At 45.2% G+C, this 72,089-nt stretch overlaps 1 pseudogene; it reads right to left on the reverse strand.

The window, feature by feature from the left end:
* Nucleotides 1–901: 901 nt before the first annotated feature.
* Nucleotides 902–59,486, reverse strand: LOC123152963 (uncharacterized; annotated as a pseudogene).
* Nucleotides 59,487–72,089: the final 12,603 nt, after the last annotated feature.

Below are 72,089 nucleotides of genomic sequence, written 5' to 3' on the forward strand. Positions count from 1 at the left end.
AAAATGGCCGAGACATGAAGATTTATATATTGGAAGCCTATGTTTGGATATCGGAAGTGTTCCGGGTGAAATCAGGATTTTACCGGAGTACCGAGGGGTTACCGGAACCCCCCGGGGGCTTAATGGGCCATAGTGGGCGTTGTGGAGAAGAGGAGAGGCGGCCAGGGCAGGGCCGCATGCCCCTCCCCCCTAGTCCGAATAGGACAAGGAGAGGGGGGCGGTGCCCCCCCTTTCCTTCCTCTCTCCCTCCTCTTTTCCCCTCCACTCCTAGTCCAACAAGGAAAAGGGAGGGAGTCCTACTCCCGGTAGGAGTAGGACTCCTCCTGGCGCGCCTCCTCTAGGCTGGCCACACCTCCCCCGTTGCTCCTTTATATATGGGGCCAGGGGGGCACCCTAGAGACACAACAATTGATCGTTTGATCTTTTAGCCGTGTGCGGTGCCCCCCTCCACCATAATCCACCTCGATAATACTGTAGCGGTGCTTAGGCGAAGCCCTGTGTCGGTAGAACATCATCACCGTCACCACACCGCCGTGCTGACGAAACTCTCCCTCAACACTCATCTGGATCGGAGTTCGAGGGACGTCATCGGGCTGAACATGTGCAAAACTCGGAGGTGCCATGCATTCGGTACTTGATCCATCGGATCGTGAAGACGTACGACTACAGCAACCGCGTTGTGCTAAAGCTTCCACTTTCGGCCTACGAGGGTACGTGGACAACAATCTCCCCTCTCGTTGCTATGCATCACCATGATCTTGCGTGCGCATAGGAATTTTTTTGAAATTACTACGTTCCCCAACAAAATGTTCGGTTCTACTAGTAAAAAGTCCGTACAGCATAGATACTCCATAAGCACAGCAAACAACTAGTCCAAATCATTAAGATGGAGCCTGGCATCTTACAGTACTATGACGAATGGAAGCTCCTTGTTCATGGCATCTTCTTCCTACCCCTCAAACAATGGAAGTGAAATTATGATCTCTTGGAGGCGATGCATAGTTAACATAAAGCGGCTCAAAGGATCTTCGTTGCTCACATTTCCTAAAAATGCACCAGCAATGTCACAATGCAACAGACGGCTAACACACTGCTCGATCAACAGTTCACGCTCGTTGATCAGGGCCATCCTAGGGGGATGTTTAGTGCTCATATCAAGTGGTGGCAATGCCTCCATTGCTGACAAGTTAATCCGGTACTGAAAGCCCCACGTCTCAGCATCATAGTCCTGCAACACCCAAACATCTAAATTGACACAGTCATTGGTGGTGTGATAACCCACAAGTATAGGGGATCACAACATTTTTCGAGGGTAGAGTATTCAACCCAAATTTATTGATTCGACACAAGGGGAGCCAAAGAATATTCTCAAGTATTAGCAGCTGAGTTGTCAATTCAATCACACCTGGAAACTTAGTATCTGCAGCAAAGTGTTTAGTAGCACAGTAATATGATAGTGGTGGTAATGGTAAAAAAAGAGTAGTGCAAGCAATAGTAAATATTTTTGGTATTTTGTAGTGATTGTAATAGTAGCAAAGGGAAACTAAATAAGTGTAAACCAGTATATGGAAAACTCGTAGGCACCGGATCAGTGATGGATAATTATGCCGGATGCGGTTCATCATGTAACAGTCATAACATAGGGTGACACAGAACTAGCTCCAATTAATCAATGTAATGTAGGCATGTATTCCGTATATAGTCATACGTGCTTATGGAAAAGAACTTGCATGACATCTTTTGTCCTACCCTCCCGTGGCAGCGGGGTCCTATCGGAAACTAAGGGATATTAAGGCCTCCTTTTAATAGAGAACCGGAACAAAGCATTAGCGCATAGTGAATACATGAACTCCTCAAACTATGGTCATCACCGATAAGTATCCCGATTATTGTCACTTCGGGGTTGTCGGATCATAACACATAATAGGTGACTATAGACTTGCAAGATAGGATCAAGAACACACATATATTTATGAAAACATAATAGGTTCAGATCTGAAATCATGGCACTCAGGCCCTAGTGACAAGCATTAAACATAGCAAAGTCATAGCAACATCAATCTAAGAACATAGTGGATACTAGGGATCAAACCCTAACAAAACTAACTCGATTACATGATAAATCTCATCCAACCCATCACCGTCCAGCAAGCCTATGATGGAATTACTCGCGCACGGCGGTGAGCATCATGAAATTGGTGATGGAGGATGGTTGATGATGACGACAACGACGAATCCCTCTCTCCGGAGCCCCGAACGGACTCCAGATCAGCACTCCCGAGAGGTTTTAGGGCTTGGCGGCGGCTCCGTATCGTAAAACGTGATGATTTCTTCTCTCATATTTTTTCTCTCCGAAAGCCAATATATAGAGTTGGAGTTGGCGTCGGAGGAGCCTCAGGGGGGCCACGAGGTAGGGGGGCGCGCCCCCCACCCTCGTGGACAGGGTGTGGGCCCCCTGGACTTCATCTTTGGTGAGGATTTTTTATTATTTTTTATAAGACATCCCGTGGAGTTTCAAGTCATTCCGAGAACTTTTGTTTTCTGCACATAAAACAACATCATGGCAATTCTGCTGAAAATAGCGTCAGTCCGGGTTAGTTCCATTCAAATCGTACAAGTTAGAGTCCAAAGCAAGGGAAAAAGTGTTTGGAAAAGTAGATACGACGGAGACGTATCAACTCCCCCAAGCTTAAACCCTTGCTTGTCCTCAAGCAATTCAGTTGACAAACTGAAAGAAAGAAAGAAAAACTTCTACAAACTCTATTTGCTCTTGTTGATGTAAATATGTAAAGCCAACATTCAGGTTTTCAGCAAAGATTATAACTAACCACATTTGCAATAATTCTTGGGTCTCACAACTACTCATATCAATAGAATAATCAACTAGAGAGCCATAATAATAAATCTCGGTTGACAACACTTCCTCAAAACAATCATAATATGATATAACAAGATGGTATCTCGTTACCCGTTTCTGAGACCGCAAAACATAAATGCAGAGCACCTTTAAAGATGAAGGACTGACTAGACATTGTAATTCATGGTAAAAGAGATCCAATCATAGTCATACCCAATATAAATTAACAATGATGAATGCAAATGACAGCTGTGCTCTCCAGCAAATGCTTTTTAATAAGAGGGTGATGACTCAACATAAAAGTAAATGGATAGGCCCTTCGCAGCGGGAAGCAGGGATTTGTAGAGGTGCCAGAGCTCGGTTTTGAAATAGAGATAAATTATATTTTGAGCGGTATACTTTCATTGTCAACATAACAACTAAGAGATGGCGATATGGTCCATGTCACACACATTATAGGCGGTTCCCAAACAGAATGGTAAAGTTTATACTCCCCTCCACCAACAAGCATCAATCCATGGCTTGCTCGAAACAACGAGTGCCTCCAACATACATCAGGTCCCAGGGGGAGTTTTGTTTGCAATTAATTTTCATTTAGTTTGCATAAAGCATGGGATTGGGCATCCCGGTGACCAGCCATTTTCGCGTGAGTGAGGAGCAGAGTCCACTCCTCTTGAGAATAACCCGCCTAACATGGAAGATAAGGGCAGCCTTGGTTGATACATGAGCTATTCGAGCATACAAAACAGAATATTTATTTGAAGGTTTAGAGTTTGGCACATACAAATTTACTTGGAACGGCAGGTAGATACCGCATATAGGAAGGTATGGTGGACTCATCTGGAATAACTTTGGGGTTTAAGGGATTGGATGCACAAGCAGTATCACTACAAAAAAATACACTTCCGTGATGATACGTGTTTGTCATAGTAGGTCCCTTTTTTTGTCATGCATGTACATCCATGACAAATTTATGACAGAATCAAGATAGTCATACCTGTGCTGTCGTAGAAGTGTTCCATGACATTACCAAAATTATCATCACGGAAGTGTCCACTTCCATGATGATAAATCGCGCGTCACAGAAGTGCTTTCGTCAAGGGTGACCGACACGCGGCATCCACCGTAACGGAACGCCGTTAAGCTATCGGGTCGGTTTTTGGATCCGGTAACCCGTTAACAGCCCCGACCAATGGGAAATTTCCACGTGTAAAATTCTTATTGGCCGGATGAAACACGTGTCAGCTCGTCAGTGGGTCAGATAGGCGCCTATGATACGTCAACACGTGGCACGGCCCAACAGAGGCCCATTCCTATGTAAAGGCCGGCCTGTTTGACTTGGTCAAAAGCTGGCGGGCCGGCCATGGAAAGCTGTTAACGGCCTGTTCGAATATAGCCCATTTACAGCCCGCTAACCCAAGGCCCGTTATGCCCTATCTGAATTAGGCCCAGTAGCGTCATCTGGGCCATCCAATATGATTCCAGCCTGTTTTTACTTCTGGCCCATGTATGGCCCATGATGTCTTTCGGCCCATATGAGGCCTTATGTAACTCTTGGCCTACTAACGGCCCATGGTGAAACTGGACCATAATGAACAGTGTATCACTTTACACCCATTAACGGCCCATGGTGAAACTGGCCCGTGATGAACAGTGTATCACTTTATACCCATTAACGGCCCGTTATTCCGTTCGGCCGTTTCCAGCCCATGTTATCTTTCGGACTTCTCAGAGCCCATTTTGAAGGAAATATGCCCTAGAGGCAATAATAAAGTTATTATTTATTTCCTTATATCATGATAAATGTTTATTATTCATGCTGCAATTGTCTTAACCGGAAACATAATACATGTGTGAATACATAGACAAACAGAGTGTCACTAGTATGCCTCTACTTGACTAGCTCGTTAATCAAAGATGGTTATGTTTCCTAACCATGAACAAAGAGTTGTTATTTGATTAACGAGGTCACATCATTAGTTGAATGATCTGATTGACATGACTCATTCCATTAGCTTAGCACCCGATCGTTTAGTATGTTGCTATTGCTTTCTTCATGACTTATACATGTTCCTATGACTATGAGATTATGCAACTCCCGTTTGCCGGAGGAACACTTTGGGTTCTACCAAACGTCACAACGTAACTGGGTGATTATAAAGGAGCATTACAGGTGTCTCCAAAGGTAGATGTTGGGTTGGCGTATTTCGAGATTAGGATTTGTCACTCCGATTGTCGGAGAGGTATCTCTGGGCCCTCTCGGTAATGCACATCACATAAGCCTTGCAAGCATTGCAACTAATGAGTTAGTTGTGAGATGATGTATTACGAAAAGAGTAAAGAGACTTGCCGGCAACGAGATTGAACTAGGTATTGGAATACCGACGATCGAATCTCGGGCAAGTAACATACCGATGACAAAGGGAACAACGTATGTTGTTATGCGGTCTGACCGATAAAGATCTTCGTAGAATATGTAGGAGCCAATATGGGCATCCAGGTCCCGCTATTGGTTATTGACCGGAGACGTGTCTCGGTCATGTCTACATTGTTCTCGAACCCGTAGGGTCCGCACGCTTAAGGTTACGATGACAGTTATATTATGAGTTTATGCATTTTGATGTACGGAAGGTTGTTCGGAGTCCCGGATATGATCACGGACATGACGAGGAGTCTCGAAATGGTCGAGACATAAAGATTGACATATTGGAAGCCTATGTTTGGATATCGGAAGTGTTCCGGGTGAAATCGGGATTTTACCGGAGTACCGGGAGGTTACCGGAACCCCCGGGAACCATATGGGCCTTAGTGGGCTTTAGTGGAAAGGAGAAAGGGGCAGCCCAAGGTGGGCTGCGCGCCTCCCCCTTCTCCTAGTCCTATTAGGACTAGGAGAGGTGGCCGGCCCCCTCTCTCTCCCCCCCCCAAGGAATCCTATTCCAACTAGGATTGGGGGGGGGGATCCTACTCCCGGAGGGAGTAGGACTCTCCTGGCGCGCCCCTTGTGGCCGGCCAGCCTCCCCCCTTTGGTCCTTTATATACTGAGGTAGAGGCACCCTAGAACACACAAGTTGATCCACGTGATCTATTCCTTAGCCGTGTGCGGTGCCCCCAGCCACCATATTCCTCGATAATACTGTAGCGGAGTTTAGGCGAAGCCCTGCTGCTGTAGTGCATCAAGATCGTCACCACGCCGTCGTGCTGACGAAACTCTTCCCCGACACTTTGCTGGATCGGAGTCCGGGGATCGTCATCAAGCTGAACGTGTGCTCGAACTCGGAGGTGCCGTAATTTCGGTGCTTGTTCGGTCGGATCGTGAAGACGTACGACTACTTCCTCTATGTTGTGTCAACGCTTCCGCAGTCGGTCTGCGTGGGTACGTAGACAACACTCTCCCCTCTCGTTGCTATGCATCACATGATCTTGCGTGTGCGTAGGACATTTTTTGAAATTACTACGAAACCCAACAGTGGTATCAGAGCCTAGGTTATTTATGTTGATGTTATATGCACAAGTAGAACACAAGTGAGTTGTGGGCGATATAAGTCATACTTCCTACCAGCATGTTATACTTTGGTTCGGAGGCATTGTTGGATGAGACGACCCAGACCAACATTACGCGTACGCTTACGCGAGACCGGTTCCCCCGACGTGCTTTGCACACAGGTGGCTTGCGGGCGACTGTCTCTCCAACTTTAGTTGAACCAAGTATGGCTACGCCCGGTCCTTGCGAAGGTTAAAATGGAGTCTATTTGACAAACTATCGTTGTGGTTTTGATGGGTAGGTGTGATTGGTTCTTGCTTAAGCCCGTAGCAGCCACGTAAAACTTGCAACAACAAAGTAGAGGACGTCTAACTTGTTTTTGCAGGGCATGTTGTGATGTGATATGGTCAAGACATGATGCTGAATTTTATTGTATGAGATGATCATGTTTTGTAACCGAGTTATCGGCAACTGGCAGGAGCCTTATGGTTGTCGCTTTATTGTATGCAATGAAATCGCGATGTAATGCTTTACTTTATCACTAAGCGGTAGCGATAGTCGTGGAAGCACAAACTTGGCGAGACGACAACGATGCTACGATGGAGATCAAGGTGTCACGCCGGTGACGATGGTGATCACAACGGTGCTTCGGAGATGGAGATCACAAGCACAAGATGATGATGGCCATATCATATCACTTATATTGATTGCATGTGATGTTTATCCTTTTATGCATCTTATCTTGCTTTGATTGACGGTAGCATTATAAGATGATCTCTCACTAAATTATCAAGAAGTGTTCTCCCTGAGTATGCACCGTTGCGAAAGTTCTTCGTGCTGAGACACCACGTGATGATCGGGTGTGATAGGTTCTACGTTCAAATACAACGGGTGCAAAACAGTTGCACACGCGGAATACTCAGGTTATACTTGACGAGCCAAGCATATACAGATATGGCCTCGGAACACGGAGACCGAAAGGTCGAGCGTGAATCATATAGTAGATATGATCAACATAATGATGTTCACCGATGAAACTACTCCATCTCACGTGATGATCGGACATGGTTTAGTTGATTTGGATCACGTGATCACTTAGAGGATTAGAGGGATGTCTATCTAAGTGGGAGTTCTTAAGTAATATGATTAATTGAACTTAAATTTATCATGAACTTAGTACCTGATAGTATCTTGCTTGTTTATGTTGATTGTAGATAGATGGCTCGTGCTGTTGTTCCGTTGAATTTTAATGCGTTCCTTGAGAAAGCAAAGTTGAAAGATGATGGTAGCAATTACACGGACTGGGTCCGTAACTTGAGGATTATCCTCATTGCTGCACAGAAGAATTACGTCCTGGAAGCACCGCTGGGTGCCAGGCCTGCTGCAGGAGCAACGCCGGATGTTATGAACGTCTGGCAGAGCAAAGCTGATGACTACTCGATAGTTCAGTGTGCCATGCTTTACGGCTTAGAATCGGGACTTCAACGACGTTTTGAACGTCATGGAGCATATGAGATGTTCCAGGAGTTGAAGTTAATATTTCAAGCAAATGCCCGGATTGAGAGATATGAAGTCTCCAATAAGTTCTATAGCTGCAAGATGGAGGAGAACAGTTCTGTCAGTGAGCATATACTCAAAATGTCTGGGTATAATAATCACTTGATTCAATTGGGAGTTAATCTTCCAGATGATTGCGTCATTGACAGAATTCTTCAATCACTGCCACCAAGCTACAAGAGCTTCGTGATGAACTATAATATGCAAGGGATGAACAAGACTATTCCCGAGCTCTTCGCGATGCTGAAAGCTGCGGAGGTAGAAATCAAAAAGGAGCATCAAGTGTTGATGGTCAACAAGACCACTAGTTTCAAGAAAAAGGGCAAAGGAAAGAAGAAGGGGAACTTCAAGAAGAACGGCAAGCCAGTTGCTGCTCAAGAGAAGAAACCCAAGTCTGGACCTAAGCCTGAAACTGAGTGCTTCTACTGCAAGCAGACTGGTCACTGGAAGCGGAACTGCCCCAAGTATTTGGCGGATAAGAAGGATGGCAAAGTGAACAAAGGTATATGTGATATACATGTTATTGATGTGTACCTTACTAATGCTCGCAGTAGCACCTGGGTATTTGATACTGGTTCTGTTGCTAATATTTGCAACTCGAAACAGGGGCTACGGATTAAGCGAAGATTGGCTAAGGACGAGGTGACGATGCGCGTGGGAAACGGTTCCAAAGTCGATGTGATCGCGGTCGGCACGCTACCTCTACATCTACCTTCGGGATTAATATTAGACCTAAATAATTGTTATTTGGTGCCAGCGTTGAGCATGAACATTATATCTGGATCTTGTTTAATGCGAGACGGTTATTCATTTAAATCAGAGAATAATGGTTGTTCTATTTATATGAGTAATATCTTTTATGGTCATGCACCCTTGAAGAGTGGTCTATTCTTATTGAATCTCGATAGTAGTAACACACATATTCATAATGTTGAAACCAAAAGATGCAGAGTTGATAATGAGAGTGCAACTTATTTGTGGCACTGCCGTTTAGGTCATATCGGTGTAAAGCGCATGAAGAAACTCCATACTGATGGACTTTTGGAACCACTTGATTATGAATCACTTGGTACTTGCGAACCGTGCCTCATGGGCAAGATGACCAAAACACCGTTCTCCGGTACTATGGAGAGAGCAACAGATTTGTTGGAAATCATACATACAGATGTATGTGGTCCGATGAATATTGAGGCTCGTGGCGGATATCGTTATTTTCTCACCTTCACAGATGATTTAAGCAGATATGGGTATATCTACTTAATGAAACATAAGTCTGAAACATTTGAAAAGTTCAAAGAATTTCAGAGTGAAGTTGAAAATCATCGTAACAAGAAAATAAAGTTTCTACGATCTGATCGTGGAGGAGAATATTTGAGTTACGAGTTTGGTGTACATTTGAAAAATTGTGGAATAGTTTCGCAACTCACGCCACCCGGAACACCTCAGCGTAATGGTGTGTCCGAACGTCGTAATCGTACTTTACTAGATATGGTGCGATCTATGATGTCTCTTACTGATTTACCGCTATCGTTTTGGGGATACGCTCTAGAGACGACCGCATTCACATTAAATAGGGCACCATCAAAATCCGTTGAGACGACGCCTTATGAACTGTGGTTTGGCAAGAAACCAAAGTTGTCGTTTCTAAAAGTTTGGGGCTGCAATGCTTATGTGAAAAAGCTTCAACCTGATAAGCTCGAACCCAAATCGGAGAAATGTGTCTTCATAGGATATCCAAAGGAAACTATTGGATACACCTTCTATCACAGATCCGAAGGAAAGACTTTTGTTGCTAAATTCGGAAACTTTCTAGAGAAGGAGTTTCTCTCGAAAGAAGTGAGTGGGAGGAAAGTAGAACTTGACGAGGTAACTGTACCTGCTCCCTTATTGGAAAGTAGTACATGACAGAAAACTGTTTCTGTAACGCCTACACCAGTTAGTGAGGAAGATAATGATAATGATCATGAAACTTCAGAAGAAGATACTACTGAACCTCGTAGATCAACCAGAATAAGATCCGCAACAGAGTGGTACAGTAATCCTGTTCTGGAAGTCATGATGCTAGATCATGATGAACCTATGAACTACGAAGAAGCAATGGTGAGCCCAGATTCCGCAAAGTGGCTTAAAGCCATGAAATCTGAGATGGGATCCATGTATGAGAACAAAGTATGGACTTTGGTTTACTTGCCTGATGATCAGGAAGCAATTGAGAATAAATGGATCTTCAAGAAGAAGACTGACGCTGATGGTAATGTTACTATCTACAAAGCTCGACTTGTCGCAAAAGGTTTTCGACAAGTTCAAGGGATTGACTACGATGAGACCTTCTCACCCGTAGCGATGCTTAAGTCTGTCCGAATCGTGTTAGCAATTGCCGCATTTTATGATTATGAAATTTGGCAGATGGATGTCAAAACTGCATTCCTGAATGGATTTTTGGAAGAAGAGTTGTATATGATGCAACCAGAAGGTTTTGTCGATCCAAAGGGAGCTAACAAAGTGTGCAAGCTCCAGCGATCCATTTATGGACTGGTGCAAGCCTCTCAGAGTTGTAATAAACGTTTTGATAGTGTGATCAAAGCATTTGGTTTTGTACAGACTTTTGGAGAAGCCTGTATTTACAAGAAAGTGAGTGGGAGCTCTGTAGCATTTCTGATATTATATGTGGATGACATATTATTAATTGGAAATGATATATAATTTCTGGATAGCATAAAAGGATACTTGAATAAAAGTTTTTCAATGAAAGACCTCGGTGAAGCTGCTTACATATTAGGCATTAAGATCTATAGAGATAGATCAAAACGCTTAATTGGACTTTCACAAACAACATACCTTGACAAAATTTTGAAGAAGTTCAAAATGGATCAAGCAAAGAAAGGGTTCTTGCCTGTGTTACAAGGTGTGAGATTGAGTAAGACTCAAAGCCCGACCACTGCAGAAGATAGAGAGAAAATGAAAGATGTTCCCTATGCTTCAGCCATAGGCTCTATCATGTATGCAATGCTGTGTACCAGACCTGATGTGTGCCTTGCTATAAGTTTAGCAGGGAGGTACCAAAGTAATCCAGGAGTGGATCACTGGACAGCGGTCAAGAACATCCTGAAATACCTGAAAAGGACTAAGGATATGTTTCTCGTATATGGAGGTGACAAAGAGCTCATCGTAAAAGGTTACGTTGATGCAAGCTTTGACACTGATCCGGACGATTCTAAATCGCAAACCGGATACGTGTTTACATTAAATGGTGGAGCTGTCAGTTGGTGCAGTTCTAAACAAAGCGTCGTAGCGGGATCTACATGTGAAGCGGAGTACATAGCTGCTTCGGAAGCAGGAAACGAAGGAGTCTGGATGAAGGAGTTCATATCCGATCTAGGTGTCATACCTAGTGCATCGGGTCCAATAAAAATCTTTTGTGACAATACTGGTGCAATTGCCTGGGCAAAGGAATCCAGATTTCACAAAAGGACCAAGCACATCAAGAGACGCTTCAATTCCATCCAGGATCTAGTCCAGGTGGGAGACATAGAGATTTGCAAGATACATACGGATCTGAATGTTGCAGACCCGTTGACTAAGCCTCTTCCACGAGCAAAACATGATCAGCACCAAGACTCCATGGGTGTTAGAATCATCACAGTGTAATCTAGATTATTGACTCTAGTGCAAGTGGGAGACTGAAGGAAATATGCCCTAGAGGCAATAATAAAGTTATTATTTATTTCCTTATATCATGATAAATGTTTATTATTCATGCTGGAATTGTATTAACCGGAAACATAATACATGTGTGAATACATAGACAAACAGAGTGTCACTAGTATGCCTCTACTTGACTAGCTCGTTAATCAAAGATGGTTATGTTTCCTAACCATGAACAAAGAGTTGTTATTTGATTAACGAGGTCACATCATTAGTTGAATGATCTGATTGACATGACCCATTCCATTAGCTTAGCACCCGATCGTTTAGTATGTTGCTATTGCTTTCTTCATGACTTATACATGTTCCTATGACTATGAGATTATGCAACTCCCGTTTGCCGGAGGAACACTTTGGGTGCTACCAAACGTCACAACGTAACTGGGTGATTATAAAGGAGCATTACAGGTGTCTCCAAAGGTAGATGTTGGGTTGGCGTATTTCGAGATTAGGATTTGTCACTCCGATTGTCGGAGAGGTATCTCTGGGCCCTCTCGGTAATGCACATCACATAAGCCTTGCAAGCATTGCAACTAATGAGTTAGTTGCGAGATGATGTATTACGAAACGAGTAAAGAGACTTGCCGGTAACGAGATTGAACTAGGTATTGGAATACCGACGATCGAATCTCGGGCTAGTAACATACCGATGACAAAGGGAACAACGTATGTTGTTATGCGGTCTGACCGATAAAGATCTTCGTAGAATATGTAGGAGCCAATATGGGCATCCAGGTCCCGCTATTGGTTATTGACCGGAGATGTGTCTCGGTCATGTCTACATTGTTCTCGAACCCGTAGGGTCCGCACGCTTAAGGTTACGATGACAGTTATATTATGAGTTTATGCATTTTGATGTACCGAAGGTTGTTCGGAGTCCCTGATATGATCACGAACATGACGAGGAGTCTCGAAATGGTCGAGACATAAAGATTGATATATTGGAAGCCTATGTTTGGATATCGGAAGTGTTCCGGGTGAAATTGGGATTTTACCAGAGTACCGGGAGGTTACCGGAACCCCCCGGGAACCATATGGGCCTTAGTGGGCTTTAGTGGAAAGGAGAAAGGGGCAGCCCAAGGTGGGCTGCGCGCCTCCCCCTTCTCCTAGTCCTATTAGGACTAGGAGAGGTGGCCGGCCCCCTCTCTCTCTTTCCCCCCCGAGGAATCCTATTCCAACTAGGATTGGGGGGAATCCTACTCCCGGAGGGAGTAGGACTCTCCTGGCGCGCTCCTTGTGGCCGGCCAGCCTCCCCCCTTTGGTCCTTTATATACTGAGGTAGAGGCATCCTAGAACACACAAGTTGATCCACGTGATCTATTCCTTAGCCGTGTGCGGTGCCCCGAGCCACCATATTCCTCGATAATACTGTAGCGGAGTTTAGGCGAAGCCCTGCTGCTGTAGTGCATCAAGATCGTCACCACGCCGTCGTGCTGACGAAACTCTTCCCCGACACTTTGCTGGATCGGAGTCCGGGGATAGTCATCGAGCTGAACGTGTGCTCGAACTCGGAGGTGTCATAATTTCGGTGCTTGATCGGTCGGATCGTGAAGACGTACGACTACTTCCTCTATGTTGTGTCAACGCTTCCGCAGTCGGTCTGCGTGGGTACGTAGACAACACTCTCCCCTCTCGTTGCTATGCATCACATGATCTTGCGTGTGCGTAGGAAATTTTTTGAAATTACTACGAAACCCAACACATTTATTCTTGGGCTCATTTCCAGCATTTGTTTACTTACGGCCCGTTGCTGTCATTTTCTGCTTGTGGGCCAAATTCAGCCTGTGGTTACAGTCGGCCTGTTTGTGGTCCGTTAAAACGTTGGGCCATTTTCATAGCGTCATCAAATACGGCCTATTAAGGATGGCCCGTTATGGTCGGCCAATGAACGGACGATTCCAACTCTAGCCCGTTTACAGCCATAATGCGGCCTGTTATTGGCCCATGTTTGGCCATTGATCATACTGCCCGTATAAGGCCCATTGATGATACGACCCGTAGAAGGCCCATTGTTTCTACGGCCCGTAGAAGGCCCATTGTCTCTACAGCCCGTAGAAGGCCCATTGTTTCTACGGCCCGTAGAAGGCCCACTGTTTCTATGGCCCGTAGGAGGCCCAGTGTCACTATAGTAAATATTAGCCCATGGTTATTGTGGCCTAGTTTTAAAAAATATGTTAATGCAGCCACTAGCAAACCGCAGAAAAAGAACTGCAATGACTAGAAGAAAACAAATAAACAAGACAACAAGGAAATAAATAAGCAAGCAACTTACGCTAGGCTATCACGGCTATCACACATATTACATCCACTGGGCATCAAAGTTCGCCACCAGTGCAAATAAACGCGCCGACAAAAGAATATACAAAACTGAGAGCACTTCAGAAGGCACTAGGCCTGGCCAGGTCGGGCCCCCCAAACAGCTGAAGAAGTTGAGTAGACCTCAGTTGTGTCAACGATAGATGCATCAACACTAGATTTAAGGCATGATGGTGCGCACAGCAGTCCTATGACATCTTCATTGCATCTTTGACTTCAAGTCGGAGCTGAGCTGAAGCAAGCCTTTCCGCTTTAAGTTGAGACTGAAGAAGTCGAACTGATTGAGGCAGCGACTGCACAGAGGTTGTCTCACACCTGCTGGTGAGTAGCTTCAACTCACTGTCTTCATCAAGACAGGACCTTGGGGTCATCTCGCTATCCTCAAGATGGTTTGGCTCACTATATTCCCTAAAGTTCTGCCTGGCGAAAGAGATACGAGTCTGAAAGAGAAACAAGGAGACACGTAACAGGTTTCACAATTACATAAGCAAATAAATGGATCTGTTCTGCATAAGGAACATGTTTTCACAACTACAATTTGAAACTGGTAGTTGTTGCAAACATCCAACCAGATGTAAACAGCAAAGCAAACAACCGTGGAGGAAATGATGCCTATCCTAATCTATACTAGAACAAAGTTTGAAGGCTTGAGAAGGATGAACTTACATTACATGTTAACACGGGTCGGACAAAGCCCTTCTCCATGTTGATGGAAGGATAATTCAATAAATTCCCCAAAGAAAATTCTTTATAAGCGTTGCCATTATTCTACATTTTGCAAAGAGTAAATATAGATCAAATAATATTGGAAGAAACAGAGGATAATGAAGCTCAGGTGCAGACTGATGATACATAATCAAATAGCAATTAATTAAGTACAACGTTACAAGGCAAAAGGGAGAGAGGTACTGACAAGAGCAATGCAGAGCCCGTTATTGTTTTGAGATTGTATGATCCTTTGAGCAAGGAGATTCATCTGAAATTAGTTTTCATACAAGAGAGAAGGTAAGGCACAAGCAGAAATTTATGAGTTCAAATTTTGAATTGATATCATAGACAGTACCTGACACTTGGCTCCCAGCAGTTCTAATAGGGGTTTGGCCACTGGAGTAGGGGTAAAGTGTGGTACAGTTGGGCCTGTGTTTTCTGTGGCTGCTAATCTATCTGATTTAACAGGTATCACTACCTTTTCCAAATACCTAGTTTGTACTCCTTGACGACCTGCACTCACCCTCTTCCTTTTGGACACCTATTACGAAAGAACAACATTTGACTGGAAAAACATAGTGTGACGACACATGGAATAGGTACAGAAAATGGATAGGTATGTCATATACTCATATATGATGCTTCAACTAAGCAGATGGTGTAACAAAGTAGAAGTAATGCAAGAGGTCAGAAGCAAAATATGTGCGACCAATACAACTTTGCAAAGTTAGAGCAAGCACCTTGATGGGTGAATAAGATAGGCCATCCTCCACCATGCCAAGTTTGTTAGGCAGTGGATCATTTCACAATATTCCTCTCGCGCGCCCAGTCTCATATTCATTTTGATAATCTTCAATATCTGACATGCATGAAAACATAAAAACAAGTGAGATTTTCTTTGTAATGCAGAAGTGATTCTAATCCAATACTGCCTCCCTGTAAACCCCTTTGTGCTATCTCTGCAATTCTTTTAAAAGATGCCATGCATGCTGTAATTTGTTGTGTGCATTAATATAATGTGGCCTACTACTCAAAATATGAGAGCTCCAGAAGTGATGACAATTTGCAGATGATAGCTTCAACATATAGTAAAGAAGAACAAGTCGACCTGACCTGATAGATTCAAAATATACTAAGGGAGAACAACTCGACCTGACCAGTCGACCATAAGAGAAGAGTATCATCTTAAATAAGAGCAGAAGAGCAAGCAGATTGAAGATATTACAAGTCTTTTAATACAATGTCGGTTGGCCACCCATGATGAACCAGAGCGCACAGAGAAATACTATTCTTTTCGCTCTCTCCATATGTGGCTCACATCCATTTCGAAACTAAAGTAGGAACATTTAGCTAACCAATTAAACATCTCTCAGTTTTACTAATATCAGCAATAATATCAGATATGAATTTGTACAACTAACTTGTTTAGCTCGATGGGTGGAGCAGTGCTATTACGACATGAACCACGTAGGCTGATTGTGGTCATCATAAAATGGGCAAAACATAAGCATGATGAGTACATTGTTGACCATGGCAGTGGGATGGCAGATCTGAAGCTGCAAACCGCGCAAAGGGTAGTTAGCAACCGATGTTTTCTTTGAAATAACAACTAAGATTTGGTATGGACAAGAAAGTATGGTCAACAAGTGACAAAGAAATGCAATTATGTTGTCTCTCTATATGTCGCGACATGCATTTGGAAACTCAAGTGGGACCTTTAGCTAACCAATTAAATGTGTCGGTTAACTAATATCAGTATCATATCACAATCATATTTGAACAACTAAGCTTTCGAATTCTGAGTGTTGTGTTGTTTAGCTTGAAGGGTGGAGTAATGCTAGTACGACAGAAAGCACCTACGCAGATCATAGTAGAGTAGATAAAAGGGGAAAACCCTAAGCATCAAGAGAAAAATCAGGAAAGTGGAACTAGCTGGACCAGTGGGTGGCGCACATGCTTTTTGAAACGAATATAGGAACATTAGGTGACCAATTAAACGTTCTCTGTTTTAGTGATATGAGCATCATATCAGATTCGTATTTCAACACGTAAGCTTTGGGTTGAGGTCATGAGGAGCAGTGCTAGCATGACACGAAGCACCTACGATGATGGTAGTGAATATAAGGGGGGGGGGAAACCATAAGCTTTACGAGTATAGTGCCCGTGCCATGGCGGATCTGAAGGTGCAAACTGGACAAAGCTACTTCGCAACCAATGTTTGCTTTCAACTAGCCACTACGATTTGGTACGGACAAAAAAAGTATAGTAAACAAATTACGATCGATTTTCCAGGTGAGATCAATAACTTAAGCACATATGGAAGAGTACCAGCTCTCTTGCGACGCCGTGTAGGCCTATGCTGATACGTTGAGGGTGCTGCGGGTGCGATGGCTGTCAGCGGCGGGGAAGAAGACTTTAGACGGCAGACGGCCGGGTTGGGGGATATATCCTGTTGCCGTGGATGAGGCGGTCGTAGGAGCGGCAACGGCAAGGTGGATGACGGCGCCGATGAAGCGAGAGGAGGCGATGAAAGGATCCTGATCCAGCGCTGTGGATGAGAGACGTCCTTCTCTTGCAGTGGACGACGGGGTAGGGGTAGCGGCTCCGGCAAGGTGGAGGATGGGGTGGCGGACGGAGGAGGCTGGCCGCAGTGCGGAGGTTGTCGTGCCGCCGCCGGTGTATGAATGGGGAAATGGAGGGGAGGGGGATCTCAAACTTTGGGATGCGCTTCTCTGAAATGGGGGAAAGTTACGAACTTACCCCCCGTTAAAAATTTCGGACATCGCGTTGGTTGGGGATAGGACGGTAATCTAGCATCTCCCAAATATTTGCCGGTAACTATTTAAGGCGAGGAGAGGGTGTTTTGCCACCCACGGTTGGCGCCCACGGTGTATGAACGGGGCTGACAGGTAGGGCGGTTGTGTCATGTCTGATGGAAGTTACACATCTACCCTTATTTAAAATATTAGCCTACATCTATTTTGGACGAGGAGAGTTTGTTTTGCCGCCCACCATGTATGAATGGGGAATGGAGGGAGAAACAGAGTCTTTCATACGAGCTTGAATCAAATGAGTTTTGCCGCCCACGTTTGGTGCCCACCGTGTCTGAATGGGCTCAGAGGCCGTCGTGTCACGTCTGATTGAAGTTACTAGTCTACCCCTATCGACAGCAGTGTAAAGTAATTTCCGTCTCGCAAACACTTGCTTCGGGCAGTCCACAAATTATAGTGGGTGTTTAGCCGCTTCGTTCAAAACTTGGGAGAATTAGCATTCACGTTTGCCCTGGGACCTGTCAAACTAAATTCAAATCCAATTTGTATTCCATTACGAATATCCACAGATAATTATACGTTTTGTTATTTATTTCTTCAAAACCACAACAAAGATTTATTCCACCTTTATATATGATTATGATTTAGAAATGCCGTGATCTTCAAATTTAGTAGGTTGGATACACTCTGAGTCAAACAGTTATTTCATCCAATACAATATGCAAAATAATCTTGGACTTTTTGACCGTGGTCCTGGGCAGAAAATAGGCTGTAATAAATTATTTAAGAATTAGCAAATGGGTTGCAAATTATAAAAAATAACAAATGGGCTTTATGTTGTCTGCCACAGATTTGGAGGCTGACTTGTGGGCCTACTAAGTTCATGCGTACACAAGGTTTCTCAAAAAAGAAGCTTAGTCAACAATTGACTCTACCAGCGTCAGACCGTTAGATGTCAATCTAACGGCAATCGTGCTTCTTCAGTCTCTGATCCTCCTGCCCCAGCCGCCCAAACCAGCGCCATCGGAACCGCCTGCTCCCGCCTCCCGTGGCCGGCAGTGCTGCCGGTAAGGCCTCACGGCCCCATCATACCCGCATCACTGGCCTGTCTATCCCTCTACTCACCCACACCTCCAGTTATTTTCCGGCGATGGCAGCCGAACCAGTCAACCCTCGTACTCTCCATCGCGTGGGAAGCCACTGCCGTGTCTTCCCTGGCTCCGTGTCGTTCCCTTCGTAGGCCTCGCCGTCGTCCACCGCCCTGGTGCTCTCGGCGCGGCGTGGTCAACGATGTCCATCCAACGGCCATAGTGCTTCTTCAACCTCTGGTCTTCTTGCCCCAGCCGCCCAAAGTATCGCCGGTCGTGCTGCATGCTCCTGCCTCCCATGGCCGGCTGTGCTGCCGCGGAGGCCTCACCGTCCCCATACTACTCCCACCGCTGGCTAGGCCATCCCTCCACTCACCCACTCCCCCTGTTATTCTGCAGCGACGGCAGCCTCACACCGCAGCCGAACCAGTGAACCCTTGTAATCCTCTCCGTGTGGGCATCCACTGCCGCGTCTTCCCCGGCTCCGTGTCGTCCCCTTCCTAGGCCTCGCCGTCGTCCACCGCCTTGGTGCTCTCGGCGCGGCGTGGTCAACGTGGTTAACGACATTCCATAGGAAGAGTACTGTACGTGGAGAGGCTGACAGCTGGGTTCACGGCCACAGCCCAGTTTTTTTGTGATTTGCCAAGTAAGTCGCTTTGTCAGGCCTGTTGGGCTGCAAATCTTTCAAAATGAGGAGAGCTTTCATTCGGCTGGCCGAGAAAATGGCCCATCAGTAATGAGAAATGGGCTACTGAAAGCACAAGTGCTCCCTGGGTGGTTTTGGTAATTAATGTCAACATATCTCTTGTTGGACTAACACTTTTACCTAGTATGTTTCAGATAAGTTCAACAATGGAGTGGCATGGACTAGAGGATGTGGAACCCCTTCAAGATGCTAAGGACAAAGAATTGGCTCAAGCTTCAATATCAAGACTCTACATTTTCTATTTTAGTGATCCAAGATCACATTGAGTCTATAGGAAAAGCCAATACTATCAAGAGGGGATGAGGTGTTGCTTAATGGCTTGCTTGCTCAAAGTGCTTAGTGATATGCTCCAAAATCCTCAACTACCTTCCCACATCCACATATGACCTAAACCAAAAGTCAAAATTGGCCCCACTGATTCTTTCTATCCGGCGCCACCGAGTTTCAGATGTCATAACCACTGCCACAAACCCTAGCAAATCGGTTTCATCGATAGGGATCTTGGTCTCACCGAGATGGGATTGTAATCTCTCTGTGTATGTCCATTACCAAAATCGGTCTCACCGGGTTTGAGCAATCGGTAATACCGAGATTACAATGCAAACCCTCTGGTTAGCTTATTACCAAAATCGGTCCCACCGAGTTTGTGTAATCGGTCTCACCGAGTTTGCCTGACCAACTCTCTGGTTAGCTTATTACCAAAATCGGTCCCACCGAGTTTGTGTAATCGGTCATACCAAGATTACGTTATGCCCTAACCCTAACCATATCGGTCCTACCGAGTTGCATCTCAGTCCCACCGAAAATTCTAATGGTCACTAGGTTTGCTCAATCGGTCCGACCGAGTTTAACCATTCGGTCCCACCGAGTTTGACAAATTGTGTGTAACGGTTAGATTTTGTGTGGAGGCTATATATACCCCTCCACCCACTCTTCATTCATGGAGAGAGACATCAGAACATACCTACACTTCCAATACGTATTTTCTGAGAGAGAACTACCTACTCATGTGTTGATGTCACGATATTCCATTCCAACCATATGAATCTTGATCTCTAGCCTTCCCCAAGTTGCTTTCCACTCAAATCTTCTTTCCACCAAATCCAAATCCTGTGAGAGAGAGTTGATTGTTGGGGAGACTATCATTTGAAGCACAAGAGCAAGGAGTTCATCATCAACACACCATTTGTTATTTCTTGGAGAGTGGTGTCTCCTAGATTGGCTAGGTGTCACTTGGGAGCCTCCAACAAGATTGTGGAGTTGAACCAAGGAGTTTGTAAGGGCAAGGAGATCGCCCACTTCATGAAGATCTACCGCTAGTGAGGCAAGTCCTTCGTGGGCGACAGCCATGATGGAATAGACAAGGTTGCTTCTTCGTGGACCATTCGTGGGTGGAGCCCTCTGTGGACTCGCGCAACCGTTAGCCTCCGTGGGTTGAAGTCTCCATCAACGTGGATGTACGATAGCACCACCTATCGGAACCACGACAAAAACATCCGTGTCTCCAATTGCGTTTGAATACTCCAAACCCTTCTCTTTACATTCTTGCAAGTTGCATGCTTTACTTTCCGCTGCTCATATACTCATTGCATGCTTGCTTGATATGTATTGTGTTTGTTAAACTTGTGCTTAAACTCCACTTAAACTTAAGAATATTAAGAACTGCAACTTTTGGCACTTAGTGTCTAATCACCCCCCCCTCTAGACACCTCTTCTCGATCCTTTCAATTGGTATCAGAGCTTTGGTCTTCATTGCCTTGGTTTAAACACCTTTGGAGGAAGATGGATGTGTCTACTTTGGGGAGTCTTAGACATAGAGTGCCTATTCTTGATGAAGAGTATTTTCATGAGTGGAAAAATGAAATGCTTGAGATTTTCAATGAATATCACTTGAACAAGTACATTACTATCCCTTGTGTACCACATATTGATCCCTTGCATCTCACACCCGAAGAAGATCTTGACATGATTCGCAATCTTAGAACCATCAATCTTATCATAAGAGGATTGCCCAAAAATTTGATTGCTAGTTTTCCTACTCTTGATTGTGCCTATACTATATGGAAATTTCTTGAGGAACGATTTCCAGATTATTCCTTGAAAAATTTAGATGAAATTCTCCATAAGTCTATTGCTTTGAGTAAGATGAACTCTAGTGATCCTAGTTTTGGTGATTGTCTATTTGAGCTTACCAATCTCATGTGTGCTAAAGGAAATGTTGGAATCATTAGCGATATCATATCCGAAGCTATTAGAATTCATAAAGGTAACCATTGTGATGATCATCTTATATTTACTAATTGGAAGCACTAATCAACCCTCCACATTAATCCTAGAAAACACAATAAATAGTCCGTTAGATCTGGAAATTATAAATCTTCAGCCATTGGATGAAGTGCCTCAAAGAGTCCTAACAATCTATCCCACCTTCAAGAAAAAAAATCCCTCTACCGATCTCTAAAAAAACTATACAAAAAAATCTCTCAAAATCAAAACGGTTGGCCCTCAACCCGGTCTCCTCCCTCGGGCCTCTTTGGATTGTACCATAATTGTTTTGAGCCGTATAGTTAAAATCAAGACTGGACCTGGAAAAAAAAGGACTCTGCACCCCGAAAAAATAGAGTCTACGATCCCTATTCTGTTATCCCTCACGCATAGCTCGCCTCGCTGCTACCCTCCCAACCCACGATCCCTAGCAAACTGGTGGCAGCGAGTTCGATCGGCGGCAAATGGCGCCTCCTCGATCCTCCTCTGATTTGGCGCCTCCCGGATCCTCTTCTAATTTCTTCCTGCTATATCGTTGGCTTCTCCCACATGTGTTGAATTTCATCAGAGAAGAAGAACACATGGTCTATTGATTACCTCATCAGCCGCCTTGATCCGTTCTGGAACACTAGATGGCTTATAATGATGAGGGATCGCCATCCAGGGTCTATTGATTTTTATTATTTATCCATGGGCGCTCTCTCTTCTTACTTCTGTTCTCCAACGACGTCATGCACCATGATCAGCATCATCCATCTGTAACTGCTGGCCGCCATTGTAGGAGCAACGGAGATTATATTGAGGCTGGGGACACGGGTACATAATTGGCAATACCATTGTCGACAGGGAGAAAAACGGATCTATCAGATCATCAGTGATTAATCCATGTCCAAAAGCCCGGGCGGCCGGTCGGTTAGGCCACAGGCTGTAGGTAGCAATACTACTGGCGGCCCAGCACTCTCCATCGGCATGGCCATGGACGCAACCTGGGGATGTTGTTCTGCCACACAACACGGGTTGCTTCTGTATGTCCAGTTCAATAGGCCAGATAAATCAGAATTTCTATACGAAGATGTTGAGGTATGGAATCGTCTCATATGCTTAATGATACTTAGTTAGATGGTCATAACTCATAACCGGTTTGTGCTATGATGATAGTGCACCTGAGATCATATTTGACGTGCATGTCGACTTGGTGAGGCTGCTCTCTATGACCAATTTTTATGTATCGGTGGTTTGTTAGAGTACTACTTTCATAAAATTAGTAGCAGTATCCATCGGATGTTTTCTTTCTCCCCATGATACTTGATGTTGTTGATTGCTTGACTAAAAGATCAATTTAAAGGCGTGAACTGATTTAAATTGAATCACATGTTGTGTATGCTACAACACTGAATCATCTTTCAATTCAATATTTTGCAGCTGAGATTAATTACTTATGTACCGGGACACTTGCTACCTATGGTCATAACTCATATCTCCATCCAAAGGGGTAAGAAAACATCATAAGAATGTATATCTGCATATATTAACTGACTTTTAGATATTTATCTGTGGTCATGCCCCTATTTCAACACTTCAAAAGGCTACAGTAAATATAGATTTGGTAGCGTATATATACCATCTGGAAGCTCTTTGACTAGATACCATGACTTGAAAAATCTTCCTTAACACGTCCCATTAATATTTTTTATTGTATTGCAGTATGTGCAATAAAAGGCATGTTGGAAATTGAAGACGTACATGCTAGAAGTGCTTGACTGCCTTTGTGGTTCTTATACCATTTGAAACTGCGACTCGAAGGCTGCTATCAGGCCCAGATCTTAATATTGTTATACATGGAATACGACATATATGCATAGCTATATCAAAAAATTGCAGGTAATCTTTTTTGTGACTCTCCAAGTCTGAATTTTTTCTCCAGATTTTCATTATCGATGCACATTTGTGTAGCAAAAAATAATTATATATGTTTCACTCTGTGTTTGTGGGCGCGCACATGTTAAAATCCATGTCATATAATGTTTTCAAATTTTTGCTTTCCTTTCTTATCTATTGTCATTGTCATTGTTCCACTCAATTCATAGATGGTCGACTAAGGTTTAGGGTCCTCCACATTCATGTTATAAACAAACTTGCCAATTTGCCAACTTCATGCGATTCATCCCATATACCCAAGAAAGAAATCTGGCAAGAGTATTTTGTTTTCAATTTCACGGGCAGAATGTGTCTAAATTCATGAAATAGTACACATCTGTAGTTATTATATTTACAGTTCGATGACCGAAGTATATGTAACTTGGTCAAGGAAGTTTTAACCTATTTTCACAAGGATTGGTTATGTGTCAAGTTCTCCACTATGAACATTCTGGCATGCACGCAACCAATCTATTTGTCTCGGTAATAGTGTTCTTGACAAATTGAATTATATTTTCCATGAAGAAATTATATGTTGTGTCTTCAACCGTAATATGTCTTAGGTGGATTTATAATTGTTTTCCCTGTTTCAAATTCATAAGAAATTTAACATCCCATAAATGCTATCAATACTTCTATTTTCATGTGTTTTCCAAAATAACTAGCCCGTGCAGTGGCACGGGTTGATGTCTAGTTTATCTAATGAATTACCCTCTCTAGGAATTGATCAATCACAAGATGATGTTGAACATGGATACTATGATGAAGATGATGATAGTGACTATGATCTTGATGATGCAATGAGGCATTTTGGTCTTATGGAAAATCTTCGCGGCTACATGGCTGGAGGAAAGGAATGGGTCCTTGATAGTGGATGTACTGATCATATGACCGGAGATGAAGATATGTTCCATGAGCTTGCTGAAAAAGACGGCCCTCGAAAATATGTCACTTTTGGTGATAATTCAAAGGGTAAGGTGGTTGGCCTTGGTAAGGTGGCCATCTCACATGATAGCTCCATACAAAATGTCATGCTCGCTGAATCCCTTGGATACAATTTACTTTCAGTTTCCAGACTTGCTGATTTCGGTTTCAATGTCCTATTCACTGAAGTAGATTGCCAAGTGTTTCGTAGAGACAATCATAAAATGGTCTTTACTGGTATACGTAGAGGAGATCTTTACATTGTTGATTTCACTAAAAAGGCTCAACCTAAAACTTGCTTAATTGCTAAATCTTCTAAAGGCTGGTTGTGGCATAGAAGACTAGGTCATGTTGGTATGCGAAATCTTGATAAGCTTATTAAAGGTGATCATATCCTTGGAATAAAAGATGTCATATTTGACAAGGATAGACTTTGTAGTGCTTGTCAAGCAAGGAAACAAGTTGGAGGAAGTCACCGCGCGAAGAACATCATGACCACAAGAAGATGACTCGAGCTACTTCACATGGATCTCTTTGGTCCAAATGCCTACAAGAGTCTCGGTGGTAACTCATTTGGTCTAGTCATAGTTGATGATTTTTCAAGATTTACATGGGTGTTCTTTCTTGATGACAAATGCAGGTCCAAAAGATCTTCAAAAACTTCGCTAGGAAGGCCCAAAATCAGTTTGACGTGAAGATCAAGAAGGTTCGGAGCGACAACGGAATGGAGTTCAAGAACGCAAATGTGGACACCTTTCTTAACGAAAAAGGGATTTCACATGAGTTCTCGGCTACGTACACACCTCAACAAAATGGAGTTGTTGAGAGGAAGAACCGGACTCTTATCGAGATGGCAAGAACGATGCTTGATGAGTACAAGACGCCAAAACACTTTTGGGCGGAAGCGGTTGAGACAGCTTGTCATGCAACAAATCGCTTGTATCTTCACAAGTAACTCGGCAAGACGGCATACGAGCTCCTCACCAGTGACAAACCCCAAGTTGGATTCTTTCGAGTATTCGGCTCAAAGTGCTACATTCTTGATAAGCATCGTTGTTCTAAATTTGCTCCTAAATCTCATGAAGGTTTCCTACTTGGTTATGGCTCAAACTCTCACACTTACCGTGTCTACAACAATTTCACCCGAAAGGTTGAAGAGACGGTAAATGTGAAGTTTGATGAATCTAACGGCTCGCAAGTAGAGCGATTGCCAATTGATGTAGGAGACAAAGACCCTTCGGAAGCAATTCAAGACTTGTCCATTGGCAAGATTCGTCCAACGGAAGTGAAGGAGAGTACCTCGTCCGTCCAAGTGGAAGCTTCTACCTCACGACAAGGTGAACCAAGAGTTGATACGGAAGCATCCACAAGTGGGACACGCCAAAATGAAGAAAAGGAGGAAGTACACCAAGATGAACATCAACAACCTCCTTCTCCACCACGACAAGAGAACGACAACGTCAACAATGAAGAAGGCCAAGAAGAAGCACAAGATGAAGAGGATGTTCCACCCCGACCCAAGCAAAAGCTTTCACGAGTTCGAACAAGAATTGCCAAAGATCATCCCGTCGAGCAAATCTATAATGATATCCAAACCGGGAGAATCACTCGCTCTAAAACTCGTTTAGCTAACTTTTGTGAACATTACTCATTCATCTCTAGCATTGAACCTATGAAGGTTGAAGAAGCATTGAAGGATTCGGATTGGATAAACGCTATGCATGAAGAGCTACACAACTTTGAGAGAAATCAAGTGTGGACATTGGTCGAGAAGCCCGACAACAACCACAACATCATTGGTACCGAATGGGTGTTTCGCAACAAGCAAGATGAAGATGGACAAGTGGTTCGCAACAAAGTACGTCTCGTCGCCCAAGGCTACACACAAGTTGAAGGTATGGACTATGGTGAGACATATGCTCCCGTTGCTAGACTTGAGTCCATTCGCATCTTACTTGCTTATGCTAATCACCATGATATCACCTCGTACCAAATGGACATTAAAAGTGCTTTTCTATATGGCAAAATTGAGGAGGAAGTTTATGTTAAGCAACCTCCCGGCTTCGTCAATCCTAAGAAACCTAATCATGTTTACAAACTTCACAAAGCCCTTTATGGTCTTAAAGAAGCTCCTAGAGCATGGTATAAATGCTTGACCAAGTTCCTTATTGAAAAAGGCTTTGAAATTGGTAAAATTAATTCTACTCTTTTTACTAAAAGGGTTAATGGAGAACTATTTGTGTGCCAAATTTATGTTGATGATATCATATTTGGTTCAACTAACCCCCATTTTAGTGAGAAGTTTGGAAAGCTAATGTCGGAGAAGTTTGAGATGTCTATGATGAGTGAACTCAAATTCTTTCTCGGTTTGCAAATCAAGCAAACTAAGGAAGGTACCTTTGTCTCTCAAACGAAGTATACCAAGGACTTATTCAAGAAGTTCAATATGCAAGAATGCAAAGGTATGACTACACCCATGCCTACTAGTGGGCATCTTGATTTGACCAAAGATGGTGAACCGGTTGATCAAAAAGTTTATCACTCTATGATTGGTTCATTGTTATATCTATGTGCCTCTCGTCCCGATATTATTCTAAGTGTGTGCATGTGTGCACGATATCAAGCTGCTCCTAAAGAATGTCATCTTAAGGCTGTGAAAAGGATAGTGAGATACCTAATCCATACACCAAATTTTGGCATTTGGTATCCTAAGAGGTCCTCTTTTGATCTTGTTGGCTACTCCGATTCGGACTATGCCGGAGACAAGGTTGATAGAAAGTCCACTTCCGGTACCTGTCAATTCCTTGGTAGATCTCTTGTGTCTTGGTCTTCCAAGAAACAAAACTCGGTATCCTTATCCACCGCCGAAGCGGAATACATTGCCGTTGGTTCATGTTGTGCTCAATTACTTTGGATGACCCAAACTCTTAAAGATTATGGGATATATGTGAAACATGTTCCATTGCTATGTGACAATGAAAGTGCTATTAAGATTGCTCACAATCTCATGCAACATTCTCGAACTAAGCATATTCAAGTTCGTCATCATTTCATTCGAGATCATGTTGCCAAAGGGGACATTAACCTTAAGCATGTTCGCACCGATAAGCAATTGGCGGATATATTCACTAAACCACTTGATGAGAAAGTGTTTTGCAGGTTGAGAGCTGAATTGAACATCATTGATGCTTCAAACTTGGAGTGGGAACTCCATTTGATACATGTGGGGCATGAGCCTATGACTAATCCTCGATATTTCTCTTATGATGCTATTCATATGTCTTGGATATATTTGTACCTTGCATGTTATCTAACCCGTGTAGGTACTTGGTTGAATATAATTCTATGAGATTGCAACACACTCACATCTTGAGCAATTTCTACATCACCAAGTCTCTACACAATGGTGGTTGAAGACAAGGAAGCACGAAACCATTCAAACATATACTTTGGCAAATTCTATGTTGAGTCTCATGATTGTCATTTTGGATACACAAGTGCTCTTCCTTGCAAATCTAACCCATGTAGGTAGATGAACTCAAACTCCAAGTGGTTCTCCCAACTCTTGATGAACTACATCAACCTTGAGCAACCCACACAAGTTCAACTACATGTGCAAGATCAACACCACCACCCAAGGTATGTTATTCCATCTTAGAGAAGCTTTACTCCAAGTCATGAGCCAAAGCAACTCGACAAGATGTGAATACATCAAGATGCTTAAACGAAAAATGGTAACCCCATTTTGAGCTTAAACGATGAGTATGACCTATGATCAAGTGATCTCACTTGACTCCTAAGTCAATATACTCTAACATAGGTGACTGTGTCGCCGACCATCTCTAGATGAAGTTCTCTTGTGTTCTTTTCTGTGTTATTGCATTTGTCTCTTGCATATTTGTTTACTCTTTCAAAAAAATCCATCTAGATCTTTTCTTGTATTTTCTTTTTGTTCTGCATTTTCTGCATCCAATTCATTGCAAATCTTTCAGTAAATTCCTTGCATATCCTTGTGAGATCTTACTTGTCTAGTAAGCTGAGGTGACAAGTGGTTTCACTCTGATGAACTCGGTCACATCGGTTTGTTCTCTTCGGCCCAACCGAAATCTTTCGGTGCAACCGAAGCACACAACTCGGAGTCACCGATTCCACCACAGGAAAACCAACTTGCCACTTATTCCTGATTTCTGTTTGCTCCAGCTCCACTCAATGATTCTTGTCCTCTACCAGCATCATATTAGACATGCTGCTTTGCTCTGTGACTCGAGGACCAACCCATTTGTATCACATGTCCAGAAGAGCCCTTCTTGGAAATTGATGTCAAAGGGGAAGAGAGAGATCACATCAAAGCTTAATCTTTCCTATAGGGGGAGAAAGGGAGAATACTCAGGGGGAGAGAGTTCCTCAACAAGGAGAAAGTAATATCATCAAAGACCCCAGATGCTTGGTGTTCAAGAGGAGAGATGTCACATGTCTTTAAGAGGGGAAAGACATGTTTGTTTGCTTGTTTTAGCTCAAGCTCTGTTGTTTCTTTTCTGTTGCTCTGATTTTATGTTCCCTATCTTCTCCCAATATCCCATGCAGATTCAGGGGGAGCAAGACATCTAAGGGAAGGAAAATTCTGATTTTATTGCATATCTTTACCTTTGGGGACATATCTATATCCAATGTGGTACTTAGTACTTACTCTACATGTCATCCCAGTCTTGGTTCTCTTGTGGTTTCTCTTGTTTGCTCTGGTCAGTAGGTGTATCTGTGTTATTTAACCTTGTTTGCGCAGGTTCATCCCATCCTAAGCCAACTCAAGACCACAAGGTAAGTATATGCATCTCAGTCATGTGAATGAGAAGTTCTTGCTGATGTACATACTGTTTGCAAGAAGGACTCATGAGCATGAAGGTACATTTCTCATATTCACATCATTTGCTCTGATGCATATAGCCAAGATACATGTAACACATTGCTTACTCTGTCATGTTTACACATTCACATGCTCCTATATTCAATATTCACATGATTGCATACATGTAGGGGGGCCTATGCATGTTACATGTCTTTCCAAAGCTTTACTTGCTATTCTCTATATCTTTATCTAAAGCTTTGATGTGTGTTGTCATCAATTACCAAAAAGGGGGAGATTGAAAGCACAAGTGCTCCATGGGTGGTTTTGGTAATTAATGTCAACATATCTCTTGTTGGACTAACACTTTTATCTAGTATGTTTCAGATAAGTTCAACAATGGAGTGGCATGGACTAGAGGATGTGGAACCCCTTCAATATGCTAAGGGCAAAGAATTGGCTCAAGCTTCAAGATCAAGACTCTACATTTTCTATTTTAGTGATCCAAGATCACATTGAGTCTATAGGAAAAGCCAATACTATCAAGAGGGGATGAGGTGTTGCTTAATGGCTTGCTTGCTCAAAGTGCTTAGTGATATCCTCCAAAACCCTCAACTACCTTCCCACATCCACATATGACCTAAACCAAAAGTCAAACTCGGCCCCACCGGTTCTTTCTATCCGGCGCCACCGAGTTTCAGATGTCATAGCCACTGCCACAAACCCTAGCAAATTGGTTTCACCGATAGGGATCTCGGTCTCACCGAGATGGGATTGTAATCTCTCTGTGTATGTCCATTACCAAAATCGGTCTCACCGAGTTTGAGCAATCGGTACTACCGAGATTACAATGCAAACCCTTTGGTTAGCTTATTACCAAAATTGGTCCCACCGAGTGTGTGTAATCGGTCTCACCGAGTTTGCCTGACCAACTCTCTGGTTAGCTTATTACCAAAATCGGTCCCACCGAGTTTGTTTAATCGGTCACACCAAGATTACGTTATGCCCTAACCCTAACCATATCGGTCCTACCGAGTTGCATCTCAGTCCCACAGAAAATTCTAACGGTCACTAGGTTTGCTCAATCGGTCTGACCGAGTTTAACCATTCGGTCCCACCATGTTTGGCAAATTGTGTGTAACGGTTAGATTTTGTGTGGAGGCTATATATACCCCTCCACCCACTCTTCATTCGTGGAGAGAGCCATCAGAACATACCTACACTTCCAATACACATTTTCTGAGAGAGAACTACCTACTCATGTGTTGAGGTCAAGATATTCCATTCCAACCATATGAATCTTGATCTCTAGCATTCCCCAAGTTGCTTTCCACTCAAATCTTCTTTCCACCAAATCCAAATCCTGTGAGAGAGAGTTGAGTGTTGGGGAGACTATCATTTGAAGCACAAGAGTAAGGAGTTCATCATCAACACACCATTTGTTACTTCTTGGAGAGTGGTGTCTCCTAGATTGGCTAGGTGTCGCTTGGGAGCCTCCAACAAGATTGTGGAGTTGAATCAAGGAGTTTGTAAGGGCAAGGAGATCGCTTACTTCGTGAAGATCTACCGCTAGTGAGGCAAGTCCTTCGTGGGCGATGGCCATGATGGAATAGACAAGGTTGCTTCTTCGTGGACCCTTCGTGGGTGGAGCCCTCCGTGGACTCGCGCAACCGTTAGCCTCTGTGGGTTAAAGTCTCCATCAACGTGGATGTACAATAGCACCACCTATCGGAACCACGACAAAAACATCCGTGTCTCCAATTGCGTTTGAATACTCCAAACCCTTCTCTTTACATTCTTGCAAGTTGCATGCTTTACTTTCCACTGCTCATATACTCATTGCATGCTTGCTTGATATGTATTGTGTTTGTTAAACTTGTGCTTAAACTCCACTTAAACTTAAGAATATTAAAAACTGCAACTTTTGGCAGTTAGTGTCTAATCACCCCCCTCTAGACACCTCTTCTCGATCCTTTCAGCTGTACATTTTTAAAACACATCAAACCGGCAATTAGTATCAAATATCTTTTTTCCATTTCAAGATTTGAAATTACATTAATTTTTATGCATGGAGAATTTGTTGGATTTTATATTGATATACATTTATTTTTAGAATCAGTTTGAATGTGAGTCGAAATTTTGGGATTAAAAACAGTTCGGACCGCACCGAAATATGCAAAATTTCGTATAATTTTTTAACTGTGGCCACAATATGGGCTGTAATGCTAACAAAAAGAATATGGGCTCCAAAAAAAATCTTAATAATTAGCAAATGGGCTGTAAATTATTAGAAATAATGGCAGATGGGTTGTATGCTGTTTTCCACAGATTTGAGGCTTTCCTAAAAAAAAGGTTGACGCACAAGCAGTGACTGTTGGATGGCCATCCAACGGCTGTCGTGCTTCTTCAATCTCTGCTCTTCCTGCTCCAGCCGCTCAAACAGGCGCCGGTGGGACTGCCTGCTCCCTCCTCCCCGCGGCCGGCTCTGCTGCCGCGCAGGCCACACCGCCCCACCGTACTCCCATCGCTGGCCTAGCCATCCCTCTACTCACCCACACCTGCTGTTATTCTCCAGTGACGGCAGACGAACCAGTAAACCCTCGTACAGTCGTACTCCCCTCCGTGTAGGAAACAACTGCCGAGTCTTCCCTGCCTCTGTGTCGTTCCCTTCCTAGGCCTCGCCGTCGTCCACCGCCCTGGTGCCCTCGGCGCGGCCTGGTCAACGTGGTCAACGACCGACATGCATCTGAAGTGGACTTTACGTGGAGAGGCTGACAGTTGGGTCCATGGCCGCACGCAAGGAAATGTCTCCTTATTACGCGCAAAATAATGATTCCTCCACCTGACATCAGGGACCCACCAAAAGGGCCTCTGTATTTCGCCAAAAAACGTTACCGCTGCTTACAGCTCGGACCCACCAGCTATATCTTCGCATGCAAGGAAGTGCCTCCTTATTACGCACAAAAAAAATGAATACCCCCCTGTTAGCTGGGATCCAGTATAGTGGCAGGCTGACTTGTGGGCCTACTAAGTTGACGGGGACGGAGGGCTTTGTCAACTTAGTCAATATTTACGATTCTAGCTCCAGTGACCATACGATGTCCATCCAACGGCCGTAGTGCTTCTTCCCCAGCTCCGGTCGCCCAAACCAGCGCTGGTCGTGCCTCGTGCTCCTGCCTCCCGTGGCCGGCTGTGATGCGGCGGAGGCCTCACCGCCCCCTACTACTCCCACCGCTGGCCAGGCCATCCCTCTACTGACCCACACCCCCTGTTATTCTGCGGCAACGGCAGCCTCACACCGCAGCCGAACCAGTGAACCCTCGTACTCCTCTCCGTGTGGGCTTCCGCTGCTGCGTCTTCCCCGGCTCCGTGTCGTCCCCTTCCTAGGCCTCGCCATCATCCAGACCACCGCCCTGGTGCTCTCAGCGCAGCGTGGTCAACATGGTCAACGACCGACTTCCATCGGAAGAGTACTGTACGTGGAGAGGCTGACAACTGGGTCTAGGCGGCCGCAAGGAAGTGCCTCCTTATTACGCGCAAAATAATTATTCCTCCACCTTACATCAGGGACCCACCGGACGGGCCACCTTATTTCGCGAAAAAAATGTTTCCCCCCTGACTGCTCGGACCCACCGGACGGGCCAGCATATTTCGTGAAAAAAACGTTCCCCCCGCTGTCAGCTCGGACCCACCGGAAGTGCCTCCTTATTACGCACAAAAAAATGAATACTGCCCCTGCTAGCTGGGTCCAGCATGGTGGGATGCTGACTTGTGGGTCTACTAAGTTGACTGGGACGGGGGCCTTTGTCAATTTTAGTCAATATGAACGATTCTAGCTCCAGTGACCGTACGATGTCCATCCAACGGCCGTAGTGCTTCTTCAACCTCTGGTCTTCTTGCTCCAGCCGCCCAAAGCAGCGCCGGTCGTGCTGCATGCTCCTGCCTCCCGTGGCCGGCTGTGCTGCCGCGGAGGCCTCACCGCCCCCTACTATTCCCACCGCTGGCCAGGCCCTGCGGCGACAACAACTTCACACCGCAGCCGAACCAGTAAACCCTCGTACTCCTCTCCGCGCGGGCTTCCACTGCCGCGTCTTCCCCGGCTCCCCGTTGTCCCCTTCCTAGGCCTCGCCGTCGTCCACCGCCCTGGTGCTCTCGGCGCGGCATGGTCAATGTGGTCAAGGAACGGCTTCCATCGGACATGGACTGTATGTGGAGAGGCTGACAGCTGGGTCCACGGCCACAGCAAGGAAGTGCCTCCTTATTACGTGCAAAATAATTATTCCTCCACCTGACAGCGGGGACCCACCGGATGGGCCACCATATTTCGAGAAAAAAACGTTTGCCCCTGATTGCTGGGACCCACGAGCTACATCTTCGCATGCAAGGAAGTGCCTGACAGTCGGGACCCACCTGGTCGAAGCGTACTGTCACATCCCTAGCTTTACCCTGGCCATGGACTAGCTTGGTTGCTGCATCATGTTTAAATTCAAATGAAATTTGAACTGAGGAATTCAGAAGCCTCAAAACCCTAATTAAAAGAAGGGCAAGCACCCTTTAAATTGCATTCTGTGAATCCAAAATGCCCTAAAAATAGTTTTGTGAATTTTGGCAAGAGTTATATATCAAACCAAAATTCTGGAATATTTTTAAGGAATTATTTGGTCTCTGAATTTAAATCAATAATCTATTTGAATTTGGGGATATATTCATAATATATAATGAATATATTTTCAAATGCTTTGAAATGTTTTATGTACTTTTGGAATAGTCCAGAGAGGTAACATAAAATATTTCAGAATGTTTTGGCACTGTATGAAATTATTTTGGAATTGAAAACAGTGGCAAAAGATATAAAATAAAAAGGAAAACAGAACAGAAAAATTAAAAGGGACAGTACTTACCTGGCCTCACCCGTGCAGCCCACCAGAGCCGGCCCAGCTCCTGTGCTGGTCCAGCACTGTGCGGCCCAGCCCACCCCGGTCGCCACCGTCTTCAACCTCCTGCCAGTAGGCAGGAGGGCGTGTGCCCGACGCGCGCGCGCACGCTCCGGCCACCTCCTGCTTACCCGCTCGCCGCTGGAGGCACCCGAGGGCGCCACGCACTCCCCCTCGCCCCCTGCACCTCCCCTCTCTTCCCCTGGACCCCGTTCCCTCCTCTGCTTCCCTCCCGCGCACACCACCGAGCGGAGCTCGCCGTCATCGTCGCCGTACCCATGGCCACCGGCCACCCCTAGCCTCGCCGATGCACCCAGGAGCTCCGCCTCGACCCCCTCTTCCTCCCCACCGTTCCACAGCCTCCGGAAGCCCTGCATCACCGCCATCGCCGTCGTCTTCTACCTCGGACCCGCCGTCCATCTTCGTCAAATTCGTCGGCTCCGGTGCGTCTCCGAGCCCACTGAGCCACCCTGCTGCATCCCTGTGAGCTTGCCGTCGTTTCCCCTCACCTCTCTCTCTCTCGTGCACCCTGTAGCCGCCGCCCCACAAGCACCCGAAGCCGCCGTCCGCCATGGCCGGTGAGCTTCGTGCTCCCGGGGTCCTCCACCTGCGCTCGTTGCCTTCGAGTGCTCCTGACGACCCCAGTAATCCGTAGAGACCCTCAGCTGACCTCGCCGTGCCGTGTAACGCCGAACCCGAGCACGCCCGAGCTCCGGCCGCCGCTGCCAAGCTCGGGGCCGTCGTCTCCGGCCGCCCTAGCTGCTGCTGCTTGCTGAAACGGGCGCGGGTGAGCTCCAGCTCCCCGTAGCCACTCTCCTCCGTCCATTTGGACGCCGGAGGAGCGAACCCGAGCCCTCCGCCGCGCCTGTTGCCACCGGCGACGAACTGCCGGCGTGTTAGGCCCTGTTGACCAGGGGTTTGACCCCCCCCCTGGGTCATTTACATGTGGGCCCGGGGCCCTGCTAATTTAGTTTAGATGCTAATTAAATTTTAGCTAACCCACTGACTCACTGACAGGTGGGCCCTACCCTTTAATTAACCCGGCTAACCATTTAGTTAAGTTAATTAAACTCTGTTAAATCACTGTGCAGCTGACATGTGGGTCCCATAGGTCAGATTTGACCTGGACAACGCCGTTGACTTGCTGACGTCACTGTGAAGTCATGCTGACGCAGTAATTCATTTCTGGATTTATTATTATTCAGAAATTTCAGAAAATAGCTAAAACTTCAATAAATCATAGAAAATTAACCGTAACTCCAAATGAAATAAATTATATATGAAAAATTATCAGAAAAATTCAAGGAATCCATCTGTACCATTTTCATGCATGTTAGAACAACTTATCACTACTGTTTAGGACAAATGAAGTGAATGACATTTAAATAACCACATATGGAGTTTGAATTTGAATTTTATATTCAAACCAACTTCATTTAATCTGTTGCTAGTTGCATTAGCCCAAAACACATTCATATTGCCATGTCATGATCATGCATCATGTTGTGCATTGCATTGATTGTGTTCCTTTCTGTGTTGCCGGTATTTGTCCCCTCTCGATAGACGTGATACCGATGATGTGATCGTTGACACTGATGAAGACCCAATGTTATCTTCAGAAGTGCCAGGCAAGCAAAACCCCCTTGTTCATTCCGATAAAATCCCACTCTCTCGCTCCTGCTCTCTTTTACTGCATTAGGACAACATCGATTCATCTGTTACTTGCTGCGGTAGCTGAACCCCTTTATCCTTTGCATGACCTGTCATTCCACAGTAAATAGATGAAACCCACTAGCATGAGTAGGAGTTGTTTGAGCCCTGATGTGCCTACTCATTCATGTTTGTTTGTCATGCCTGCTATTGCTTAGAGTTGAGTCAGGTCTGATTCATCGGGGATGAATCAGAGGTGTGTGAACATGTCCTACTGTGTGTGAGCTAAGTGTGTGAACACGTTTTGGTAAAGGTAGCGGTGAGAGGCCATGTAGGAGTACATGGTGGGTTGTCTCATTGCAGCCGTCCTCGGGAACTGAGTTCTGTGTTTGTGATCCATGATTCAGTTACTACCATACATTGGGCCCTGAAATATGACCCTGCTCGACTTCTTATTCACCCTAGCTCTCTGTCCAGGAGTTGCAAGTAGTTTCTGGTGTTTGTAGCTTACTGGAGGCCGTGGACAGCGCTGACCGTAGGGGTGGGCTGTGATGCGGTAGGTACGTGGCACGGTGTACCGGATGCCCGTTTGGTATCTCGGGAACCCTGTTCACATCGTTTGGGGCTGTGAGCGAAACTCCGGCCGGATCTCCTCATGGATGGAACCCGAATAGGCGATAAACCTGGACTAGAGACTTGAGTGTTTAGGTAGGTCGTGGTCTACACCCACGTCGGCTTTCGCTTGAAGTCTGCCGAGCACATGTCGTGTGCAGACGCTAAGTGGTGGAAACATGTATGAAGAAGTACACCCCTGCAGGGTTAACATCATCTATTCGAATAGCCGTGTCCACGGAAAAGGACTTCTGGGTTGCTTATATCAGTTCATAGACAAGTGAAAGTGGATACTCTAAAATACGCAAGATAAGCGTGAGTGCTATGGATGGCGTTCTCGTAGGGAGACGGGAGCGATTCCATAGTGGTGTATTGATATGGTGAATATGTGGACTCGTGTGCGCCACCTCAAAGAGTTACATTGCAGTCGTAGTTTAGGATAGCCACCGAGTCAAAGCTGGCTTGCTGCAGTTAAACCCCACCACCCCTTTGTTGATAATGATGCATATGTAGATAGTTCTGATGTAAGTCTTGCTGGGTACATTTGTACTCACGTTTGCCTATTTTATGTTTTTGCAGAGAGACTTCAGTCTCACTAGTAATTCCGCGTGGTCTTCGACGTTTAGCTTGATACCTCAGCTACGATCTTGTGCCCCGGCAGGATCTGATAGATAGTCAGGCTTCTCAGCCTTTTTCATTTATAGATGTCTGTACTCAGACATGATAGCTTCCGCTTGTGCTTTGACTTGTATGCTCTGAGTGTTGGGTCATGAGACCCATGTTTGTAATATCTCGCTCCTCGGAGCCTAATGAATAAAGTACTTGTGTCGTAGAGTCATGTTGTGATGCTTCGTTGTATTTGCACATATCGAGCATATTGTGTGTGTGATTGAAATGCTTGGTATGTGTGGGATCTGACTATCTAGTTGTTTATCTTTAGTAGCCTCTCTTACCGGGAAATGTCTCCTAGTGTTACCGCTGAGCCATGGTAGCTTGCTACTGCTCTGGAACACTTAGGCTGGCCGGCATGTGTCCTTCTTCGTTCCTGTGTCTGTCCCTTCGGGGAAATGTCACGCTTTGAGTACCGGAGTCCTGTTAGCCCGCTACAGCCCGGTTTACCGGAGTCCTGCTAGCCCAGTGCTACAGCCCGGACCCACTTGCTGATGACCGACACGTTTGAAGCTGGGTCATGGATGCCTGTCCCTGTAAGTCTGTGCCACTTTGGGTTTACGACTAGCCATGTCAGCCCGGGCTCTTTATCATATGGATGCTAGCGACACTATCATATACGTGAGCCAAAAGGCGCAAACGGTCCCGGGCAAAGGTAAGGCGACACCCGTGGGAACACCGTGCGTGAGGCCGCAAAGTGATATGAAGTGTTACCGGCTAGATCGATGTGACATCGAGTCGGGGTCCTGACAGCGTTGGTATACGCTGTCAGGACCCCGACTCGATGTCACATCGATCTAGCCGGTAACACCTCATATCACTTTGCGGCCTCACGCACGGTATTCCCACGGGTGTCGCCTTACCTTTGCCCGGGACCGTTTGCGCCTTTTGGCTCACGTATATGATAGTGTCGCTAGCATCCATATGATAAGGAGCCCGGGCTGACATGGCTAGTCGTAAACCCAAAGTGGCACAGACTTACAGGGACAGGCATCCATGACCCAGCATCGAACGTGTCGGTCATCAGCGAGTGAATCCAGGCTGTAGCACTGGGCTAGCAGGACTCCGGTAACCGGGCTGTAGCGGGCTAACAGGACTCCGGTACTCAGCGTGACATTTCCCCGAAGGGACAGACACAGGAACGAAGAAGGACACATGCCGGCCAGCCTAAGTGTTCCGGAGCAGTAGCAAGCTACCATGGCTCAGTGGAAACACTAGGAGACATTTCCCGGTAAGAGAGGCTACTAAAGATAAACAACTAGATAGTCAGATCCCACACATACCAAGCATTTCAATAACATACACACAATATGCTCGATATGTGCAAATACAACGATGGCATCACAACATGACTCTACGACTCAAGTACTTTATTCATTAGGCTCCGAGGAGCGAGATATTACAAACATGGGTCTCATGACCCAACACTCAGAGCATACAAGTCAAAGCACAAGCGGAAGCTATCATGTCTGAGTACAGACATCTATAAATGAAAAAGGCTGAGAAGCCTGACTATCTATCAGATCCTGCCGAGGGCACAAGATCGTAGCTGAGGTATCAAGCTAAACGTCGAAGACCACGCGGAATACTAGTGAGACTGAAGTCTCTCTGCAAAAACATAAAATAGGCAAACGTGAGTACAAATGTACCCAGCAAGACTTACATCAGAACTATCTACATATGCATCATTATCAACAAAGGGGATGGTGGGGTTTAACTGCAGCAAGCCAGCTTTGACTCGGTGGCTATCCTAAACTACGACTGCAATGTAACTCTTTGAGGTGGCGCACACGAGTCCACATATTCACCATATCAATACACCACTATGGATCCGCTCCCGTCTCCCTACGAGAACGCCATCCATAGCACTCACGCTTATCTTGCGTATTTTAGAGTATCCACTTTCACTTGTCTATGAACTGATATAAGCAACCCAGAAGTCCTTTTCCGTGGACACGGCTATTCGAATAGATGATGTTAACCCTGCAGGGGTGTACTTCTTCATACATGTTTCCACCACTTACGCGTCTGCACACGACATGTGCTCGGCAGACTTCAAGCGAAAGCCGACGTGGGTGTAGACCACGACCTACCTAAACACTCAAGTCTCTAGTCCAGGTTTATCGCCTATTCGGGTTCCATCCATGAGGAGATCCGGCCGGAGTTTCGCTCACAGCCCCAAACGATGTGAACAGGGTTCCCGAGATACCAAACGGGCATCCGGTTACACCGTGCCACGTACCTACCGCATCACAGCCCACCCCTACGGTCAGCGCTGTCCACGGCCTCCAGCATACTACAAACACCAGAAACTACTTGCAACTCCTGGACAGAGGACAAGGGTGAATAAGAAGTCGAGCGGGGTCATATTTCAGGGCCCAATGTATGGTAGTAACTGAATCATGGATCACAAACACAGAACTCAGTTCCTGAGGACGGCTGCAATGAGACAACCCACCATGTACTCCTACATGGCCTCTCACCGCTACCTTTACCAAATCGTGTTCACACACTTAGCTCACACACAGTAGGACATGTTCACACACCTCTGATTCATCCCCGATGAATCAGACCTGACTCAACTCTAAGCAGTAGCAGGCATGACAAACAAACATGAATGAGTAGGCACATCAGGGCTCAAACAACTCCTACTCATGCTAGTGGGTTTCATCTATTTACTGTGGCAATGACAGGTCATGCAAAGGATAAAGGGGTTCAGCTACCGCAGCAAGTAACAGATGAATCGGTGTTGTCCTAATGCAGTAAAAGAGAGCAGGAGCGAGAGAGTAGGATTGTATCGGAATGAACAAGGGGGTTTTGCTTGCCTGGCACTTCTGAAGATAACATTGAGTCTTCATCAGTGTCAACGATCACATCATCGGTATCACGTCTATCGAGAGGGGACAAATACCGGCAACACAGAAAGGAACACAATCAATGCAATGCACAATATGATGCATGATCATGACATGGCAATATGAATGTGTTTTGGGCTAATGCAACTAGCAACAGATTAAATGAAGTTGGTTTGAATATAAAATTCAAATTCAAACTCCATATGTGATTATTTAAATGCCATTTACTTGATTTGTGCTAAACAGTAGTGATAAGTTGTTCTAACATGCATGAAAATGGTACAGATGGATTCCTTGAATTTTTCTGATAATTTTTCATATATAATTTATTTAATTTGGAGTTACGGTTAATTTTCTATGATTTATTGAAGTTTTAGCTATTTTCTGAAATTTCTGAATAATAATAAATCCAGAAATGAATTACTGCGTCAGCATGACTTCACAGTGACGTCAGCAAGTCAACGGCGTTGTCCAGGTCAAATCTGACCTATGGGACCCACATGTCAGCTGCACAGTGATTTAACAGAGTTTAATTAACTTAACTAAATGGTTAGCCGGGTTAATTAAAGGGTAGGGCCCACCTGTCAGTGAGTCAGTGGGTTAGCTAAAATTTAATTAGCATCTAAACTAAATTAGCAGGGCCCCGGGCCCACATGTAAATGACCCAGGGGGGGTCAAACCCCTGGTCAACAGGGCCTAACACGCCGGCGGTTCGTCGCCGGTGGCAACAGGCGCGGCGGAGGGCTCGGGTTCGCTCCTCCGGCGTCCAAATGGACGGAGGAGAGCGGCTACGGGGAGCTGGAGCTCACCCGCGCCCGTTTCAGCAAGCAGCAGCAGCTAGGGCGGCCGGAGACGACGGCCCCGAGCTTGGCAGCGGCGGCCGGAGCTCGGGCGTGCTCGGGTTCGGCGTTACACGGCACGGCGAGGTCAGCTGAGGGTCTCTACGGATTACTGGGGTCGTCAGGAGCACTCGAAGGCAACGAGCGCAGGTGGAGGACCCCGGGAGCACGAAGCTCACCGGCCATGGCGGACGGCGGCTTCGGGTGCTTGTGGGGCGGCGGCTACAGGGTGCGCGAGAGAGAGAGAGGTGAGGGGAAACGACGGCAAGCTCACAGGGATGCAGCAGGGTGGCTCAGTGGGCTCGGAGACGCACCGGAGCCGACGAATTTGACGAAGATGGCCGGCGGGTCCGAGGTAGAAGACGACGGCGATGGCGGCGATGCAGGGCTTCCGGAGGGCTGTGGAACGGTGGGGAGGAAGAGGGGGTCGAGGCGGAGCTCCTGGGTGCATCGGCGAGGCTAGGGGTGGCCGGTGGCCATGGGTACGGCGACGATGACGGCGAGCTCCGCTCGGTGGTGTGCGCGGGAGGGAAGCAGAGGAGGGAACGGGGTCCAGGGGAAGAGAGGGGAGGTGCAGGGGGCGAGGGGGAGTGCGTGGCGCCCTCGGGTGCCTCCAGCGGCGAGCGGGTAAGCAGGAGGTGGCCGGAGCGTGCGCGCGCGCGTCGGGCACACGCCCTCCTGCCTACTGGCAGGAGGTTGAAGACGGTGGCGACCGGGGTGGGCTGGGCCGCACAGTGCTGGACCAGCACAGGAGCTGGGCCGGCTCTGGTGGGCTGCACGGGTGAGGCCAGGTAAGTACTGTCCCTTTTAATTTTTCTGTTCTGTTTTCCTTTTTATTTTATATCTTTTGCCACTGTTTTCAATTCCAAAATAATTTCATACAGTGCCAAAACATTCTGAAATATTTTATGTTACCTCTCTGGACTATTCCAAAAGTACATAAAACATTTCAAAGCATTTGAAAATATATTCATTATATATTATGAATATATCCCCAAATTCAAATAGATTATTGATTTAAATTCAGAGACCAAATAATTCCTTAAAAATATTCCAGAATTTTGGTTTGATATATAACTCTTGCCAAAATTCACAAAACTATTTTTAGGGCATTTTGGATTCACAGAATGCAATTTAAAGGGTGCTTGCCCTTCTTTTAATTAGGGTTTTGAGGCTTCTGAATTCCTCAGTTCAAATTTCATTTGAATTTAAACATGATGCAGCAACCAAGCTAGTCCATGGCCAGGGTAAAGCTAGGGATGTGACAACTCACCCCCACTAAACAAGAATCTCGTCTCGAGATTCAAGCGTAGGGTAAGGTGAAGGGAAACGCAAACTAGTATAATCTTCACGATCCAGGGTGCACTTCAAATGAACGTTGATTTGAACACCATCATTGTCTTGTCGTCTTGCTCTGAGAACTCCAGCTAATCATGACAAGAAGAGGAAAGGAAACTCTAGAACAATCGATCTTCGAGAAGACCGAACAACTTAGGATCAACTCATGGGATGAGATATAGCAACATCTCTTGAGCTGAGAGACGAAGCACAGATCCGAAGAAATGGAGTAAGACAAATGACGAAGGTTCACTAGGTAGACAACGATTCCACACTTAAGAAGGTGGTAAACGATTGCCAACGTAGCGAAGAGTTGAGTTGCCATGATACCACGACGAAACATCCTGGAGGAAGGTGATCGTAGAGTATTACCTTAAGTGGCAAAAAGAATTACTTTTGATTCAGAGATCATTGAAACTCTTTATACCAGCCTAAGGCAATCACAAGCAATCGATTGGCGGGGTCGGTAGAATGGCATACTCGGACTTGGATGATGTGGATTACCTTGTTGAAGACAACGTAATGGATGAATTTGCTTATCACCGGAAATGGATGAGACCCATGGTAGAATGGCACATTGGTGGTGCAAGCTGGGAACAAAATGCAAATGCTGGGAATGATTCTGGTAACTGGGGAGAGGCTCAACAATAGAGAGTTATTCCACTATTGGAATGGTTATAGCATAACCGAGGAAATCTGGGGCAATCCCAGCTAGTGCCGAAGATAACACGTAGCGCTTGTACGTGCTCTCAAGAACTTGAGCATTTCCACAATCATCAAGGTTTTATCAGCATCCGTGTCAAGGATCCTGGCAACACAACTTGCTACCATGATGAATGATGATGGATGATGCAGATGCAAAGGAAGATAACATCATCTCAGATTTCACCCTTGACGGGGCCAAGGAGATAGAATCTGGATGATCGACCGAGAGGCATTTAGCACTCTGCTTCTAATGTTCTCCTTGATGTGCTAGTATAACCCATTCATAGATATGGTTTGATATCTAAAACATCAAGTAAAAGGTCGGACTTCGGGAACACAAAAATCCATAGGGGCAACTAGGGAGTAAATCCTACAAAATCCCTAGGGGGGGGTGGCCAACTTCCTCAAACAAGATACTATAATAATAGGTCTACCGGATGGGTGTGTTGGCCACGACATCCACTTTACCGGTTATCGAGGGACCAATATTATAGTTCTTGGAGAATGTTCCAACCATCATATCTGCCTGAGATTCAGATCTGGTTGGTGTCAGGATATTCCAGACTCATCGAGTCTAGGAAGAAAAACGAAAGCTTGCAACACAAATCGACGAGATGACGTTGCGAGATTCTCGGGGAATGAACTACGATAGTAAGCTCCAAAACATGAGCTGGTTCTGCTACAAACATGTGAACACGTTGTCCCGGACAAGCATGACCATGTGGTAGTCTTACAATAAAACACTACCGAGTTCTGGTTGGGAACCATCACCGTGGATAACGAAGTCCTTGCATAAGTCATATGATTAGCTCTTATGAAGGAACTTCTTCCCCTTGAACAAATCAATCAGTGGCTTGGTGTGCTCGGGACACATATAGAATGAAGGTTGCAAGTCTCCAGACCACGGAATACTTCGCACGTGTGCATGACTAATTTGGAATGATTCCAGGGAAACAAAACAATCTTCCTCAAATTCATGGCGGCAACTTGCATCATATGCACAAGAATTAGGGAAAATCACTACCTTCATCCAAACATATGCTTCATGAGCTAGCATGAACAAATGCTTTCAAAAATTTCCAACACTAGCTTAATGTTCAACAAAATTATGGAGGAGATAAGGATGTTATCAATGGGCTCAACAACAATTCATCTAGGTTTCCTTTTAAAAGGAATTCCATAGTTAAGTGAACACGGTGATAGCATTGGTCAGACCAAAGATATAATGGTGTATGCTCGAGGAATCAACCACGAGTAAGACAACATTACGAATATCGTTGGTACTGATTTGATTTGACGATAGCCCACACTCAAATCAAAGGATTGATAAGACAATAGGTCCAGCAACTGATCACAGGGACCAATCGATGAAGATATCATCTTTCTTCAACACACACTACACAAGAATATCCCTTTGGAACGAACTAAGTCAGGCAAGCTTTTATCTTCCAACTCTCCAAGTTGTTGTCTAGCTTAACCAACTAGCTCAGGGATATCCAACACGGATTCTTGGAGAAAGGGTGGTTCACAAGAAAACCAACTTGATCACGAGCTTAACATAACAGTCAGGCGACAACCTGGTGATACTTTCGAGAAGATATTCGGAAAATCACGAACCACCGATATGTTACTAAGCTCGAGAACAATCTTGCTTTTCAGAGCAAGATGATATGATCAAATGAGCGAGGACTTGACAAAATCCTAACTCATCAATCAAAGAGTGCACCAGGAAATAAAGACTAGGTAGCACGATCAATCTTAGAATGGTGATTCAATAACCAACATACTAAGAATAAGATTATTGTCCATTAACTACCAAGCAACGAGGTTGCTGGGAGTATTGATTTCACACACCATGATTCATTTGTCGGCATTCCGGTGACAATAACACAGGAACCGAGGAATGAACAATGATGGCAAGAAGTATCACTGTATCAAGGGTTCATAGGATGGTGTGCAATTCCTATAACAATCTCGATATAAAATATGTAATACTCCAAGGTAGAGCGGAACAAAAGCTGGAGTAGCAATTTGATCTGCGGAATACAACTACTTTGACCCAATCCTAGATATGGATGAGATACTGGAGTTTGTTTCTCCTAGTCATTCTGCAATAGAATGGCTTGACGGATCACAAGAGTAATAGGCATCGATAAACGAACGCACACATACTCTTGACTATCAATTGATAGACGAGGGTCAGAATGCAACTAAAGAGAACAACTCAAAGGAACATATAACTTTCTGAGTTGTGGATGCATAGATTAGTATGTCGAACCAAGTTCAACATATTTCTTCCGGATAACCCATGCAGAAAGGTAAAACTGGCAGAGTCACGATTTATGAATGGAGAACTCCTCAAGAGTACTCTAATTGTGATCTTTTGATCCAATAAACATCTGCCATAAGCGGTTCATAGTATTTGGAAGAAGGAAATACCACGGACCTCGAGGACTATCACAAAGTTACTAATATCCTGAAGGAATTAGCAAACACTATCAACATGAAGTAAGTAGAGTGAATCTCGGGTTCAAAACCCAGGAATAGAATACCTATTACTAAGTAGCATCACGGGGTGCTTCCGAGAATAAAAGCCAGAATCATCACACTGGGACACAAAACATGGCTAGACTACTAGATGATCCCTTGAGACACCTAGGGTCATAGTAATAATTCTAACATAAAGGTTGAGGCAGTAGAGTACCTCAACTCAATAATTTGTGTGATTAATCTGACCAAAGGCACATCGGAAACAGGAGGAAGGGATTTGCAAATGCATCAGACTGTTTGGAAACCTGGGATGACTCGGACAGCATAACGGCTGTAAATGCTCAGAAAAGATTTGAGACATTCACAAAAATGGTGGCATAACCACTCAGAAGCACAATATCAAGGTTTCGAGATCAACAGTTAACATACGGAAGTAGTAGGAGCTGAACTGAGGCTTGAATCAACAATCTTATAAGTCTACGGATTAGTAACACGTGATCCTGATAGAAAGAAGAGATAGCCTAGTTCTTAATCCCCGTAGAAGATAAGATGATGACTCAGATCAGAAGGGCATAAGGATAAGGAGTAAAAAGAGCCTTACGTTCCAACCCACAATCAATTCCCTTATATAACTAAAGAATTTCTAGACTCAACTTCGACCAGTTTGGCTTGGTAATCCTACAGGCAGTCAAGCTCTGATACCAACGCTGTCAGGACCCCGACTCGATGTCACATCGATCTAGCCGGTAACACCTCATATCACTTTGCGGCCTCACGCACGGTATTCCCACGGGTGTCGCCTTACCTTTGCCCGGGACCGTTTGCGCCTTTTGGCTCACGTATATGATAGTGTCGCTAGCATCCATATGATAAAGAGCCCGGGCTGACATGGCTAGTCGTAAACCCAAAGTGGCACAGACTTACAGGGACAGGCATCCATGACCCAGCTTCGAACGTGTCGGTCATCAGCGAGTGGATCCAGGCTGTAGCACTGGGCTAGCAGGACTCCGGTGAACCGGGCTGTAGCGGGCTAACAGGACTCCGGTATTCAACGCGTGACATTTCCCCGAAGGGACAGACACAGGAACGAAGAAGGACACATGCCGGCCAGCCTAAGTGTTCCGGAGCAGTAGCAAGCTACCATGGCTCAGTGGAAACACTAGGAGACATTTCCCGGTAAGAGAGGCTACTAAAGATAAACAACTAGATAGTCAGATCCCACACATACCAAGCATTTCAATCACACACACAATATGCTCGATATGTGCAAATACAACGAAGCATCACAACATGACTCTACGACACAAGTACTTTATTCATTAGGCTCCGAGGAGCGAGATATTACAAACATGGGTCTCATGACCCAACACTCAGAGCATACAAGTCAAAGCACAAGCGGAAGCTATCATGTCTGAGTACAGACATCTATAAATGAAAAAGGCTGAGAAGCCTGACTATCTATCAGATCCTGCCGAGGGCACAAGATCGTAGCTGAGGTATCAAGCTAAACGTCGAAGACCACGTGGAAATACTAGTGAGACTGAAGTCTCTCTGCAAAACATAAAATAGGCAAACGTGAGTACAAATGTACCCAGCAAGACTTACATCAGAACTATCTACATATGCATCATTATCAACAAAGGGGTGGTGGGGTTTAACTGCAGCAAGCCAGCTTTGACTCGGTGGCTATCCTAAACTACGACTGCAATGTAACTCTTTGAGGTGGCGCACACGAGTCCACATATTCACCATATCAATACACCACTATGGATCCGCTCCCGTCTCCCTACGAGAACGCCATCCATAGCACTCACGCTTATCTTGCGTATTTTAGAGTATCCACTTTCACTTGTCTATGAACTGATATAAGCAACCCAGAAGTCCTTTTCCGTGGACACGGCTATTCGAATAGATGATGTTAACCCTGCAGGGGTGTACTTCTTCATACATGTTTCCACCACTTAGCGTCTGCACACGACATGTGCTCGGCAGACTTCAAGCGAAAGCCGACGTGGGTGTAGACCACGACCTACCTAAACACTCAAGTCTCTAGTCCAGGTTTATCGCCTATTCGGGTTCCATCCATGAGGAGATCCGGCCGGAGTTTCGCTCACAGCCCCAAACGATGTGAACAGGGTTCCGTGACACCAAACGGGCATCCGGTTACACCGTGCCACGTGCCTACCGCATCACAGCCCACCCCTACGGTCAGCGCTGTCCACGGCCTCCAGTAACTACAAACACCAGAAACTACTTGCAACTCCTGGACAGAGGACTAGGGTGAATAAGAAGTCGAGCGGGGTCATATTTCAGGGCCCAATGTATGGTAGTAACTGAATCATGGATCACAAACACAGAACTCAGTTCCTGAGGACGGCTGCAATGAGACAACCCACCATGTACTCCTACATGGCCTCTCACCGCTACCTTTACCAAATCGTGTTCACACACTTAGCTCACACACAGTAGGACATGTTCACACACCTCTGATTCATCCCCGATGAATCAGACCTGACTCAACTCTAAGCAGTAGCAGGCATGACAAACAAACATGAATGAGTAGGCACAACAGGGCTCAAACAACTCCTACTCATGCTAGTGGGTTTCATCTATTTACTGTGGAATGACAGGTCATGCAAAGGATAAAGGGGTTCAGCTACCGCAGCAAGTAACAGATGAATCGGTGTTGTCCTAATGCAGTAAAAGAGAGCAGGAGCGAGAGAGTAGGATTGTATCGGAATGAACAAGGGGGTTTTGCTTGCCTGGCACTTCTGAAGATAACATTGAGTCTTCATCAGTGTCAACGATCACATCATCGGTATCACGTCTATCGAGAGGGGACAAATACCGGCAACACAGAAAGGAACACAATCAATGCAATGCACAATATGATGCATGATCATGACATGGCAATATGAATGTGTTTTGGGCTAATGCAACTAGCAACAGATTAAATGAAGTTGGTTTGAATATAAAATTCAAATTCAAACTCCATATGTGGTTATTTAAATGTCATTCACTTCATTTGTCCTAAACAGTAGTGATAAGTTGTTCTAACATGCATGAAAATGGTACAGATGGATTCCTTGAATTTTTCTGATAATTTTTCATATATAATTTATTTCATTTGGAGTTACGGTTAATTTTCTATGATTTATTGAAGTTTTAGCTATTTTCTGAAATTTCTGAATAATAATAAATCCAGAAATGAATTACTGCGTCAGCATGACTTCACAGTGACGTCAGCAAGTCAACGGCGTTGTCCAGGTCAAATCTGACCTATGGGACCCACATGTCAGCTGCACAGTGATTTAACAGAGTTTAATTAACTTAACTAAATGGTTAGCCGGGTTAATTAAAGGGTAGGGCCCACCTGTCAGTGAGTCAGTGGGTTAGCTAAAATTTAATTAGCATCTAAACTAAATTAGCAGGGCCCCGGGCCCACATGTAAATGACCCAGGGGGGGGTCAAACCCCTGGTCAACAGGGCCTAACACGCCGGCGGTTCGTCGCCGGTGGCAACAGGCGCGGCGGAGGGCTCGGGTTCGCTCCTCCGGCGTCCAAATGGACGGAGGAGAGCGGCTACGGGGAGCTGGAGCTCACCCGCGCCCGTTTCAGCAAGCAGCAGCAGCTAGGGCGGCCGGAGACGACGGCCCCGAGCTTGGCAGCGGCGGCCGGAGCTCGGGCGTGCTCGGGTTCGGCGTTACACGGCACGGCGAGGTCAGCTGAGGGTCTCTACGGATTACTGGGGTCGTCAGGAGCACTCGAAGGCAACGAGCGCAGGTGGAGGACCCCGGGAGCACGAAGCTCACCGGCCATGGCGGACGGCGGCTTCGGGTGCTTGTGGGGCGGCGGCTACAGGGTGCGCGAGAGAGAGAGGTGAGGGGAAACGACGGCAAGCTCACAGGGATGCAGCAGGGTGGCTCAGTGGGCTCGGAGACGCACCGGAGCCGACGAATTTGACGAAGATGGCCGGCGGGTCCGAGGTAGAAGACGACGGCGATGGCGGCGATGCAGGGCTTCCGGAGGGCTGTGGAACGGTGGGGAGGAAGAGGGGGTCGAGGCGGAGCTCCTGGGTGCATCGGCGAGGCTAGGGGTGGCCGGTGGCCATGGGTACGGCGACGATGACGGCGAGCTCCGCTCGGTGGTGTGCGCGGGAGGGAAGCAGAGGAGGGAACGGGGTCCAGGGGAAGAGAGGGGAGGTGCAGGGGGCGAGGGGGAGTGCGTGGCGCCCTCGGGTGCCTCCAGCGGCGAGCGGGTAAGCAGGAGGTGGCCGGAGCGTGCGCGCGCGCGTCGGGCACACGCCCTCCTGCCTACTGGCAGGAGGTTGAAGACGGTGGCGACCGGGGTGGGCTGGGCCGCACAGTGCTGGACCAGCACAGGAGCTGGGCCGGCTCTGGTGGGCTGCACGGGTGAGGCCAGGTAAGTACTGTCCCTTTTAATTTTTCTGTTCTGTTTTCCTTTTTATTTTATATCTTTTGCCACTGTTTTCAATTCCAAAATAATTTCATACAGTGCCAAAACATTCTGAAATATTTTATGTTACCTCTCTGGACTATTCCAAAAGTACATAAAACATTTCAAAGCATTTGAAAATATATTCATTATATATTATGAATATATCCCCAAATTCAAATAGATTATTGATTTAAATTCAGAGACCAAATAATTCCTTAAAAATATTCCAGAATTTTGGTTTGATATATAACTCTTGCCAAAATTCACAAAACTATTTTTAGGGCATTTTGGATTCACAGAATGCAATTTAAAGGGTGCTTGCCCTTCTTTTAATTAGGGTTTTGAGGCTTCTGAATTCCTCAGTTCAAATTTCATTTGAATTTAAACATGATGCAGCAACCAAGCTAGTCCATGGCCAGGGTAAAGCTAGGGATGTGACACGTACATAGCGTTGTCATTCTGGTCGCGAACGTGTACGTACATACTGGTCGATGTAGAGGCGCGCATGTGTCGTAGTAGAGGCGCGCACGTGTCGTAGTAGAGGCGCGCACGTGTCGTAGTAGAGGCGCACACGTAGCATGTACACGTACGTACAGCGGCCAGGGTGCAAGAAAAAAAATACAGCCACGTATGTGTACATACGGGAGGGGTCTCGAACGCCTACTCGCGCATACATACGGCGAGGGCTCGTTGACATGGCTAGGTTGGAACGGAGAAACAGCGTCGTCGTCGTGTTCATGGGGAGGCAACGGAATGCGTCGCGTTCATCGGGAGGCAACGCGGCTGGGTCGGAACGGAATGCGTGGTCGTGTTCATCGGGAGGGCTTGGACGAAAGAGGCGATGGAAACGAGGCCTGGCGTACCGCACAACGGAGGAAACGGACCTCCTACAGTCGAAACAGCGGTCCTGTTGATCGGGAGGGGTGTGGCATACCGCAGAACGGAGGAAACAGACCTCCTACGGTCGAAACGGGGGTCCTGTTGATCGGGAGGGGTGTGGCGTACCGCAAAACAGAGGAAACGGACCTCCTATGGTCGAAACGGGGGTCCTGTTGATCGGGAGGGGTGTGGCGTACCGCAAAACGGAGGAAACAGACTTGTGTTGGAGCGCTACGGTCGAAACGGGGGTCCTGTTCATTGGGAGGGGTGTGGCGTACCGCAAAACGGGACTCCACGGGATACTGTTCATCTCCACCGTCGACCCCCTCCAGCCTCCACGAGCTACTGTAAATCCACTGTCGACCTCCTCCAGCCTCCACGGGCTCCTGTTCATCTAGCCTCCACCGCGCGCTACTCCACCGGCTACTGTTCAACCACCCCTCCACCGTCTACTGTTCATCCAGCCCTCCACACCACGGGGTCCTATTCAACCACCCCTCCACGGGCACCCCTCCACCGTCTACTGTTTATCCTGCCCAGCACGGGGTGGTCCTGTTCATCTAGCCCTCCACGGGGTCCTGTTCATCCAGCCCCAACCGGCTCAATAGATCGGGGTCCTATTCATCCAGAGGCAACACCACGGGGTCCTGTTCATCCACCCCCATCAAGAACTGTTCATCCAAACCCCCCACCCCCCTCAACACTCACTGTTCATCTAGAGGCAGCATCGATCGGCTTCAGTTAGCAGCAGTAGCGAAGGAATTGCTCGATCGGGTTCAGTTAACATCCATCGATTGATCGATCGGGTTCAGTAACGCGTAGCCTGCACTGCAATCGCTCGGGTTCAGTTAGAGCCCAATGCCTCGCTCGGGTTCAGTTAGAGCCAACGCCTCGCACACACGCGCATACGTGTATGAGAGAAACGCACATCGCTCGGCCCCGGACCTCCCACCGTAACCGGGAACTCCCTGAAATTTTCCTCCCACTCGCTTCTACCACGGTTTTTTCCGTCATGGACGGCCCAAAGAATGTCATGCAGCTGCGTCTCCGGCCCGCCCAGGACGAAAAGCCCATTTTCTGTCATGATTTTTTGTCATAGAAGTAGGAGCCCACCACATCTATGATGATACCGGGTTTTTTCACAATTATCATCATAGAAGTTTCATATGTATGACAGGAAAAAAATTCGTTCGGCCCAAAATGTCACGGATGTGTCTTTTTTTTGTAGTGTATTCCCGCTTAGTACAGGTGAAGGCTAGCAAAAGACTGGCAAGCGACTAACTAGAGAGCGACAACAGCCATGTACACGCATTAAAATTAATAAACATAGGATGCAAGCATGAGTAGGATATAATCCACCGTGAACATAAATATCATGAAGGCTATGTTGATTTGTTTCAACAACATGCGTGAACATGTACCAAGTCAAGTCACTTAAATCGTTCAAAGGAGGATATCACCCCACTATACCACATCATAACCATTTCGATAGCATGTTGGCACGCAAGGTAAACCATTATAACTCATAGCTAATCAAGCATGGCACAAGCAAATATGATCTCTAATTGTCATTGCAAACATGTTTATTCATAATGAGCTGAATCAGGAATGATCAACTCATCATATTTACAAAAACAAAAGAGGTCGAGTTCATGCCAGCTTTTCTTATCTCAGTCAGTCCATCATATATATCATCATAATTGCCTTTCACTTGCACGACCGAACGATGTGAATAATAATAAGAGTGCACGTGCATTGGACTAAGCTGGAATCTGCGAGCTTTCAATAAACAGGAGAAGACAAAGTAATATGGGCTCTTAGTTAATTTAACAATAATGCATATAAGAGCCACTACAACAATTTAATCATGGTCTTCTCCTATTGACCCCCAAAGAAAAGGAAAGAAAGTAAAAACTATTTACACGGGAAAGCTCCCAACAAGCAAAAGAAGAACGGGAAATATTTCTGGGTTTTACTTTTTAGTTATTACTACTGCAGTAGGAAAGTAAACTACTACTAATTTTTTTGTTTTTCTTAAGGTTTAATAAACACACAAGAAGAAAGCAGGAAAAAGAAAATAAACTAGCATGGATAATATAGTGAAAGAGTATGAGCACCGACATCTAGCAATGAGTGTGTGTGAACATAAATGTAATGTTGGTGAGAAATACGTACTCCCCTAAACTTAGGCTTTTGGCCTAAGTTGGTCTATTGCCAGGGATAGCTTGGCGGATACCCGTAAGTGTAGCTGGGGTCGTACTGCAACAAAGAATAACTGGGATCATACTGTGATGACGAAGAGGACTCTGATTGCCACTGGCTGACAGTCATCTCTGGATCCCAAGAATAAACATATTATCGTGGAGGCTCATCCTGTGGTTCCGGTTCCAAGGCTGGTGCAGGATTCCGGTAAGCTTGAACGGCAGCCCACGTAACGAGATAGGGTCCTATAAACTTAAACAAAGAAGGAGCAGGCAACGTAATAGTTTCAGGATGATGTTTATCAAAGAATAATTTATACTTGAGCTCTCCATCCCTGCCCTTAACAAGAAAAACATGTGCTATCATACTCTTATAATCTAGATAAGCATTAGGCAGCAATTTTTCTTCTTTCTCATAATGCCTAATAGCTATGTTAAAGTGTGCAGCAAGGCGTGAATCATAAATGCCTCCAAAGATGGGACCCTTAGTACGGTTAAGACTTAACCGTCTAGCAACAATTCCGCCCATACTAACAGTGTTGTTGCGGTATAAAGTATGGAACAGAATAATAATATCAGGAACACTAAGGTTCCCACAGTTCCCGCGACCAATCAAGCATCGACTAGCAAATAAGGCAAAATAGCGTAATACAGGAATATGTATGCTAGTGATTCTTGCATCAGAAACCTTCCTGGTTTCTCCCATAGAAATAGTTTTAATGAACGCCTCCACCTCATGACGGTGGAGTTCATCTAACGTACCCGCATGGGGTATGTTGCAGACTGCGCAAAATTCAGACAATGGCATTTTCTTCACAATGTCATATAAATGAAACTCTACTGAAGGAGGTGATTCCTTAGGGAAAAAGTAGAAGTTTTGCAAAAAAGTATTTGTGAGTAAGAGATACTGTGGACGTTGGTCGCGGACGAAGTCGGTGAGGCCAGCATTCTCAATCAATGAGTAGAAATCTCCATAAATTCAGGCCTCTCTCAAGAAATTATCAGAAGGCCATTCACACGGCTGTATCTCCGCGGTACAAGGCAAATTATATTTGGGCCTCTGAGCTTCTTCATTTTGTTTCTCCTTTGAGCTTCGGCTCAATGAGCCTCTCAAAAGTCTCTTCATTATTTTCTGAAATAATCTGAAAAAAAATTAGTAACTTCAAACAGAAGTGAACCAACTTCAGTAAAACTGATAGCAACTACTCCTACAAGTGCCTAGAGCCTATGTCAAGCATTAGAACTACTTGGAACCATATAAATTTGACATGCAAGCTCAAGAACATGGTCACCTATGCAGCACAAATTTGCAATGAATAAAGCACTAGAACAAAAACTAATTGGACCAATGGAGGAGTCACATACCAAGGAACAATCTCCCCAAGCAGTTTTGCGAGAGGTACTTTGAGCAAGGAGATCGAAAATCACAGCAAAAGTGGCTGGAACTCGTGCTTGAGTTGGTTTTTCGGGTTTGTGTGAGGAAGATGAAGAAGATGGGTGCAGGGATAAGTGGAGGAGGGCCACCATGGGCCCACGAGGTAGGGGGGCGCGCCCTCCACCCTCGTGACCAGGTGGCAGCTCCCCTCGCGGTAATTTTTGCACTATAAATCCTCAAATATTCCCGAAAAAATCATATTAATTTGGCATGGCATTCTCAGGACTTTTATTTTCGGGATATTTTTATATTGCACGGATAAGTCAGGAAACAGACAGAAAAATTCTATTTTTACTTTATTTCAACTAAATAACAGAAAGTATAGAAGGGGTACAGAAGTTTGTGCTTCTAGTTTCATCCGCCTCATGCTCATCAAAAGGAATCCACTAACAAGGTTGATCAAGTCTTGTTAACAAACTCATTCCGATAATCATGAAAGAGGAGAAATTTCAAATAACACTAAGTTACCTCAACGGGGATATGCACATCCCCAATAATAAGTATATCATATTTCTTCTTGACAATAGGAAGAGGAAATTCAAAACCTCCAAATATAATCGATGGAATTTTTCCAATGGAGTTGATACTATGAACTTGAGGTTGTTTCCTCGGAAAGTGTACCGTATGCTCATTACCATTAACATGAAAAGTGACATTGCCTTTGTTGCAATCAATAACAGCCCCTGCAGTATTAAGAAAAGGTCTTCCAAGAACAGTAGACATACTATCATCCTCAGGAATATCAAGAATAACAAAGTTCGTTAAAATAGTAACGTTTGCAACCACAACAGGCACATCCTCACAAATACCGACAGGTATAGCAGTTGATTTATCAGCCATTTGCAAAGATATTTCAGTAGGGGTCAACTTATTCAAGTCAAGTCTACGATATAAAGAGAGAGGCATAACACTAACACCGGCTCCAAGATCACATAAAGCAGTTTTAATATAATTTCTTTTAATGGAGCAAGGTATAGTAGGTACTCGGGGGTCTCCAAGTTTCTTTGGTATTCCACCCTTAAAAGTATAATTAGCATGCATGGTGGAAATTTCAGCTTCCGGTATCTTTCTTTTATTAGTAATGATATCTTTCATGTACTTAGCATAAGGATTAGTTTTGAGCACATCAGTCAATCGCATACGCAAAAAGATAGGTCTAATCATTTCAGCAAAGCGCTCAAAATCCTCATCATCCTTTTTCTTGGATGGTTTGGGAGGAAAAAGCATGGGTTTCTGAACCCAAGGTTCTCTCTCTTTACCATGTTTCCTAGCAACAAAGTCTCTCTTATCATAACATTGATTCTTTGATTGTGGGTTATCAAGATCAACAGCAGGTTCAATTTCTACATCATTATCATTACTAGGTTGAGCATCATCATGAACGTCATCATTAATATTTTCACTAAGTTCATGTTCATTACTAGATTGTGTTTCAACATCAGACATAGATATATCATTTGGATTATCAGGTGGTTCAGCAATAGGTTCACTAGAAGTTTGAACAGTTCTATCATTTTTCTTTTTTCTTCTTTTTAGAAGAACTAGGTGCAACAGTATTATTTCTCTGGAAATCTTGCTCGATTCTCTTAGGCTGGCCTTCAGGATACAAAGGTTCCTGAGTCATTCTACCAGTTCTAGTAGCCACTCTAACAGCATAATCTTTTTTCTTACTATTAATTTCATCAAGCACTTCCTTTTGAGCTTTAAGTACTTGTTCTACTTGAGTGGTAACCATAGAAGCATGTTTACTAACAAGTTTAAGTTCACCTGTAATATTAGCCATATAATCACCCAAGCGTCTAATCATATAAGCATTTTCTTTTAATTGTCTACCAAAATAAGCATTGAAGTCGTCTTGCTTAAACATAAAGTTATCAAACTCATCCAGGCACTGACTAGCAATTTTAGTAGGAGGGACTTCAACTTTATCATATCTATAGAGAGAATTTACCTTTACTACCTGTGTCGGGTTATCGGGATCAGGAGGTTCTTCAATAAATAAAGGATTAAGATCATATGTTTCTTCGACAGGCGGTAGATTAAGACCATGTATTTCTTCAATAGGAGGTAAATTCTTAACATCTTCAGCTTTAATACCTTTTTCTTTCATATATTTCTTTGCCGCCTGCATATCTTCGGGACTGAGAAATAGAACACCTCTCTTCTTCGGAGTTGGTTTAGGAATAGGCTCAGTAATTTGAGCAGGAGCTGGCTCAAGAGTTGGCTCAGGAGGTGCCCAATTATTTTCATTTGTCAACATATTGTTCAATAGAATTTCAGCTTCATCCGATGTTCTTTCCCTGAAAAGAGAACCAGCACAACTATCCAGGTAATCTCTGCAAGTATCGCTTAGTCCATTATAAAAGATATCAAGTATTTCACGTTTCTTAAGAGGATGATCAGGCAAAGCATTAAGCAACTTGAGAAGCCTCCCCCAAGCTTGTGGGAGAATTTGCACAAAGTTGTATATTTCCTTTAAAGCAGCTTGTTTCTTATGAACAGGGAAATATTTAGCAGAGAAGTAATAAATCATATCCTGGGGACTACGCACACAACCAGGATCAAGAGAATTGAACCATATCTTAGCATCACCCTTTAATGAGAACGGAAATATTTTGAGGATATAAAAGTAGCGCGATCTCTCATCATTAGTGAACAAGGTGCCTATATCATTTAATTTAGTAAGATGTGCCACAACAGTTTCAGATTCATAACCATGGAAAGGATCAGATTCAACTGAAGTAATTATATCAGGATCAACAGAGAATTCATAATCCTTATCGGGAACACAAATAGGTGAAGTAGCAAAAGCAGGATCAGGTTTCATTTTATCTCTAAGTGATTCTTTGTTCCATTTAGCTAATAGCCTCTTGAGCTCATATCTATCTTTGCAGGCTAAAATAGCGGCAGAAGATTCCATATCAAAAACATAACCCTCAGGAATAACAGGCATATCTTCATCATCACTTTCATAATTATAATCAGATTCAATAATTTCTTTCTCTCTAGCCCTAGCAATATGTTCATCAAGAAATTCACTAAGGGGCACAGTAGTATCAGGCATAGAAGCAGTTTCATCATAAGTATCATGCATAGCAGAAGTGGCATCATTAATAACATGCGACATATTGGAATGAATAGCAGCAGCAGGTTTAGGTGTCGCTAGCTTACTCATAACAGAAGGTGAATCAAGTGCAGAGCTAGATGGCAGTTCCTTACCTTCCCTCGTAGTTGAGGGATAAATTGTTGTCTTAGCGTCTTTCAAGTTCTTCATAGTGTCCAGCAGATATAAATTCCAAGTGACTCAAAGAATAGAGCTATGCTCCCCGGCAACGGCGCCAGAAAAAGGTCTTGATAACCCAGAAGTATAGGGGATCACAACGGTTTTCGAGGGTAGAGTATTCAACCCAAATTTGTTGATTCGACACAAGGGGAGCCAAAGAATATTCTCAAGTATTAGCAGCTGAGTTGTCAATTCAACCACACCTGGAAACTTAGTATCTGTAGCAAGGTGTTTAGTAGCACAGTAATATGATAGTGGTGGTAACGGTAACAAAAGAGTAGTGCAAGCAATAGTAAATATTTTTGGTATTTTGTAGTGATTGTAACAGTAGCAAAGGGAAAGTAAATAAGCGTAAACCAGTATATGGAGAACTCGTTGGCACCGGATCAGTGATGGATAATTATGTCGGATGTGGTTCATCATGTAACAGTCATAACATAGGGTGACACAGAACTAGCTCCAATTCATCAATGTAATGTAGGCATGTATTCTGTATATAGTCATACGTGCTTATGGAAAAGAACTTGCATGACATTTTTTGTCCTACCCTCCCGTGGCAGCGGGGTCCTATCGGAAACTAAGGGATATTAAGGCCTCCTTTTAATAGAGAACCGGAACAAAGCATTAGCACATAGTGAATACATGAACTCCTCAAACTATGGTCATCACCGAGAAGTATCCCGATTATTGTCACTTCGGGGTTGTCAGATCATAACACATAATAGGTGACTATAGACTTGCAAGATAGGATCAAGAACACACATATATTCATGAAAACATAATAGGTTCAGATCTGAAATCATGGCACTCGGGCCCTAGTGACAAGCATTAAGCATAGCAAAGTCATAGCAACATCAATCTCAGAACATAGTGGATAGTAGGATCAAACCCTAACAAAACTAACTCGATTACATGATAAATCTCATCCAACCCATCACCGTCCAGCAAGCCTACGATGGAATTACTCACGCATGGCGGTGAGCATCATAAAATTGGTGATGGAGGATGGTTGATGATGAGGACGGCGACGAATCCCCCTCTACGGAGCCCCGAACGGACTCCAGATCAGCCCTCCTGAGAGGTTTTAGGGCTTGGCGGCGGCTCCGTATCGTAAAACGTGATGATTTCTTCTCTCCTATTTTTCTCTCTCCGAAAGCCAATATATAGAGTTGGAGTTGGCGTCGGAGGAGCCTCAGGGGGCCCACGAGGTAGGGGCGCGCCCTAGGGGGGGCGCCCCCCGCCCTCGTGGACAGGGTGTGGGGCCCCTGGACTTCATCTTTGGCGAGGATTTTTTATTATTTTTTATAAGACATCCCGTGGAGTTTCAGGTCATTCCGAGAACTTTTGTTTTCTGCACATAAAACAACATCATGGCAATTCTGCTGAAAACAGCGTCAGTCTGGGTTAGTTCCATTCAAATCATACAAGTTAGAGTCCAAAACGAGGGCAAAAGTGTTTGGAAAAGTAGATACAACGGAGACATATCATGGTGCAGCACAAGGCAAGGGAGCCGCCCATATCCAACAATGTCACCTTATCACCCAACTGTGTTGGGCGGCTCATCTGCCGGAATGTCTCGGCTACAGTGTCAAATACTATTATGTTGAGGCCTATTGCCCAGTGCAGGCGAGCACAATTATGGACTGGTGGAGAATTGAAGGACTGGGTAGCGGGATACCCATGTTTTGAAACTGTCAGCCATTGGATGCATCTTGGCTGGTCCGATCCCACTGTGAGGACGAAGTAATCAGGCAACTTAGTTGGGACGGCAGCCCCAATGAGTACCAAGTACGACACTTGTTTTGAGTATGACACCCAGAGAACACGGTGTTCTCCAGATGTGTGGAGCCGGTAGAAGCCGACTACGTCGACGGCGCTGGTGCGTGACCGTCGTGGAGGATGTGGCAGGGAAGCACACTTGCGGGTGGTAGGGTTGCAGATGTAGAAATTGGATTGCTTCTCCAGGATGAGGAGGCCATCACAAGCGGCATGACATACAGTCATCTCGTTTGTAAAGGGATCTACGTGCCGGAGGACACGCTGTATCTTTTTATCAGTAGGGGATCCGGCACGCGATAGATGCCCTCTATGTTTTGGATGATGGGGAGCGAGGGCTGGCGGTGGTGGTGGTTGAGGATGAACGCGTTGGTGGAAGTGCCACTGCGCCACGACTTGTGGACGGCACGGCAGCAAAGTACATCCTTGGCCGGAAGCCAGACAAGGATCTCATCAACGACAAGCTACTCGGGCAGGTCGTCGAACACGGTCACGCCGCTGCTGTCTGGCATGTTGGATGCTAGCTGTTAAGAAAAAAAGAACAAGCAAACATTAGTGCGGCCCATGAAGAAGAAACGTGATTTACTAAAACTCACTGTGGTGAAACTTCGAGCTTGGTCACTCTCCTATTTTTATGGTGGACAGTTCTATCAACCTTATTGCTCCCGATTAGCGAAAGTCAATCACTAGAGCTCATAACTTATTCATGCCCCGCAAAACAACCTGTACACAAATCAACAGCCAAGCTCTTTCCTAAAACAAAAAAATAGTCGTATTGAAGTAGCAATCAGACACATAACAGTGGTAGTGGTAGTGATCAAATTACTTGCCACCATAGTAACAATCAGACATAAAACTATGCTCCTGAGCACCAAATCACATACAATTTCTAAAATGTGCTCAAGAAAAGACATCACACACAAAAAATCTCTGCACAGAGAACAAGAGCGTCCAGGTGCCAAAATCAAGTGTGCATTGAACATGAAAGATCAAAATATTGAGCTACATAAGTGAGTGCCTGAACCAAAAATTTCAGCAGCAAAAATGCCATAACTACTTGTGAAGGAATTAGCATTTCAAACTGCAATCATGCCTTCCATGATTTTTCTAAAAGTGCAAAATGAAAGTAAACAGGGGGGAACATTAGAACACTTCCAAAGCATAGATACTCGATTGCACTGAGCATGAAAGATTAAAATATCAAGCTACATAAGGGAGTACCTGAAGTAACCATTTCAGCAACTAAAATGCCATAACTTCTCGCTAAGGAATTAGCATTTCAAACTGCAACCGTGACATTCGTCACTTTTAACAATGCAAATTGAAAGTGAACTCAGGAGAACAGTCACTACAAAAAAATACACTTCCGTGATGATACGTGTTTGTCACAGTAGGTCGTGTTTTTTGTCATGCATGTACATCCATGACAAATTTATGACAGAATCAAGATAGTCATACCTGTGCTGTCGTAGAAGTGTTCCATGACATTACCAAAATTATCATCATGGAAGTGTCCACTTCCATGACGATAAATCACGTGTCACAGAAGTGCTTTCGTCAAGGGTCACCGACACGTGGCATCCACCGTAACGGAACGCCGTTAAGCTATCGGGTCGGGTTTTGGATCCGATAACCCATTAACAGCCCCGACCAATGGAGATTTTCCACATGTAAAATCATCATTGGTTGGAGGAAACACGTGTCGGCTCATCGTTGGGACAGATGTCATCCACTCATTGGACGGAAGGCGCCTATGATACGTCGACATGTCACACGGCCCAACAGAGGCCCATTCTTGTGAAAAGGCCGGCCCGTTTAACTTGGTCAAAAGGTGGCGGGCCGGCCCATGGAAAGCCTGTTAACGGCCTGTTCGCATATAGCCCATTTACAGCCCACTAACCCAAGGCCCGTTACGCCCTATCCGAATTAGGCCCAGTAGCGTCATCTGGGCCATCCAATATGATTCCAGTCCGTTTTCACTTCTGGCCCATGTATGGCCCATGACGTCTTTCGGCCCATATGAGGCCCTATGTAACTCTTGGCCTATTAACGGCCTGTGGTGAAACTGGCCCGTAATGAACAGTGTATCACTTTATACCCATTAACGGCCCGTTATTCCGTTGGGCCGTTTCCAGCCCATGTTATCTTTCGGCCTTCTCAGAGTCCATTTATTCTTGGGCTCATTTCCAGCATTCGTTTACTTACGGCTCGTTACTGTCATTTTCTGCTTGTGGGCCAAATTCAGCCCGTGGTTACATTCAGCCCGTTTGTGGTCCGCTAATACATTGGGCCGTTTTCATAGCATCATCAAATACGGCCTATTAACGAGGGCCCATTATGGTCGGCCCATGAACGGACGATTCCAACTCTAGCCCGTTTACGACCATAATGCGGTCTGTTTGGCCCATGTTTGGCCAATCGATCATACGGCCCGTATAAGGCCCATTGATGATATGGCCCGCAGAAGGCCCATTGTTTCTATGGCCCGTAGAAGGCCCACTGTTTCTACGTCTAGTAGGAGGCCCAGTGTTACTACAGTAAATATTAGCCCATGGTTATTGTGGCCTAGTTTTAAAAAATAGGTTATTGCAGCCACTAGCTAACCGCGGAAAAAGAACAGCAATGACTACAAGCAAACAAATAAACAAGACAACAAGGAAATAAATAAGCAAGCAACTAACGCTAGGCTATCACGGCTATTACACATATTACATCCACTGGGCATCAAAGTTCGCCACCAGTGCAAATATAGGGAACAAAGCAACATATCATATACACTGGTTGTCAAAGTTGGCGACCAGCGCAAATAAACGCCGCAGCAAAACAAATCCAGAACTGAAACCACTTTAGAAAATCTCAAGAAACAATATCCTGGTACCCATAATGCTGGCAAGATGCTTAGCAAGCTTATTAACTTTCTCTTGTTTGGCACTTAAATCCTCCAGCGCTTGCTGTTGCACCAGAAAATATGCATCTGAATTCTGCAGGGACTTCCTCAGTCCTTCAGCTTCCTGTGGCAGCACATCTGATCGATGTCTTTCAACTTGAAGTTGAGACTCAAGAAGACGAACTGATTCAGGCAGCGAGTTCGAAGAGCTTGTGCCAGCAGTAGTGGCCAGTAACTCGAACACTACATCAGGACAGGACTTTTGGGTTCCCTCACTATCGTTAAGATTGTTTTTATCATCTTTCTTGGAGACCAACAGGGATGTCTCACTATCTTGAACCTTATCTGCATTACTTCCTTTACCATTGGATGACGCGGTACTGTTCTCCAATATTTTGCCGCATTCTAAAAGAGAAACAAGCAGACACATCACATGTTTACCATGTTGTATATGAAACTCATTTTGGTAAATGAGTTCAGTAGTAAAGTGGACAGGATAATAGCATGAAACAAACATATATCTATGTACCACGATCACTTTATGGTCTATATCATTCTAGTTTTTGTTGCCAAATCAAGATAGAGACACAGTTCAAATAATATTTGTTCAAGACAAAGCAGAATAGACAGAATATAAGTGTGGGTAACTATAGAGCAATAACAACACTTGTAATGTGCATGACATGAGAACATAACTGTTTATTCAATTGAAACTGAAATCAACATAGAGCAGGTTACAACAGCAAACCAGTTAAAGAAACAAGTTTAAAACATACCTGTTGCGCCATTGGAGTTTCAATTCCATCCTTCAAATTTGAAAATAGTTGGTATGAGTAAATACAGTAATGCAAGAGCAAAGGAGTATGAACCATAGCTACAGAACCTGACCTGAGAACAAATCTTCTTCTCCTTTAAGCGTTGAGTTGGGATTCAGAGTGGTGGTCCTCGTGCTTTGGGCACTGCAGTTCCCTTACTAACTGCTCGTGTTTGGGTGCTCTGTGGTGGAGACGGTGTTGTGTCAACTGGAACTGGGTTACTATCTGCCGGGGTTGGGGTTAGAAGGGGTGTAGCTGGTTCTCTGTCCAACTGGGTAGGGGTACAATCTGCGAGAGTCTGGGTTATGTGTGGTGGATCTGGTCCTTGGGCAAGTACAACCGTGGTTCTATCTGCATCAACTGGTAGCACTATCTTTTCTGAAGACCGTGTTGTTACTCCCTTAGATACTGCCATCACGCTCTCCAATTCAAATGGCTGATAAACAAGAAAAGTAATTGAAAGTATAGACATTGTATGATAGACAGGTGCAATGGATAGTGGGGAATAAAAGAGGGCATGAAATAATTCATATTTATGTTGTCTAACCAAACAGGATAGCATGACACAATTTCACATATATGATGGCTAACTAAACAGGATAGCATGACACAATTTCACATTATGATGGCTAACTAAAAAAGATGGAAAGACATAGTTCAAAATATGAGACTATGTAAACAGGATGACATGACATAACTATATAATGTGTTTATTAAATAGGTTGGCATGCCATAATTCACATACATTCACGGATAGAATGCCATAATTCAAAATATGATGACTGTAAACACTAAACAGGATGAGATGATATAACTATATGATGTCTTTATTAAATGGGTTGCCATGCCATAATTCAGATAGATGATGTGTATGTACTATGTAAACATGATGGCATGATATAATTCAAATATATGATTTATATAGTAAGCAAGTAAGCAGATGGCAATCCATATATGATGTAAAAACTAAGCAATGCAAGACAACATGCATGACATGGGTAATATAACCCTGCCAAGTTTGAGCATAGACCTCAGGGGGGAAATAGGACTGGTCATCAGTCTCTGAATCCTCCTCTGAGGAGCTCTCTGTAACCAGCAAGATGTCTGCTTCAGCAGGTAGCATTGTCTGCTCTGAATACCTTGTTTTCACTCCAGATACTTCCATCACCGCTTCAAATGGCTGATGCACAGGAAGAGTAGTTGAATATACAAACGTTGTCGACAAATGGAACACGTAATACAAAAAAATGATAGCATGATATAATTCACATACATGATGATTGGCTAAACAGCATGGCATTGCATAATTCACATATATAATGCCTTTGCAACAAGATAGCATTGTATAATTCACATACATAATGTCTTGCAACAAGATGGCAATGCATAATTCACATATATGGTAATTAGACACTGAACAGGTGGCATTCACACAAAGCATGTCTAAACTAATCAAATGACATAGCAATGCGAGACACCATACGCACGATATGAGCAACATAACCCTGCCAAGTTAGAGCATACACCTCGGGGGGGGAATAGGACTGGTCATCTATCTCTGAATCCTCCTCTGAGGAGCTATCCGTAACCAGCGAGATATGCGCTTCGTCAGATAGCATAGTCTGCTCTGAAGACCTTGTTTTCACTCCAGAATTTGCCATCACCGTGTCAAATGGCTGATGCACACGAAGAGCAGTTGAATGTACTAACATTGTTGACAAATGTAATATGTAACGAAAAAAAGGATGGCCTGATATAATTTACATATAAGATGACTGGCTAAGCAGGATGGCATTGCAAAATTCACATATATGATGCCTGGCTAAACAAGATGGCGTTGCATAATTCACATAAACGATGAATAAACTAAACAGATGGCATTCGCACAAAGGATGTCTAAACTAAGCAGATGACATATTTGATGTATAAAGTAAGCAATGCAAGACACCATATGCATGATATAACCAACATCAGCATGCCAAGTTAGAGCGAAGACCTCAGGGGGTAAATAGGAGTTGTCTTCTCCTTCTGAATCCCCCTCAGAACAGATATCTTCCTCTCGATTACAATCCGAAATGCGTGGAGGGGGGCTGCCTTTGCGCCTACCATGGAGCGACGTCTGCATGAAATTTTATTGCCACGCAAGGCTCGTCTCTTTTGCTCTACATGTTCAGTTCCATTGTTTACAATAACTGTCATGCATAGGAATAAAACATAGTGAGATTATGTAAGGAGTGCATGCAGAAATCCAGAGTGATGGTAGCAACCTGTGGATAGACCCAAAACCAATAATAGCAGGCAGATAATGGCTTCAGTTAAAAAATACAGATAATGGCTTCTTTACTGTTTGTTTCCCACCCAACATGAAACTCATAGTAGACACCGGAGATTAACCAGATAGTAGATAGATACTATTGATAGCGGCCCCGATATGTACCCCACAACCATTTAAAAACTCAAGTTTGACCATTAGTTTGGAGCTGACTCAGAGTCTAATCGGTGAACAGGACGATAAAGTAGCATGTAATATTAAGCGATGCATAACGTAAGCAGACACGAAAGAGTGCGACCTCTCTTGCGGACCCGTGTAGTCCTCGAGGTCATCTGCTCGGTTGATGATGGTAATGCAGTTTTCATGGCTGCCAGCGGCGGGGAAGAAGATCTGAGGCGGCGAAAGACAGTCTGGAGGCCGGATCCCTGCTGTGCTGGACCCTTCTGTCATTGGAGCAGCTGAGCTGGGGTGGACGACGGCGCAGCAGGAGCGGGACAAACCACGCAAGGTTTTCTTTGACAACTATCTGTAAGAGAAGTAATTCTGTAAGGGCTCGTTTGAATTGGAGGATTCCAACAATGCAGGGATAGGAAATAGACAGGAATAGGATAGGAATGCACGTGCAAAACAGAGAATTTAAAAACACAGGATTTCTGCCAATCTGGGTGTTTGATTCACAACAATTGGAAGATCACAGGATGCAAAGAAGCATGGTGAGATTAAGTCAAACCACAAGAAAATGTACGGTTATAATGCTATTATGCTACTATCTCTTAGTCTTGTGCTTCATGAATAGGAATTTGAAAAGGAGGACAAGTGAAAATTAAAATTCCTACGTTTTTTCTTTCAAGGAGACACTAAAGGAACAAATCCGTGTGCTCAGTGGACAATATATATAACATGTAGAGTAAAAAAGAGATGCAACAAGTGTACAACCTCTTTGGCGAAGCCATGTCGATCTCGGCGTGATTGGGTTGGCCGGTGAGGATGCTCCGACTGACTTTGTTGTCGAAGGAGGGGAAGAAGATCTTAGGCATCTAGAGATGGAGCCCGAGGTACTGCTCCGCTGTGATGGAGGGTTTCGTCGTTGGAGCAGCTCCGGTGAGTTGTACGACGCCGAGGCTGAAGCAGGACAAGAGAGACAACGAACAACGTTAACCTGAGTGGAATTCTAATAGCATCTCCAATACATGACATAAAATACATAACCACAAAGTGCTAGATATAAAATACATCAGCCGCTCATCTCTGAACTTAACTATCGAAACTGAACTTAACTGTCGAAACTAAATTTTGCTGTCGAAACTGAATTTTGCTATCGAAAGTGAATTTTGCTGTCGAAACTGAACGCACTAGCAAGGTGAGGCTACACGTCGGTCGACTGACTTTTTCATCTCTGGTCAGTCGATTTTGCAGTTGTTGGATACGAAATCAAGGGCCTGCGGTTCATCTTCAACCTCCACCCCCCTGAGCCGCCAGCCACCACCAGCCAAACAGCAGCCCCCCGCCGCCCGCGGCCGGCGGTGCGCCGCCCCGCCCGCCCTGAAAACACTCCCCACCGCCGGTCCGCCGCCGCCCCGGCCATCCCTCTAGGCCCCCCATGCTGAGCTTTTTCTCCGGCGATCCCCACGCCACTGCCCCGCCAACGCCCCACCACCGCCGGCGACCACCGCCCCCATCCTGAACCCTAAGATAGATAGTGGGGTACCTCTCTGGCGAGCCCCCCTCCCCGCTGCAGCTGGTTCTTCCTTCACCCCGGCGAGCCCCCCCCCTGAAAATCGACTGACCCAAAAGTCGATTCAGTCGACTGAAGTGTAGCTAAATCGGAGCAGCATCGCAAGAAAGAGCAAGAGCGAGAGCAGCAACGCGAGCAAGAGCAGTAGCAAGAGCAGACCAGGCAGGGGACCGAGAGGAAGAGCAGAGCAGCAGCGCGAGCGAGAGCTAAAGCAGCAGCAACTCCTACTGATGTGGACGTCGCCGCCGAGGGAGCGACGCCGTGGAGGAAGTGGCCGGCGACGCCGCCGTGGATGGAGTCGCACCGTGTCGGCTCGGGACCGAGCGCCGGCAGCACCGTGAGATCAAATCAAGAAGAAAATGCGGCGATTAGTGTACAACCTCTTTGGTGGCGTCGATTAGGCCGCAGCTTCATCTGAGGAAATGGGGATGATGATGCTCTTCCGGTGGTGCAGGTGAAGACGGCGGTGTGGGAATGGAGGTGGCGCGAAAGACGGGGGGAACGTCGGGGCAGCTCCTTGGAGGTGGAGGACGGGGTGGCTGAACCGGCGGACGATGAGATTGACGACGGATCCTCATCCGGTATGGTGGATGAGGGACGTCGAGGTGTTGCTGTGGACGACATCGTCGGGGAAGAGGCTCCGGCTGGGTGGCGGACGGAGCAGGGTGTGGGGTTTCGTCGCAGGTTTTTGCAGCCTCGGTGTACGAATGGGTGGGCGGATGGGATGGCAGTGGGGAATCATGGCTTAGAGACGCGCTTGTCCGAAATTTGGGGTAAGTTACGAAAGTACCCCCACCGATTTGAGGCGGTTCTTTCGGTTCAGGGGTACCACGGGCATTTCGCGTGTCGGGATGTCACAGGAGGTGGGAGTTTTCACGCGCGTTGTAATTTCGGAATAGCAAGGCGCGGGTTGAGATGGAGGGAGTTGTCGGAGCACAACGAGACAAAGATATATCTTAAATATTTCGGGCTAACAAGGCGTGGGTTGAAATTTCCGGACAAGCCTAACATGTACTGTGCCAAATCAATGCGCACTACAAATGTCATTCAAAACTTTGAATTCATGTTATGTTCAATTAAAATATTTCGCTACGTGTATAATGCATGCAACCTACTACTCAAATGAACGTTTTAGTGCATTCCAAACGTATATACTACCGCTTCAATATGAACTAAATTTGAATTCGTTTCTCTATTTGAATAAGATCTACAGTAATGATTGTTGTGAAGTCAAAGCATTTGAATTCATTTCTCTGCTTTAATAAGATCTACAATCATCATTATTGTCAAGTTAAAACCATCGTTTGTGTATTATCTTCACATCACACCACATGATTTGTCTCGAGTTACATATGAACTATGTGTACTATATGAACTCGAACTAGATTTTTTGAATCCACTTTATTTTGATTTCAAATCACATTACATTTCTAGGTCTAGCTAGATCTTCATAATCTAAACCATGTCTCATATGTATAATGTGTTTATCACATTATGTATGGTGCCCTGCCCCCTACGGCTACAAGTATTTAGATGTGAGTTGCAAACACCACACATTACCACAAATTCAAATAAAATGTGAGAATGTTCTATATATAGTATTGTTTAGATTGTTCGATATTTAGTTGTAAGGTGCAAACGCCACACATTATCACAAATTCAAATAAAATGTGAGATTGTTTGATGTATAGTATGGTTTAGATTGTTCGGCATTTAGCTGTGAGTTGCAAACGCCATGCATTATCACATTATGGTATAACATGTGCACAGCACGTGTATCACCGCTATATTCATGCATGCAATGTTTAAAACACTATGATCTCCTATTCAAATATATGAATCTGCTTTCATATCAAATTATGATCTTTGTTAGTCTCTTACACCCACACAATCATCTAACCTTTGTAGCTACCACTAACTTTCTCTCGTGCATGCACACGCCCTCCTCGCCCTCCCCCTCCCTCGGCATTCTATCCACCGGGCACATTCATTTTTTTCTTTAGGTCGTTCTCCTAGAGTCTCCACAACTCCTTTCCGACACACACCGATCGATAAACCTCTCCAGCGATGCCTGCCTACAACATACACACACACCTTCAATCTCCTCCTTTATGTATCCTTGCCTCGTGTCTCTCATACGGTCAGACACACGTGTAAACTCTCGCCCCTCTTTTCCTCGATCTCACAACCGCACACTCCTCCCCCTGTGTAGCTAGTAGTTGGGCCTCTCACACCACCTCCTAGCTTCATTCTCTCTGTCTATCCGTCTCGCTGGGCCTTATTTGCCTCTAACAAATGGATGTACACCGACCGATCTCTCGCTATACATATAGCTAGCTAGGTCCTTATAACTCGTTTTTACCCACACGTCAATCGATCTACCTCATTAGTTGTGTCTCTCCCTTGCTCCGACAAACAACAATTGATCTACCGATCTAGTTAGGTTTGCTTACCAAACACATGGTTCCCCTTCATCATCCATGGATGCGTCCCGACGGATCTATCACGCACAGGCACACACAGAAACACATCCCCACTCTTATTGATAACATTGCAGTTCCACCCTCAGTTTGTCTAGTAGGCCTCTCCCACCATCTTCGAGAAGCAACTCCAATACCCATCCAGCACTCTACCCCTGTCCCTCCCTCTCCCTCCCTCTCTCTCTCCCCTCTCTCTCTCTCTCTGTCCCATCATATTTCCCGTCCTTCAGTTATGTATGGATGTCGACCGATCTCCCTCAAGACATAGCCGGGTCTCTCCTTCTCAACACATATACGAGTCGTTCTACCTCTATAGTTAGGCCTCTGCCTACCCCTACCCCACCCCTCCCCCCCCACACACACACACAGATACATCGGGCGCTCTAGTCATGTCTCCCTGCCACACACAAACTTGACATGTACCCTTTAACGTTCCGGTAGGCCAGTCGCCCTATATCTTTGACTTGCACACACACACAATTTCGATGGCTCTCTTCATCGATCTCGCACCCACCCACTTGATCCTCTCTTCGACTCTATCGATAGCTATGACCCCTCCCTCTCTTCTCGTGGATTGCCCGACCCTCTATGTATGATATGGATAGGCCTCCATTTCACATACATTGCATGCAAAAATTTGTTTGAGATGTCATCGACACATATTCCCACAAATAATTCATGAAATCAAGCCCCCACCCCACCCCCCACCCCAAAACAAAAAACACTCATGAACGCGGTTTGTATCTCTCACACACAGCCACGTAGGTGGGGGACGTGCACGAAGAGAAGAGGTGCATGCATGGCGCACGTACTCCCATCTCTTTCCCAACCACACCCGCGCGGGTACACGGTGGAGCTCATTTCTGTACGAAAAAGGCAGCCCACGGGTAATTTGGCACGTGTACTCGTTGTCCACTTGGTGGAGGGAGGATCGTCTACCATGGGTGAACAAACAAATTGCGACTTGACGCGTTATGTTTAATTAAAAAAGAGGCAAACCATGTGGGGCCTACCTTAGAGGCAAGGCTCTATACACTGGAGTACTTTTGATGTGTTCCGTCAACTCGCAGAACAAGGAGAAGCTTGCTTAGTATGCTATCTCCCCTGCCCACGGGCGCGGTGGCTCGCAGGATGAGGTGAAGCTTGCTCTGCCTTACACCCGCTCCCTCACCCATGCGAGCGGTGGCTCGCAGGACGACGAGAAAAATTTACTACTCCCTCCGTTTACTCCTCGTCCCTACTACCTTGGTTATAGAGATTATATCATATTGTTTGGAATATATATATGTCCTTGAGTAGATTTCAATATGAACTACTAGTACATACTCCAAACACCGATGTATATAGACGTATTTTAGAGTGTAGATTCACTCATTTTGCTCCGTATGTAGCACTCTCCCTCGCCCCTCGACCCCTGCCCACGTGGTGGACATGCAGCAATTCATTCGGTCTCATATAGCCAGAACGATATATACTGCACTACCATTATTGCTCGACTTCCCGAAGAGGCGAAGAGCTAATCGCAAGGTTAATATTTTGGAGATGCCAAGCGCAAGGTTATAGGAGAACGAGTAGTAGGTGCCGCGTCATTTATAAATAAAGTTTTTTCTTCTTCAGTGGCACGTACGCAATATGATAGGTTCATATGGAGAGAAAAGGAAACCGCTCCACTATATACATAGTCAGGACGGGCCAGCCTACACGGTTGCTTGCTGGGGTTGCTCTCTTCACACTCTCGCACAAAACGACTGTGGCCACATCTCTAACATCCCGGCGGATCACGTCCGCTTGGGGAAGGGGTGGATGCTTAGTGTAGGTGCGGTGGCCGTCGCCGACGGTGAAAACCCACTGTCGGCACGTCCCGATCAGGGGTCCCCGCCATTCTCTCTCACAAAGCCGATGAGGTTGCCTTCGTCCCTTGCTCACTGCCGCGACGTGGGCAGTTGCCGCCTCCCGCCGCCCTCCTCAAGGTTGAGCTACGTCCCTCAGGTACAACTCCCTTTACAGCCGGCTTGCACCACTGCTCCAGCTACCCACATCACTCCCTGTGGATATTTCTCTACTTCTTTGCCCCGCACATACCTCTACTGGCTTCTACGTACTGTATTGGTGATGATTTTATGTCTCACCAACTAGTCCCAGTAATCTTATTCTAATCACGCTTCTTCAATTTCTTTGCCACAGGGATGCTCATCTCGATTTTGGTGAAACTGCACAAAATGATCCGATGGTCAAAAGGTTGCAAACTTCATTTATTAGGAAGCTCGAACGTTGCCAGCAAATTGAAGCCTGGTCAGGGTTCACGGTTCAAGGGCTAGGGACTGCATGGAGCGTTTTTTTCTTTAGCCGCCTCTGTTCCAAAATAAGTGTCAACTTTAGTAGTAGTGCAACTTTGTACTAAAGTTTGCACAAAGTTGAGACACTTATTTTGGAACGGAGGGAGTACATATTTGCTATGATATGTCAATCATTGAGATGCAATAGCATGCATGTTAGTCTCCTTTGTATTTGATGAAATGTTGCAACGGGCAACCTTGGACACAAGATACATGTAACAGAAGCTGGAAGCTTCATAGCATTGTACAAATTTATCTCGCTGATAAATTATAGTACGTACTATACTAGTACTTCCTCCATTCTTA

This window comes from Triticum aestivum, chromosome 7A, assembly GCF_018294505.1.
Source record: "Triticum aestivum cultivar Chinese Spring chromosome 7A, IWGSC CS RefSeq v2.1, whole genome shotgun sequence".
In the NCBI taxonomy this organism is placed as follows: domain Eukaryota; kingdom Viridiplantae; phylum Streptophyta; class Magnoliopsida; order Poales; family Poaceae; genus Triticum; species Triticum aestivum.